The sequence below is a fragment of the Tetrao urogallus genome (assembly GCF_951394365.1).
Source record: "Tetrao urogallus genome assembly, chromosome: Z".
NCBI lineage: Eukaryota > Metazoa > Chordata > Aves > Galliformes > Phasianidae > Tetrao > Tetrao urogallus.
Window position 1 is genome coordinate 62,908,878 of NC_136816.1, and position 60,948 is coordinate 62,969,825.

Sequence of the window (60,948 nt, forward strand, 5' to 3'; positions counted from 1 at the left end):
TTTTTAATAAAATGTGGATATATCAACTGGCACTCTTATACAGACAGAATACATACTGTTTACAAAGCTGAAAGCCAAAAGGACTTCAGCGAATGGAAAATACATCTCAGTTCTTCTCTGTGTTTTATCAAAGGAGCAGAGGAAGACACTCTTACTGAACCTAATTTTCCTTTTTTTTTTTTTCTGAGGTGGGTGGAGGGGGCTTATATCAATCACTTGGAAGCCAGCCTTGAAACCAACCTGCTACCATCTACAAGGATCAAAGTTCATTGGTAATCAAAAAAAGCTTTTTGAAAGCCCAAAGGACTTGGCCATAGAAAGGATGTTAGTATTATGTAAATCTTAGGCAGAAGTTCATACACAGATTTTTGTTGCAGCTTTGTTTTTAAAACCATTTAGATTAAACAGGGATTCCTGTGCAAACATTCCTGAAGTAAGTTTATGTTTTGAAATGTTGATTATGGGATTGTTATTTGGGCTGTGTCACATAGATGTCAAGAACTGTACTAGACTAAGAAATAATATAAATGATTGTTCTTATTTTTAATTAAACTTCAACATTTTGAATTTAACATTTTTCCAAATGCCTAATTTCATTTCTGGCAATCTTATAAAGTGTGTTGGTCACACTACTTCACACTTACAAAAAAAAAAAAAAAAAAAGAGTTTTGACTAGTATTTTGAAAAGTATCAAAACCATAACAGGCTTATTTGGCAGACATTGTGATAGAGCATTGGCTTGACAGAATGAAGGAGAACAAGGGTTCTGCCCACATGTGCCATAGAAAATATTTTCAGTATGTATTTTATTTGTTCCTCTCTAACCAGCACAATTGTCCTGAAGTTATGTTTTTGAAGAGTGTTATCCAACCCTCCATCACCTCCACTGCAGCACCAGCTTAAGGAACTTCTCATACAGTCACTCCTCTCATAATGTTATTCTAATCCTGTGTCTCTTTGCATTAGAATCATAGAATCATAGAATCACCAAGGTTGGAAAAGACCTAAGAGATCATCCAGTCCAACCGTTCACCTATTCCCAATAGCTCCCACTAAACCATGTCCCTCAACGCAACATCCAGTCTTTCCTTGAACACCCCCAGGGTCGGTGACTCCACCACCTCCCTTGGCAGTCCATTCCAGTGCCTGACCACCCTTTCTGAAAAGTAATACTTCCTAATGCCCAGCCTGAATCTCCCCTGCCGTAGCTTGAAGCCATTTCCTCTGGTCCTATCACTAATGACACGAGAGAAGAGGCCGACCCCCAGCTCACTACAACCTCCCTTCAGGAAGTTATAGAGAGCAATGAGGTCTCCCCTGAGCCTCCTCTTCTCCAGGCTGAACATTCCCAGCTCCTTCAGCCTCTCCTCATAAGCCCTGTGTTCCAGACCCCTCACCAGCTTTGTTGCCCTCCTTTGAACACGTTCCAGGGCCTCAATATCTTTCTTGCCAGAGGGGCCCAAAACTGGACACAGTACTCAAGGTGCGGCCTCACTAGTGCTGAATATAGGGGAACAATCACCTCTCTGCTCCTGCTTGCAACACTGTTTTTGATGCAAGCCAGGATGCCATTGGCCTTCTTGGCCACCTGGGCACACTGTCGGCTCATGTTCAGCCGAGCATCAATCAATACCCCCAGGTCCGTTTCCTCTACGCAGTCCTCCAGCCACACCGCCCCAAGCCTGTAGCGTCGCCTGGGGTTGTTGTAGCCCAAGTGCAGGACCCGGCATTTGGCCTCGTTGAAACTCATCCCATTGGCTTCAGCCCAGCTCTCCAGCCTGTCCAGATCCCTCTGTAGGGCGTCGCTACCCCCAGGCAGATCCACGCTTCCAGCCAATTTGGTGTCATCTGCGAATTTACTGAGGGTGCACTCGATGCCCTCATCGAGGTCATCAATAAAGATATTGAAGAGGACAGGCCCCAGCACCGACCCCTGGGGAACACCACTCGTGACCGGTCGCCAGCTGGATTTGACTCCATTCACCACCACTCTCTGCGCCCGGCCCTCCAGCCAGCTCCTCACCCAGCCAAGAGTGTGCCCATCCAAGCCTCGGGCTGCCAGCTTCTGCAGGAGAATGCTGTGGGAGACAGTGTCAAAGGCTTTGCTGAAGTCTAGGTAGACCACATCAACAGCCTTTCCCTCATCCACCAGATGGGTCACTAGATCATAGAAGGAGATCAGGTTGGTCAAGCAGGACCTGCCCTTCACGAACCCATGCTGGCTAGGCCTGATCCCCCGCTCATCCCGCACATGCCGCATGATCTCCCTCAAGACAATCTGCTCCATAACCTTCCCTGGCACCGAGGTCAGGCTGACAGGCCTGTAGTTCCCCGGATCCTCCTTATGACCTTTCTTATAAATGGGAGTCACATTGGCAAGCCTCCAGTCTTCTGGGACCTCACCAGTCAACAAGGAGCGCTGACAGATGGTGGAAAGCGGCTCAGCTATCACCTCCGCCAGTTCCCTCAGCACTCTCGGGTGGATCTCATCTGGCCCCATCGACTTGTGACAGTCCAGTTGGAGCAGTAGGTCTCTGACTGTTTCTTTCAGAAACACAGGGGGGTTAGTGTGCTCCCCAGCCGAGATTACCAGGTCATTGTTGGTACAAACATGGTGTTATGTAACCTCAAGCAGTAAAATAATCTAGACTGAAAAGCAGCTCTTTTCCTATGCCTCACTCTTTCTTCTTCTTTTCTTGAATATCTTCAATCTGCATCTTGTCAAAGGTATATGATATAGAACAGTATTTAGCAGCAAACTTGAAGGGATATGGGTGAGGAACTGTTTGTTGTATTGAAACTTCACCTTTATGAACTGTAACCAAAAAATTGTGGAGGTCAATATACAACATCATAGCTTTTTAAGAGTTTACAAGTGTAATTGTGTGATATCCCATGCCATACATCAACACTGAGAAACTCTTATTTCCTCAGAAGGAACTACTAGCCAAAGTGAATACACAGCATAACAGCACAAGTTCAGTTTTTCTACTGTGAATTTTCCACTAATGCTGTGAAAATGCTTACTTACAGGAGAATTTGCACAAACTAAGCACAGCATGAGTGGCAAACAAATGATTACTTAGAAGTAGAATGCTGCAAGAAATCATGCAAGGCTACTTACTGACATCTAAAACTGTTTTTGCCCAGTGGCAGTAACCTCACACTTCTGTCATACATGCTCCCTGCCATAAACCCAAACCCTGATCCTGGATTGTCGTCTTCCTATGTCACAGTTTACACAAACAGGGATCCTAGTCTATTGTCTGCTTTCTTATAAAACATGTTCAACTCTGCAAAAAAAGAATCTGAACTGTATGTCATGGATTGAATCTTTGCCATGTGACAGGCCTACCCCCCTTTTTCCCACCCTCCCCCCTGTGGGAAACCAGAAGAGAAGTAAGGAGGAGTTGTTGCTCAATTGAGATAGAAAGAAAACTGCTGTACTAAAAATGATGAAGGAATGTGGAACAGTGCAATATAAAAGGAATAAAGAGGAATAAATCAAACAAATGGGAATGAGAACAACTCGTAACAGCGCTGCTTGGTGATACAGAGAAGAAAAGGGATGTCCTTACATCTGGAAGGACTGCAGCATTTTGGGAACTGTAGTTCTTTAGCAACTGTCCCAGTTCCATCATGATATCATAATACCTATAGAAAACCATGATGCTGTATCCTGTTTCTGGTCATATTTCACTGTGCTTCGACCTTGATCCTGCACTCTCAGCTATCACTCAGTCTGACTGCACTAACTGAGCTCAGACAACAGGCTGAGAAACAGATACCTGAAAGTCCAACTGCAGAGTCCAGAAAGTTACAGCTAGTCAGCTGATGAGTAATAGCTACATATTTGAAGGCACTGTTCAGCCATGTAATAAGCTCACTAATAATTACTTGTATGGAGGCACATTATTCTGCAGTTTAGATGTGGAAGAGGTAGCTTCTGAACAGAAACAACTACAGGCAAAGCTGAGTCACTTCTGTATCTCATTTCAAAGTAGTTAATGTAGTGCTAACAGTATATGTCTGTTTTTACCAATTGGCTTGTATGTGTTCACACAGTTTATAAACTCGAGAGCACAGAATCTATAACGTCATTAAGTGCTACTGAAGGGCAAAATCTATAGAGTCACAGAATCATAGAATCATCAAACTTGGAAAAGACCTCCTAGATCATCTAGTCTAACCATCCACCTATCACCAATATTTTCCTTCTAAAAGTACTTAGCACTTGTCCATTTCCAACATTCATGAGTCAGCTGGAAATACTAATATCAGCATTATTTTTCAAGAAGCTTCGCAACGCAAAGGACAAGAAATTGAAAGGATTTCCCAAGAGACAGACAAAAATATCTGATGCTCAATCTGTGGTACTTGAAGTAGTAAAATTAGTTCCACCTAAAATTAGTTCCTGCTGACTGCATTTCTCAACCACTGAGAAGTTTGTTATTAAAAGAGTAAGAGCGTCATTGAAATTTTTGAAATACTCCCCACATCAAAGTACTGTATTAGTGAAAAAAGAAGAATGTTACAGATATCAGAGATGGGTGTTACATGGTATCTCCCTCAGGTGAACATAGTGTTCAGTGAGCTCTACAGCATAGTTCTTGTTGGAGTTCTTGTTTCTTTGGGTTACTCCTGCCATGTAAGCAGAAGTAAAGGAGCTTAAAACTGGAAGTAATAGGTTTTACCTTCTGTATCCAGGTCAACAGTGAATCAACTGGATTTCAATCTATTTCTTGAAACCTGTTAATGATACACCAACCAGAAGAAAAAAAAAGAACAAAAAAAAACCCAACACATTTTAGCCATGTGACTGCCATGAAAAGGTGATTTGACAAAATAGGCCAAGGTTTCATTGCAACATAAATAACACTCCTATTATATAATTCAGATTAAAATGCAAAGCACCGAGTTTTCTAACTTGTCCTTTCTCCCATCATGTTTTAGAATACAACAGTTGTAAAATAGCATATATTAAACGGTTAGCATCCGAGACTGTGAGAAGAGACTCTGAAATTGTTAATGGTTGCAGTTAGCACAGTGTCTTGCACCTGGGAAAGAATGACCGCAAGTATCAGTACAGACTGGGACATGACCTGCTGGAGAGGAGCTCTGCAGGGAAGGACCTGGGTGTCCTGGTAGACAGCAGGTTGGCAATGAACCAGTAGTGTGCCCTGGCATCCGAGAAGGCCAATGGGATCCTGGGGTGCATTATAAAGGAGTGTGGCCAGCAGATCAAGGCAGGGGATCCACCCCCCTCTACTCTGCCCTGATCAGTCCTAATCTGAAGTACTGTAACCAGTTCTGGGCTCCCAGTACAAAAAAGACAGGAATCTCCTGAAAAGAGTCCAGAGGAGGGACACAAAGATGATAGAGGGCCTGGAGCATCTCCTCTGTGAGGAAAGGCTGTGAGGAAAGGCTGACTTGGGTCTGTTCAGCCTTGAGAAAAGAAGACTGAGAGGGGATCTTATTTATAAGTATTGTAAGCGAGGGGAATCAAAGGGACATGGCCAACCTCTTTTCAGCAGTCTGTGGGGACAGAATAAGCAAAAAGGCCATAAAATTGAGCATAGGATGTTCCACAGAAATATACGAAGAAACTTCTTCACAGTGAAGGTAATGGAGCACTGAAACAGGCTGTCCAGAGGGGTTGTGGAATCTCCTTCTCTGGAGATATTCAGGACTCAGGCGGATGAGCTGCTCAGCCTGGTGGTGGAGCTTAGGGAGGAGGTAGAGAGATTAAGAACCATTAGAGAGTGTGAGAGGGAGATAGACTTCTCTGCAAGAACAGAGCAGAGATTGCAACCCCCAAACTGTGGGAGACCCTCTCCCTTGCTGTGCTCAACCCGAGAGAGACAACTTGAGAAGAGAGGAGGAATGGCAGCAGGTCCCACCCACCTCAGTGACGCAGGTGGCACCCATCCTGACCTGCCTCAGTTCCTCAGGTGCCTCTAAGTAATAGGTTTGAAGCCCTGAAACTGGAGGGTGAGGTCTGAGAATGAGGTGGAGGGACAGCTTCCAAGCTTTTCTAAGGAGAGATGGTTGGCTCCATGCTTGAAGACAGCCTCTTCCAGTAAAGAAAGAAAAGAAAGGAAAGTGATAGTCATAGATGACTCCCTTCTGAAAGGAACTGAGGGCCTGATATGTCAGCTTGACCCCACCCATAGAGAAGAGTGCTGCCTACCTAAGGCATGAGTCAGGGATATCTCTAGAAAGCTTCCTGGGCTTATTCGCCCATCTGACTACTATTCCTTATTGGTAGTTCAGGTTGGCAGTGGTAATGCTGCTGAGAGAAGCCTGAGGGCTATCAGAAATGACTTCAGGAGACTGGGAAGCTGTTTGATGGAGCAGGCGTGCAGGTGGTCTTGTCTTCTATCCCTTCAGTGGCAGGGAAGGACACTGAGAGGATCAAAAAAAACCCTCCTCATAAATAAATGGCTTAGAGGTTGGTGCAGGCACAAGAATTTTGGTTTTTTTTGACCATGGGGCAATTTACTCGGCTCCTGGCATGACGGCTACAGATGGAGCTCACCTGTCTGCAAGGGGTAAAAGGATCCTAGCCCAGGAACAGGAGGGACTCATTGAAAGGTCTTTAAACTAGGTAAGAAGGGAGAAGGGGACAAAATGTGGGCCACTGCTGTTGAGCAGGTAGTTCGAAGCTGAAAACTGAGCTTGATGGGTGATGAGGGTGGAGTTCTAAGGGATGGAGAGTGGCAGGGGGATGCTGCTTCCGTAAAGCATCTGTATACTAATGCGCACAGTATGAGAAATAAACAGGAAGAGCTGGAGATTTGTGTATGGTCACATGGCTATGATCTCATTGCAATCACGGAGATGTGGTAGGACAGCTTGCATGACTGGAATGTTGTCATGGAGGGCTATGTGCTTTTTAGGAAAGATCAGCTGGGGAGGCGAGGTGGTGGAATTGCTCATTATGTGAGAGAGCAGCTAGAATGTATTGAACTGCACCTGGGGGAGAGCGGTGTAGCAGTGGAGAGCTTGTGGGTGAGAATCAAGGGGTGGGCTGGTGTGGCTGACACTGTTGTGGATGTGTACTGCTGGCCCTCTGATCAGGAGGAGGATGTTGATGAGGCCTTCCACAAGCAACTGGAAAATAGTGTCAAGATTCCAGGCGCTGGTGCTTATGGGAGACTTCAATTATCCAGATATTTGCTGGAAAAGCAATGTGGCCAGGCACGCACGGTCCAGACAGTTCCTGCAGTGTGTTGAAGACAACTTCCTGATGCAGGTGGTGGAGGAACTGACGAGGGGAGGGGTGTTGCTGGACCTTATTCTCATTAATAAGGAAAGGCTTGTCAAGGAAGTAAGGGCCGGGGGCAACTTGGGTTGTAGTGACCACAAGATGGTGAAGTTCAAGATCTTGAGTGGAAGAAGTAAAGCGAAAAGTAGGATTGCTATCCTGGACTTTAGGAGAGCCAACTTTGATCTCTTCCAGGACCTAGTTGGAGCTATCCCATAGGCTAGGGTAGTAGAAGGTAAGGGGGCCTGTGAGAGCTGGTCGGCATTGAGGCAGCTCTTCTTCCAAGCTCAGGATCGGTGTGTCCCTGTGAGGAAGAAATTGGGAAAGGGTGGCAGGAGACCTGTGTGGATGAGTAAGGAGCTCATGTGCAAACTCAAAGGAAAGAAGAAGGCCCATGAAATGTGGAAAAAGGGTCTGACTACTTGGGAAGAACACAGGAATGTTGTCAGGGCTTGCAGAGGTGCAACGAGGAAGGCTAAAGTTCGCCTGGAATTGAATCTGGCAAAGGTGATAAAGGATAACAAAAAAGGCTTTTTTAAGTACGTTAACAGTAAAAGAAAGACTAGGGAGAATGTGGCACCCCTACTAAGTGACGGGGGTGTTCTGGTAACAGGGGATGCTGAGAAGGCAGAGATACTGAATGCCTTCTTTGCCTCTGTCTTCAGTGAAAAAGCTCCACCTTGGGAATTCGAGACCCTGGAGGCTAGTGAGAGGGTATGGGGAATGGGAGACCTTTGTTCAGTCAGGGAAGAGGCGGTCCAAGAGCACTTAGGCAACACCAATGTTCATAAATCCATGGGACCCAATGGGATGCATCCATGGAAGCTGAGGGAGCTGGCAGAGGTGATTGCTGAACCGCTCTCTGTCATCTTTGAGAGGTCTTGGAGGACGGGGGAAGTGCATGAAGACTGGAGGATAGCCAGTGTCACTCCGGTCTTCAAAAAGGGCGAGAAGGAAGATCCAGGCAATTACAGGCCAGTCAGCCTCACCTCTGTCCCTGGAAAGGCGATAGAACAGCTTGTGCTTGATGTTATTTCCAGACAACTGGAAGAAAAGGAGGTTATCAGGAGTAGTCAGCATGGGTTCACCAAGGGGAGGTCATGTTTGACCAACCTTGGTAGCCTTCTGTGATGTTGTCTGTGGGTGGATGGGGGGAGAGCAGTGGATGTAGTCTACCTTGATTTCAACAAGATGTTTGATACTGTCTCCCACGACATCCTTATAACAAAGCTGAGGAAGTGTGGGATAGATGAGTGGACAGTGAGGTGGGTTGAGAACTGGCTGACTGGCAGAGCACAGAGGGTCGTCGTTGGTGGTGCAGAGTCTGGCTGGAGACTTGTAACCAGCGGTGTTCCTCAGGGGTCGGTGCTGGGTCTGGTCTTGTTCAACATCTTCATCAGTGACCTTGATGAGGGGATAGTGGCCACCCTCAGCAAGTTTGCTGATGATACGAAGTTGGGAGGATTGGCTGACACGCCTGAAGGCCGTGCTGCCATTCAGCAAGACCTGGACAGGCTGGAGAGCTGGGCAGAAAAAAACTGGATGAGGTTTAACAAAAGCAAGTGTAGAGTCTTGCATCTGGGGAGGAATAATAGCATGCACCAGTACAGGTTGGGGGATGAGCTGCTGGAGGGGAGCTCTGCGGAGAGGAACCTGGGTGTCCTGGTGGACGACAGGTTGGCCATGAGCCAGCAGTGTGCCCTTGTGGCCAAGAGGGCCAATGGCATCCTGGGGTGCATTGCAAAGAGCGTGGCCAGCAGGTCGAGGGAGGTGATCCTCCCCCTCTATTCTGCCCTGGTGAGGCCTCATCTGGAGTACTGCGTCCAGTTCTGGGCTCCCCAGTACAAGAAAGACAGAGATCTCTTGGAAAGAGTCCAGCGGAGGGCCACAAAGATGGTGAAGGGCCTGGAGCATCTCTCCTATGAAGAAAGGCTGAGTGAACTGGGTCTGTTCAGCCTTGAGAAAAGAAGACTGAGAGGGGACCTGATCCAGGTCTATAAGTATCTGAGGTGCGGGGGGCAGAGGGGCAAGGCCAGACTCTTTTCAGCTGTATGTGGAGACAGGACAAGGGGAAACGGCCAGAAACTGCAGCATAGGAAGTTCCGCACAAATGTGCGCAAGAACTTCTTTACAGTGAGGTGACGGAGCACTGGAACAGGCTGCCCAGGGAGGTGGTGGAGTCTCCTTCTCTGGAGATGTTCCAGACCTGCCTGGATGCCGACCTGTGCGACCTGGTGTAGGGAACCTGCTTTGGCAGGGGGGTTGGACTCGATGATCTCTGGAGCTCCCTTCCAACCCCTAATCCAATTCTGTGATTCTGTGACTCACCAGGACACCTACCTATGCAGCCTGCTGTAGGGAGCCTGCTTTGCTTGTTGGACTTGATGATCTCTGGAGGCCTCTTCCAACCCCTACAATTCTGTGTTTCTCTGGTTATACTAAATAATATTAATTATCACAGAAACTCATGAAAGAGTGCAGAGGGAGAATGGTGAAAGAATCATGGCAACCAATAATTCAACTTGAGCCTTCATTTTCTCTGTTATATATGTTTTCAAATTCAGTCATACATGTTACAGGTATTTACTTGAGATCATCTATAGTGTGAATTGATGTCAGTTGCATATTATTAAAATATTTTTTTGTCTTGAGTTTGTCAGAGATTGCTTGACTTTACAAAATTAATTGTGAGCACAGTTTCTTTTTTTTTTTTTTTTGTTAAGCAAATATCTTTTTAAAGCAAAAGTAGGCTGCTTACCAATAATATGGCATGGGCACTTGCTACCAAATGTGCCTGATATTGAAGTTTTTAAATCCAGTGACAAGGAAGAGGAAAAAAAAAAAAAAAAAAAAAAAATCAACAATAAAAAATCACATAACATTGACAAGGCCTAAATTGTTCAGTTTCCAGTTATTTTCTTCGAAGGTTTAAGAAAGAGATCTTGTAGAGTAAAGGCCCGTTGCTATCCTCTACCCTGGGAAAGCTCATGGTAAATGAGCTAAGTGAATACCCAAAGAGTCACAGATACCTGCTGCAAGTCTTTAGCTCAGAAGGGTTAACAGTGAGGGCAGGACCTTGCTTTGGAGTTGGAATGTTTTTAGGAAAGGGTTTCTGTTTTGCTTCTCCAAACTAAAAACAAATGAGCTGGCAGGTGTTTAACACGTGAAAAGGGCGAGAAGTTTGCATGTGAAGGCATGGGGAGCACAGGGCCATCTCTCTCTCCCTCCAAAAGAGTTTGCACAATTGCTGGTGAGTGATTTGCATGTTCTTGAACTTTTTTTTTCTTCCCAGGCAGAGGTGGGGAAGGACAGTTGAGGAAAAAGGGAAGTTAGAGGCGTTTTGCTAAGGATGTCTCTGTTCCTCTTGCTTTTCACTTCTTCTTCCTGCTGATAACAGCAGCTGGGGGCATGCTGAGGGGAAAGCCAGGCCAAATCCCCACCAAAATATTTATACCGGGGTATATGTGGGAGGTAACTGAAATAACTTCTTCTGTATGAAAGCTGCTTCCTCTCTCATGTCCCACCATATCTGCTGAGGAGGAAGCCAATCCAGCAGATAATTCCCCACTTGACCATGTATACTCCTCACTTACCACCAAATACTCTCTTCTCGCACTTCAGGATTCTTCTCTTCTCCTTTTCCTGCTTCCAGGACACAGTAACTACTAAAGGTGGCCATGCCAAGGTCCCAGCCTTGCTGGTCCCAGACAGTCACAAGGCTTTCCCTGGCATTCTAGGTCTGGGCAGGGATAATGCAGAGAGGCAGAACTGAGGTGGGGCAGGGCAGGGCCAGGCTCTGCTGAGGTGCATAGGGGGAACAGAGGGAGCACAACTTTGTGAGGGGAGACAAAGGGCTGCCCACTCTTCCCAGCTGTCAAGCTCCTCTCCCCCACAAAATGCCCCTGCCCAACTCATTGTAGCCCTGCCACACTCCTCCACCGTCCTTATACCATTTTCTATAGCCTTCCACTCACCTACTGATTTTAGCAGCTTCCTGCCTTGCATGCCTTACCAAGACGGCCCCCAGGCCTGTGGACAGGATATCTGAATGTCCTTACCACGAGCCCAGAGCACACTACTGAAAACTCAGCAGTCAGCTTCATGCACATCACCTGCTATTTAGCTCATCTTAATCATTAAACCATCTAATCAAGCTGCTATCTGTGCCAGCTGTGCTCCTCAGCAAGGCATGAACTGTAGTGTGTGGGAAGTTAGGGGCAATGTGTTGTGTCTGAGCATGTCAGGGCTGCTCTCCAGCACAGTCGGCCCTGCACTATCAAGAGAGCTTTTCTGGTGCCTGTGGACCATTTAGTGAAGGCTCAGCATTCCCATCTAATAAGAGGCAGGTTTTGCATCCAAAACCAGGTTTTGCCTTTGAGGAAATGTTTCATAGGGTCTGAGCCAACAGAGCTCAGGTCAAGCTATTAAAAAAAAAAAAAAAAAAAAAAAAAAATCTTTTCAAATATAATTTTTTTGTACTAATAGAGGTTTTACATCAGCTTTTGATGTTCACTGGAAGACCTATGCTCTGAAATGAGTGGTTTAGTGCAGTGCTTACAGCCAAGCTGATCCACAAGGCCAGGCACATGACTGTGACACTCTGGAGTACACTGAACTTTCCTCTATGGCGGAAACATTTGCTTTACAAAGTTTAACAGGCATGGGGAAGTTCTGTCATCATCTTTTGCCTTCTTTCTTCAGTTTTCAAAAGCTGACTCCCATTAGTATAAAGAAATCTTGAGATGGTAATTATATTCAACACTTTCATCAGAATTTAATTATGGCAGTCTAAAAGAACCACAGCATCAACTTGATGCGCTTTCAGGGTATCCTGCCTGTCAGCTGTCTACAAATAGTATCTGGGAAGCCCAGCTGTTGCCGTATATATGACAGTGCATTTAGACATGAGACAATGCCGTTAATTTGTTCATGACCATATCAAACTTGTGTCAGAAATACTAAAACTGCTTTCAAATATCAACCTCGTGGAATTGGAACAGCACACATTTCAGGAAGTCTGGCCCCGTCTTGCAGACACAAAGATAACACAGTCTGCTCTGACAAGAAATATAGCAATAAAAACAGAAGCTCCTGCCAGTGTTCATGAATATCAAATTTCTAGTGAAAATCAGGTGCTTTCCTAAATGATACTGTAACTGGATCACAGCCATGGCTACCTGTCGTGGGCAGTGGCTGTATGGCACACAGTCTCAGCACTGCTCCCAGGATTGGCATAGCAGTGCTAAGCAGGCATATTAACTCATTGCATCGTCTTCTGACTGTGGTAGAATTGTTGAAGTGTTATCTTCCAGGAGTGGCATGAAACTAGACAGACTAACCCTCTGAGAACAGGAACGTGCAACTGATTTTCAGCAGGAAAAATACATAATCTCTTCTGCTGAACTTGGTCTGCCACTAGGTGGCAAAAGACCTACGGGAGTTATGAGGAGATTGAAAGACAGGCTCCTCCGAAAAACTGACTTGTTTTTATTAAGCACTCCACATATCTGCATGCATTTTACATTACAGATGGAACAACTACTTCTGACGTAGGAAGGGGACTGCCAGGCTTGCTTTATTGATATTAGTGCACCTGTCCGAAAGGGCTCTCCCATGAACATTTTGTAGATGTGGTTTAAGGATTACCTGGCCAAAAAATAATTTCTGTGTTGCTCATCTCCCAGTCTCCCTCCAGTCTCCACAGCCGATTCTGTTATGCTATCAGACCTGCTTTGGAATCACATTGATCACTAAGATCTGCGAAATGAAGCATGCTAAAACAACATGGAAAGCAAAAAAGTTATGGTTTTTTTTTTTTTCTTAATAGAATTTCACCTCTCCAGTTCACAGCATACCAAGTAAAGACACCAGCACAGCCGTGGCTGTAACAAGATCATGACTGTGACATTCTTTGTGAGCACTGACCTGGAAGCCCAAGGCTGTTCAGACAGTTGCGACTGACTGCCCCTGTAGGGTGAACAGCAATGTATGAAAGTTGCCTTAAAAAATAAACTTAAAGCATCTTAAAGCAGAGCAAGTCAGAGGCAACTTTTTTCCCCTTTTATCTTTTGTCTGATTATGACAAAATAAATTATTAAGCAGACATTTTTCCAAAAGATATGTGGAAACCAAAATTTGAGTAAATGCTCTATTAACAAAAAGCACATAAGACTGCAGTGACAAATTTTGCACTTGAGAATTTTGGAAAGTCATTGTTATACTGGGCTGTAGATGCCAGTTTTGGTCTACCCCAATTCTGGAATGGCATGCTTCTATACAAGAAGATAGTGTCTTTATTTGATATGTTTGTCATGCTTAAATCTTTGAAGTTCTTATTGCTGCTTCTGCTTCTGTTTTTGCGGAAAGTAGAAAAAGGAAAGTACAAAACAGCTCCAGTGTGCTTTCAGGCTTGCAGGTCATGTTCCTTAAAATACTAATTCTTTCACATTCTTTCTTCAGATAAAGGAAAACTAATTTCCCCAAAGTACTCAGAAACATACTCCACTCTATGTGGAAGAAATAGAGGGGATCCAGGAAGCTGTTGCACCTGCAAGTATAAAATGAATCATACGTATTGTAGATGAGCAACGTTCACAGCACTTTTGCAGCCTAAACTGTGATTTTCAGTGTTTTTGTTGCAATTCATTTTCTCAGCAGCATTCTATCAATTAGGAACGTCTTTACAACTGTGCAGTGGATGAAAGAGAAGGCAGGAACTCTCTAGCACTCAGAGCTTCCAAGAGGAGTTCATTCTTTGATCATTGTATGATTTGCCTGATAATGTGAGCCATAACTTGCAGTAGTTTACCAGTGCGAAATGACTATATTGTTACATATAGCACTGTAAAACAGTTGTGCAGTCTGCCAAATAGAATAGCAAGTTACAAAGTCCAATCTGCTGTAAGACTAATGATAAAAGCTTCATCACTTGTGATCAATGTGTATTTTCACAAATAAATATGAGTTTATAAATCAAATACAGGGCATAGCAGAATGAATAGCATGAAGAATATTGCTCAGAACTGCATTTCTCCCACTAAGAAAAAAAAATTGATGTAATTTTTAAAAATTGTTTTCATTGGCAAGTGACAAATACAGAGAAAGTAGTAGTATTTTTGTCTCAAATAAGCTTTCTCCAACACGCTAATAGTCTTCTGAACTAGCTAAAATAGAAATGTTTGCACAACTAATCCAGAAATGCCAAGCACCTCCAGTGCTTTAATTGGGCATTCAAAAAATTAAAAAAAAAAATGCACAGAAGAAGTGATGAATAATGAGGAAGAAGCAAACAACATCTAGTGAAGCTTGAAGACAAATTTTTTCATCTGCAATCTCATTACCATGCAGAGCTCCAGAAAGTTCACTGAGCTGTATTTAACAGAGGGTTATGCCTTATGTTTTGGATTTATCTTCAGCAGGTTTGGAGTTTCTCATAAAACTTGTTTTCTCAGTATCTTTCTTATCCTATATCATACCAAAGTCTTTGATTTTTGCAGTAAACTGAGAGGCAAAAGGGTGAGGGGAAAAAAAAAAAGGGATTATGATCATAATTTAAAAACAACAACAACAAAACCTCTGTTAAAGTGAAAGCTTTAGAAAAACTGTCCAGCAGAATGTTTTGAGAAACTACTGGCAAGAGTGGGAGCAAAACAACACCTTAGCTGACATCTTCGGTTGATGACTAGGAATGGATGCAGTGATTCTTTTTGGCAGCAGGGGGTTAGACTTCATGACCCAAGAGGTCCATATGCTTTCTTTACATTTTTAATTTCCACAAATATTTCCTTAAATATTGTTCTCTAAAATTCAAGCTTGTACGTACCAATACGGCAATATGGTGCAAATGCAATGCTGGAGCTCACACTGCTCTTAAGATATCGTGTAATGAATATAGCCGGTGGCAACAGCCAGCCTGAACACATTTTAGTTCCCTTTTCCTCTGCCACTTCTTACCTAATATCCTGAGGACAGCAGCTTTTTTTCTACTGGTCATGATAATGAAAACCACAAGCAAAGCCTCTCTTAGGCAAGCTCTCTGAGAACTCCTCTTAGCAAACACAATAGGCTGCTAATGTGACAGACTCCGTGGATTGTCTCATTGAGGGAGCTCGTTTTTCTGCTTGTATCAAAATATTGGAGAGCTTTGGGAAGTCCAGGTAAATTGTTGTACTTGTTTATCTAATAAATAAAAGCACAAAGTTCAAGGAAAAAAAACATATAAACAGTGCAAGATATTATATATGACCTTGTACATGTGGAAATTCTATTGTAAAATTTTCTTGCAACTAATTGTCCAGCTGAAAAGTTGCCAAGTTGACGAAACTGTCTTTTCTCTCTCTAAGGTTTGTGTTTGGTTGCCTGAGTTTTTACTAAAGGCAGCCCTACTTTAAGTGACATTTGCATTTTGAAGACTAAGAGAAATGAGAGGCAATTAGAGGCAATTATTTTCTAGATAGAATTATAAATCATCTAGCTACAACTCAGCTTAATCTTTTCGTATTATTTGTGGCTGTTGGTTTGGAGGTATTTTTTCTTTACATATATCATACTCTGAATTGAGATATCATTGAATGTCAGTGTATATCAGAGATACTAAAAAGACTGCAAGTATTTTTTGTAGTGGGTCATGGAAGATATTTTTCTTTCCAGTAGAGCTTCAGAACAGTAATTAATGGCTTAACACTGCACAAAACATTCTTTAAAGTCATACAGGATCTTGAAATTCTAGAATTAGTGGTAGGATCTTTACAGTGCCAAGAGCTTGAGGTTTCTTTTTTCCTTGAGATTCAGACAAGTTCAATTAGCTTTATTAGAATGATCAGAGTCAAATTAAAGATTCTTGAAAGGTAGTTGCTGTACGCAGAATGGAATGGAAGTATTACACTGTTCTCATTTTTCTGCAACATTGTGTATTTGGTCTTAGGATTGCGGGACAGATGAGAAAACATTACAAGAGAGGGACAAAAGAGGTTTAGCGGAATACACTGTGTAAAAGATACAGAATACTGTCTAGTCAGGTTGTCTCAGTTTGACAGCCACATGTCTGTGTGGATGTGCTACCTTTCATTTGCTGGCATCACATATTTTAAAAGATTTTATCAAGGAGACAAAAAGGCTGTTGATCTTTCTCCAAGGAATAGTAGATTTCCATCTATCCTGTCCTGCAGACCTGTTGAAAGGTCAGCCTTTCAAGAAAAGCAAAGAGAATAACTGCTGGCCCTTTCAATATTTCCAATCTGAAATATTGGGCTCATTACTCTACAAGCACTGTATCTGCCATTCTTTCTATTTGAGCAGATGCTGTCTTTCTGCTTGTTTTTCACACTTCTGCTGTGTACATCTGTAGGTACAGAACACTGCAATATCTTGACTCCACTTTCCAAATGTTGAACTCTTAATTAAAAGGAGTTTTATTTAACTAATTATTACAACCAGAGTCAAGACAAGTAAATTGAAAATTATTTGTCCCTTCCGAAAGTAAAAAATTGTTATTTTTTTGCCAATTGCTGTACAACTGGTAATTTTGAAATCTCTCTGTCTGGAAAAAGAAATAGTCAAGCAAAATTTATCATTAATATAGAACACTAGAATTTTATGCAAATAGCTAAAATCCCTCAATCCATACACTTCTGTAGAACCTAAATTAGGCTTTTATGTTGCCAACTGACTTTCAGATCTGTATTTATCTTTAATTTGCATTACTCATTTTCTTTACCTTTTTTCCCCCATACCTTATGCATTATATCTTGTCCATGGATTAGAGCTCAATTCCTTCAGTGGTTAGCAGCTTTTGTAATTTTTTTTTCACAATAACAGAGTTCACATATATGCATGCTTTTTTCTTAAAGTGATAGCTTTGTAAACTTGTACATGCTACAGTAACACACATTTTATTTGTTGAACTAAAAACCATATGTGCACATCTATTGTTGCCTTCATTGATCCAGTGGTGCTATTGACTCAAAGAAAAAGCAACCGCGGGGGGAAGCTGAAGTGAAAAACTCTTTTGGCTTCATCAAGATGGAAATGAAATAATATATATTTATTTTTGTTTTGTTTTTAATCAGACTGCCAGTTCAGACTGACATTTTCAGAGAAAATAATTTGGAATTTTTACTTTTGCTGTGTTCTCATTGTACTGTTATTTTGAAAAAAATATATATATTGTAAACAATGGAGAATTGTACTTGTACATTGAAATGTAAATGTAATCTACTCTTTGAAGAATTCTGTGCTAATGTATCTTCATATCTGCGTGGGTCCTATCTGAAGGAACTGGAAAATGGGAAAGCACACTCATGCAAATCTCCTTGATTAACACCTGGGAATCAAAACCAAAGTATTTTTCTAGATACGAGTCAAGCACATTTAAATGCATCCACCTCCTTGCAAAGGAATTGTTACTGAGTACCTTGTGCTGCTTCCAGCAGTTCACAGAATCACAGAATTGTAGGGGTTGGAAGGGACCTCCAGAGATCATCCAGTCCAACCCCCCTGCCAAAGCAGGTTCCCTACACCAGGTCGCACAGGTCGGCATCCAGGCAGGTCTGGAACATCTCCAGAGAAGGAGACTCCACCACCTCCCTGGGCAGCCTGTTCCAGTGCTCCGTCACCTCACTGTAAAGAAGTTCTTGCGCACATTTGTGCGGAACTTCCTATGCTGCAGTTTCCAGCCGTTTCCCCTTGTCCTGTCTCCACTCACCACTGAAAACAGTCTGGCCTCACCATTCTGCCCCCCACACCTCAGATACTTATAGACCTGGATCAGGTCCCCTCTCAGTCTTCTTTTCTCAAGGCTGAACAGACCCAGTTCACTCAGCCTTTCTTTATAGGGGAGATGCTCCAGGCCCTTCACCATCTTTGTGGCCCAGTTCAAAAGGTGAATGTTGTACTGAGTCTAAGAGAATGCAAACAGAAAGTTAGAATATTACCTAAGTACTTCTTGCATGAGACTCCTCTGTCTAACATGCACATTGCACTTCGGGTAGGAAAGATGGGGTAAACTTAATCCAGTTTCACAATCTTTTCAAGTTCCTGTTTCATTAAGTACAACATATTGTATATGCTAATGGAAGTGGTAACTGTTGTCCCTTCTGGGAAGGGAAATGCAGGAACAGCAGAAATCACTAATAAAAGATTCTCCATCTGTCTAACTGACAGCTAGATCTTACCTTAGAATCCTCAATATGGCTCCTGTTATACGTTTGTTAAATCAGGGAATGATTATATACCTTATAGAGACACAGAAAGATTTCTCAGTTTCTTACTCTCCTTTGATTCTTAGAGCGCTACCCTCACTACTTAGCTCACGGTGAGTGAGAGAGGTTATGCTGCTTGTTTTTGATTGTAAGCCCCTCTACATCTCCAGGAGCTTGTTTTTTTATGAACTTGTACATCTGTTTGATAAGGACAATGTTTGAAATCTATTCACAGTGCCAGGAAGGCATTTTTTAAAACAAATCTATTGATGTAGGTAGTCCTTACAGAAAATAAACAGTCCTGACAGGGCAGTAGTGGATTGTTTAATGCCTTTGAAAACCTGTATGAATGTAACTGATCTTGTTATTGCCAGGATATAGAAAAGTTCTCAGAAACTGCACATTACAACAGGAAAACTTTCTTAAAATCCCTATTTCCAACCTCTGAAAGGTTTACGTGCTGAATGTCTGTTATCCCAAACATTCACTTTACTGTAGCTTCGTACAGAATGCTTTCATTAATTACAAATGGAAGAAAGAAGAACCAAATTATTCCTATAACTTTCAAAAGAAATAAGCTTCTGAGATGGCCAAGCTATTGATTAGATCGTCATTTACAAGTTCTGAATATTTAAAACACTGTATTTTTGATGGTGTAGATTTTGCTACTGAAATCAAAAAACAAACAAACAAACAAAAAGCATCTGATTCAAGAGATCAAAACCAGAAGTTTTTGTTACTCTTTCTGGCACTGAAATCAGCCTAATTTTCTCATTATGTGGGTAAAATCAGTGCTTTGTGAGGTTTTATGTGAGAAATCTTGAATGATTAGTGATATATATTTATGTATCTATGTAGTGTGACTGTGTGCGTGTTTGAGTGCACGTATAGCAACCAGCAGTAGATAGCTTAAGCCTGATAATCTCCATAGTACAGATGCATTTCCTCCCTTTCCTACAAGAGAAAAAGAGATAATCGAGTACTCTGGGGATAGGTTTCAAACTGTTTCGGCTGCTTTTCTTTTAAGTAGCTCTGTAGTGCAGTGTAGTTTGGAAAGACTGAATTTCTTGGTGGTATTGAAAGACTGAGAAAGTTAAATTTATGTTGCAGAAGTCACAAGTGAAACTACTCCAGCTTATAAGGAAATTCATAGCATGACAGAACCAAACAGAAGGCAAAAGGAGTAGACAACCACAGTTCAGAAAATCTTGTTAATGAAGTTAAAAAATTACTAAATGCTCACTGAAACCATACTGGCTGAAGACATAATTCATTTGCTGATCTTACTTTAAAATATTCTTTTAGACCATTATGTGCTGTACTGGATAGTGATAATCTTTGTTTCTAAACAGAGAATTTAGGGCAGTTACTAGCTCTAACATCCCTGCTTCATAACATTAGTTTTACATTTTGACCTTCCTGCATAAAATGGATCTCACTTAGTACATGCTGTGAATCAGTTCTGACACTACTGTGTGCTTGCAAAGGAGTAGCCCCTGCTGCTGGTGACAACTATAACACAAGAGTGGACCCAGGCCATTGTGGTGTGACTACCTCACTTCCCTTTGCTCAAATCTTTCACTGAACTGTGTAACAGCTGCACTGAGTCAAACTGTATTCAGCTTTTGTTCTCAGTTCATATCGAAGGCTGATCCTCAAAGGTCTTAAATAGAGCTGTCCAATTAAAACATTTTCTAATGAAACTGAATTTTACTCACTTTGAACTCTTCATCTTCTTCCTTTTACAGTATTTTTGCTTACTGGTTGTTGTTTCTTCCCATTTTACTCCATATATTTTCACTTTCAGTCTACCCATGTACAGTGTTTATCAGATATAAAATGGAGAACAGAAACAAGGACAAAGCAGGGGAAGGTGGAGAGCAGTAGGAAAGCAAATTGCTGAGAAGGGAAAGAAAATCTGTCTCACAATCTCTCCAAAACAGAAGACTTTCTGTTTATGCAACTTTCAGTTCTCCAAAGATCTGGTATGAATAACACCATTTTGACGTACTGTCCAGGTTCCAGTATATTCTATTTTTCTAAGCACAGGATACTCGTATCTTTTGGAATACTTTAATTTTGAAGTTGTGGATATCTTCATGTAAATATATACCAGCTGTTTACTTCCTGGTTCCAGAAATAATCAGAAATCATGCTATGAACAAAAGGAGCTGAATGATCACTGTCTGAATGCAGAACCTGTCGTGAAAAATTTAGAAGATTATATAACCACAGCAGGAATGCAACAAAGTGCTTAGCTTTTCTAACCCTACAGGAAGATGTGCTACAATATCTCCACAGCCAATCAGCAGTACTACAAGCCTCAGACCAGGAAATTCTTTAAAGTACAGTATGTGTGAACATTTCAACTGACACTTTCTCATTGTTTCTTTTTCTTTGTTATTTCTCTATGCCCATAGGATGGAAAAGCAGATGTGAAGTCACTCATGGCGAAGTTTAACGTGGGTAACAGCCCTTCAGAGGATGTTTCTGGTAACATTCGACTCTCTAAAGTCACAGGACAACCAACCCATTCAGGATTACAAACAAGGAAAGCAGTATTTGAGAAATTCGCAAGTCAAGGAAATGCAGCTTCTTCTTCAGGACCCAGTGTTTCTCAAAAACCTGCTCATCCTAAGCCTCCTCTGGCAGTCAAGCCTTCAACCGAAGATAAGACAGAGAAGGATCCAAAGCCCCCATATTTGAAACCAGTTGGGCAAAGGTTTGGGGTTCACCTTCAGGCAACTAATAGGGAAAGTGATGGAAAAGCTGGATACACTAAAACCCCTACTAAAAGCAGTGACTTGGCAAAAGAAGAGCTGAAGTCTCAGTATCCAAAACCTGCAGGGAACAAGCTTCTTAATTCAGCTCCTCAAGAGAAGGAAAAAAGGCCTCTGGGAACAAAGCCAAATTTTAATTCTGAAGCACAAGAGAGTGAAGAAAAAGCATCATTTTCAAAAGTAGCTGGAGTTAAGGAAAAGTTCATGTCTGCAACACAAGAAAATGATCCTAAGCCTTCTTTCTCCAAACCAGCTCTTGCACAGAAGCCTACTGTAAACCTTACAGTTTCCCACAATGAAGACACCTCAAGTAAAAATGCTTTCCCACATAAAGGTCTAGGAGGCCCTAGACCAAATATGCACTCATTTAAAGCAACAAAGGAAATGGATGAAAATAGTAAGTGCGCTGCAGAAACTGTAGGCAGTCATTTTTCTAACATGGCTCTGAAACCTACTGGCCACTGGTCCAGCGCATCTCAATGCACTCCCAAAAACGCAGAGGAAAAGACTGAAGAAAAGGGAATGAGTGCCTCCAGGAATATCTTTCTGAACAAAATCATCCAGGAAGAATCTGGTTTATCTCCTCCCAAGTTCCATAAAACAAACACAGCGTTTGCTGCAGGAAAGTCGTTGGGTGGGTCAGAAGAGAAGGATGACTGGGATAGGAGCTCAGGAGCCCCGAAACGGAAGTCTTTGCCCCCGCTGTTCAAGCTGGGCCAGCCCCCACAGAAGCCCAGCCGACCACCCAGCGTGGACCTGGAAAGGTTCCAGAAAAGCATCCCAAGAGACAGTGAGTCCTCTCTGTTCTTGCTTTTATTTCTTTTCAGCACCCAATTCATTTCAGGTGGAATCCTCCCTTCTGTTTGAAAATGACGCAAGACCTGTGCATCAGACAGCCCCTTAAAGCCTTAGTATATGCCTTTGCCTCTTCTGGGCAGGACAGAAATTAAAATTATATTCTTTCTATCTCAGCAACATATAGTGTAGAAGGAATATTTTCTGTATTGGGTTTATTTGTTTTTCAAAACTGCTTAGATGTAGCTATAACTCGTAGCAGTGAGTCTAAGTGCTTTTCACAACGGACACTGGACTAGTTACTTCCTATAACTGAGGTGTTGATGTACTCTGCTCTGTTCTCGAATGAACTTCCTGAGCACATCTTGATATCTAAGTGATAGTAAACCTGTTGTAACCATACATTTTTTTCTTCTTTGACATTCACAGTGACTAACCACATGACCCTATAAGCCACTGAGTTTTATAGTGTTCAGAATATCAGAATACCGTGCACGTTAGAACACTTTGCAAGATTACAGAATCAATCATTCCCAAGTGGAACTGAATAGATCTCATACCCAAATCTGAATCTAGATCCTATAAGCATCTCCTTCACTTTGTAGTTTCTATTAGATTTGTGTGATTTCAATAGCATCGAAGTTTGTAGCATCTGAGGCTCTGCGTCACTATTTTTATGAAGAGCCAAGACTTCAAAATTTCTTATAGTTGTAATCCAGGCACAAATATTAATATATTTCTGTAAAACTTGAGATTGCTTTGCGTGTGATAATAGACTCTGAATGCATTTAAAATATATAGGAGTATGTGCATTTCAGTGGTGAGTGGAGACAGGACAAGGGGAAACGGCCGGAAACTGCAGCATAGGAAGTTCCGCACAAATGTGCACAAGAACTTCTTTACAGTGAGGTGACGGAGCACTGGAACAGGCTGCCCAGGGAGGTGGTGGAGTCTCCTTCTCTGGAGATGTTCCAGACCTGCCTGGATGCTGACCTGTGCGACCTGGTGTAGGGAACCTGCTTTGGCAGGGGGGTTGGACTGGATGATCTCTGGAGCTCCCTTCCAACCCCTACAATTCTGTGATTCTGTGAAGAAAAGTAATTGCCATGACTCTCTCTACTCCTGCTTCTACTTCAACAAGTTCCTTTCATCATGTGTGACAAGTTGAAGAGAAAAAAGAAAAAAAAAGCTGTGTCTGAAAATCTAATTTATCTAAGATAGTTCTTCTTGAAGTTAGACCCAGAAATCTGCTGTCACCTCCTTGAAGGAGAGGTCAGTTTTTCAGATGTTCTGCATGTCCTTAATTTTCTTTTAAAACACCTGTTCTTAAAAGTTTTAGGTCAAGGTTTTTTCCCCCAGTGCATTTCAGGTAGTCCTTGGCACGACCTAATCAGCTGTCTTCACCTCCAGCAGGAGGGGGGGATGCCAATTGCCATGCTTTTATTCCAAGTTGTAGGGCAGCTAAGGGGGCTCTCTCTCTTTTTTGTTATATGACCAGGTACTGGGAATTATGATCACATAAAAAATTCTGATTATATTTTTAAAATCAAAGTTTTAAGCTTTATGTGTCCAGGAGAATGCAGTGCATGTAGGGGAATCAAGGATAGAAACAAAAAAAAATTACTCTTCTGTTAAATTTTGAGGGCTTTTTTTTTTCACTTATTTGTTTTGTCTTTTGTTTCGTTTACTTGTTTTTCTTAATGCACTATTACCTACATTGAGTTCAGGAAGCAAAGAATATACTCAGGCCTCACCAATATTTTTTAGCTCAAGTCATTTTATGCAGTTATGTCCCACTACAAATTGTGTCATGTAAAACACACAGCTAAGTTGTTTCTGACAGTGGGGGTCATTTCACATTAACTACAGTAGTCTATTTTAAGCATCTTTCTTAGGTTAATTAAACAGATCAAACTTAGATTCTTAAATTTCAAATATACTAAGTAGGAAAGAGATATGCTCAATTACATGATTCAGCATCTGATGAAGCTGAAAACAGATGCTCTAAAGGAATCCACAACCATCAGGTAAATTGATGTCAATTACTTGATATAAAATTTTACTTGTGCTTTCTGTGTTTAGAATACAGCATTACTTGTGTTTTGGCAGTTCTGAATGCACTCCAGACTGGGTTTTGTGAGACAGATCAAATTGAAAGTGCCACGATCAGATGAAAATTATCAGAGTTTATAAGAAGACAGAAGGCCACGATAGAGCATGCATGTAGCTATATATAATTATTACTATTTTCTGCTATTCAAAAAGAAGGAGTTTATCAGTAACATAAAATGTACTGTCTTGTCAGCTATGGCTCTGGACAGCCTCATCTAACAGCTGGCAGCCCTGCACGTGGAGGTGGGGTTGAAACTGGATGATCATTATGGTCCTCTTCAACCCAGACCATTCTATGAGTCTATGATGTGAAGATTCTGCTATATTCTGGTTTCCCTCTGTCATCCTGTGTTTAAGGAAATGCTCTCTCAAACTCATTACCAGGGCCAGGTCTTGAGATGATATAAATTTGTGTCTCTTTAAAAGAAATATATCAATTCATAACAGTTTGAACAGCCATCTCTTCAGCATAGAGCATTGTTAAGAACGACTGTCCATTCATTGCCCAGAAAAATTTCACAATGGAAAAGAAGCATTTTCAGCAATGAGTACTTGCAAATGTTTTGATTAAACAAAAGCAGTATGAGCTTTAATAGCTAAAACTTTGAGTAATCCTGACCAAGGCTGAAACACAAAATTGTAAATAATTTTAAAAAAATAATTTTCAATTTTACTTCTAACCAATTAATGGAGAAAATATCCGGATTGTTGCTTTATTTTGTTTTCTTGTTTACTTCTTTCACTTCTTGTAGTGACAACGTGTTGGTTTTTTTCATTCTCTTTCTTAAATTGAAAGCTAGAAATATTACTCTGTATTTCAAATGAATTGATCACATGAATGCGGCTATGAAGATAATGTCAGAGCTTCTGCTAGAAGGAGAATCTCCAGTTGTCATTGACCAGTGGGAGTACAGCCATTTGCTTGGATAAACTGCACTGGTTACGGGGCCAAAAGATGGACCTGCCCAGTGTGGTGGTACAGGTTGCACTCCAGATACGTTATAAATCACAAACACAACTAAGTAGAACTGAGAGATCAGCCACAGCCTTTTCTATTATATGCTCTGGACCAGATCAGGAGTGGAAGATTGAGATATGATATAAATACAAATCTGTTCATGCTGACATTGACCTTCAGTCCTCCCCCAAAGAGCTAACGTGAACTTTGATGTTATGTTTGGCTTTTTTAAATGCAGGTCATTTCTTTGTGACCAGAATAGTAGAGTATATAGACTATGCAGAATACTTTTGGTGGAGAGACCCGGTGTTCTGGAGCAAATCCTGAAAAAACTGATTTTCAGTTTGACGGTTATTCATTACTGCTGGGTTTCTTGGAAACCTGAATGACAAAACCTACCCACTTCGGAAAGGCAGTTTAACCAAACTGCTTTTTCTAATTTTCTCTTTTTCTTTTATCTGTCATTTCAGGACTGAAAAGCACTAATTCTTTCTGCTCATTACTTTTTCCTGACAAATAGCAGCTTTGCCATATTTGCTTTATTCTCTGCTGTGATTTATAGACTGAGTAAAAAATGGAGATAGTGAAGGAAATGGAGAAGGCTTTCTCATTCATTAGGATGGATTTTTGAGATCTAACCTTTTGGGTGTTGTTGGGGTTTTTTTTGTTTGTTTGTTGGGTTTTTTTGCTTGTTTGTTTATTTTTTGTTTGTTTGTTTTTTAAATCTGTACTAGAGCAAAACTTGAGTTTTATAGTGTCTTTTTGTGAAGAGAGAAGCTTTATTCATGGCAACTGTTTAAGATGTGCTAAGGACATCTGCCTGGGGTGCAGAAAACTTGTATTTACTGACTGAAACCAGGATTTTGAACTTGGCTTTCTCAAAAGCATCAGTTCACGGCTTTCTTTTTTTTTCTTCAATTTTTTGACCGCTATATTTTCCCATGAAAGCTACTGTACTGTTTTTTTTTCATTAAAAAGTATTAATTGGGCACAAAATAACTTTATATACGAGGCTGAAATACTCACCTCAGATGCAGCAGTTCTTCACATGTACAGGAAGGATTTAGACAGCCCATCATTCCTGCACGAATGTTATGGATTGCCTGGCTATTGATTAGAGATTTTCATTTTATCCTGGCAACACCCCTGCAGATACAAGTGCGCTGCTGAGACAAATTTATTACTCCTTTCCACTGAAGACAGGTTTCAAAAAATTCCAGTCTGGGCCTATGAATACATGGCACTCTGGTACAAATGTCAACTTCTCTCTGGTGACAGCAAAAGGGCTCTAGGGAGGGCATGGAGCTGCATCAGGGGGCATCAGAGGAATGTTAGGAAGAGGCTCTGCACCAGAGGGTGGTGGGCATGGAACAGGCTGCACAAGGCAGCAGGCACAGCCCCAAGCTGCTGGAGTTCAAGAGGCCTTTGAACAACACTCTGAATCATAGAGTTTGATATTTGGGTATTCACATGAGAGGCCAGGAGTTCATTTCAAGATCTTGCAAGTCCCTTCCAACTCAGAATCATAGAATTATGATTCTAAATTTGTGTCATGCCCCACTAAATCTATTTTCTTGAGATCATACTTACCTCAGCTTGGAATCAGTGGGATGCATGTGCTTTCTACACTCGGAAAATAACACTCACATTGATGTTTAATAACAAGCATCCAAAGTTCAAACAGGGCTTTTTTAAAAAAATAAAAGAGAGAAACAAAACCGTTTTACTGACATCACTCCATGTGAGGCCACAACACACAGTTGCTTTCAGAGAACTGCACCTGGGCTGACTTCAGTGGGTTCCTGTCAGCGCAGATGGCCACCCACATGAAGTCTGTAGAAGTCGCCAGTGCTCTGAATTTTGCTTGGGAGAAGATTTTGAGCGGTGGTGGGAGAAATGAAAGGAAACTGTACTGAATCAAGGAGAAGATAATGCATGCAAGAAAATTTATAATTTGCATAAAGGCAGTGTTGCTGGCCGCATTAGGGTTCTGTTCTACAACATGTTGCATAACTAGTCAGCGGCACAGCTGTTTGTACTGGATAATGTGATATTGGCAGAATTAAAAGTGGAGGTGCAAAGCACGCTGTCTAAGATAGCACAACACTTTTCTAAGTGACAAGCACTACACCCGTCAAAATAACATTTTGACCATCTTTAGAGAGCCCCTTTAAGCCAGCAAATTGTTGTCCTTATAAGATGGCAGAATGAAACAACATCTTCCAAAGTTACAAAAAAAAAAGGGGATTTTTTTAATCACAGGAAGTCACTACAGTTTACAGCAGAATCAAGACTTAAAATGTCACTGGTGTTTTTTTCTTCAGTGTTCACTGAAAACTATCCAGTGTAACTGGATAGTTACAAAACAGCTCAGTCATAAGGTGTAAGGTGAGAAAGAGAACTGTAACTTGAGGCAAGCGATCTGTCTAGATGGAAGTAAAACAAGGGGATGGTGTAAATAACGTAACTTTGCTTGATCTGCTAGAAAGTGCTATGAAATCTGGACTAGCATGTAATTATAAACTAAGGTAAAAACTTTCCAGGTTTCCTTTAAAGACATTCCTCCTTTGCTGTCATTGTACATAGGGGAACCTAACGGATTCATCTTTCAGCAAAATTAAACTGAAATATTTAACATGGCTGAGAAACAGAAGAATCAATTTTTGAAGTTCCTAGAACTGAAGAAAGATACTCGGCTGAAACGCATCCAAAGCTCTGAGTTTGTGATGCAAACCAGACCACAGTGTACGAAAACCCATACAATATATGCAATTTTGTACAAGTGCATTGTCATCACTTGAGTGCATCTGGCCCCAAGGGAGTTTTGTCACTGACAGCATTACTGTAAGTTTTCTTTCAAAAAAGGATTTTTCTTCCTTTGTAATTTCAAACTATCTTTCATTAGCTCAAACAAGACAGTTCCAACCAACTAGTTGAATTAATTTTCCCTCAGTCCTTCTGCTTTTCTCTTCATTCTCCAGCTATAATTAAATGCATCATAATTACAGAATATTAGGTTGAAAATTTTCAGTAAACAAACAAAGAGCAACCACGTGCTTTCTGTCTGCTTCAGTCAGAGACTCTTTCAGGACTCTCCACAGCAAAGAAGAATATTAATAATATGGAAAAAATCCTGTCACTGAAGTTTTATAAGTGTTGCTTTTAATTGTTTAAGGGTTCCCCCCACAATTCTGATTGGCTTATATCAGTGAAAAAAAAAAAAGAAAAAAAAAAAAGTAAACTGCAATTTAAAAATGAACATAACCACTCTGATTGAAATATGACTACAAATTACTGATCTGCCTAAGAAAACAGCTGCTATAATTGGCGCACTCATAGATCTTCTCTGATATATTCTCTTTTTTTTTTTTTTGTAAGACCTTATTTGGTATACTTGTTCCCTTTTATATGACCAGACTGCTGTAAAATTAACAGCAAAATGTGGACTGTGTATGAGTAACCTTGTATGAACGACAAGCACACAAATGTTTTTCTCCCGTATTTTCAATCTACATACGAATTCTAGAGTCATTCCTGCAGTTGACTAAGCTAAATGCCATTTAGCCCAATCCTGAGTTGTGTATTCAGTATCTGAGATGCATAATTTAAGATTCTGAAGATGTACCTATTTATTCTGTTGAAGAAACCTAAATGATCACTTGCTAGCAATTGCAAAATGATATCAACAGAGTAATTGAAATTGATCTGAGGTATTTCTGGTTTGAATTCAAGTATATTCCCAATATGTTCTTTGAATTAGTCTAGAAATTGCAAAGAACTGAATGAAGGACATGATGTGTTATGTAATTTTACAATCCAGTGTTCTACTAAACTGGGGTCAGTGCTGGATGAAAACAACAAAATGCCTTTGGGATTATTCTGCATACAAAAGAAACCTTTATGGTGGATGTATTGAGAACACTAGTAAAACTTCTGAGGTAAAAAGAAAAAGACAGCTTTGAATTATTATGAAAGTTGACAAAGGGAACAAAAAGTGCTCGACAGAAAAACATTGAAGCTGATTCAATTGAATAATTTTCTCTAAGTTTTCTTTTTTCAGTTTTTGATATCTTCTTCTTTCCTAGGCCTGTTTGGTTCATATAGTGAAACGCTTCTGATGAATCTTCATCATTTGGTTGTATTCAATAGGTAACAAAACACAAACAATTTTGCTGTAACAAGGACACGTGTATTCCAAAATCTGGTCTTATCCTAGATAAAAATAAGAATACAATCTACACTAACAATTTTAAGTGAGAGCTCAAGAAAAATGATAAGAACTAGCTGAAAATTTCCACATTATTAAGTTCATTTGTGTTTTGCTTTACAGTTAATTGTAGCGATGGGTATCCAGAGTATCACATTAATTTACAGGTAATTTCATAGTAAAGTTGGAAACCATGTTCCTCGGTACAACATCTAAACATTTACTGAACTCCTCCAGGGATGGTGACTCCACCACCTCCCTGAACAGCTTGTTCCAGTGCCTGACCACTCTTTCAGAGAAGAAATTTCTCCTATGTCCAACCTGAATCTCTTCTGGCATAACTTGATGCCATTCCCTCTTAAACCATTGCTTGTGACATGGGAGAAAAGGCCAAACCCCACCTTGGTACAACCTCCCTTCAGGTAGTTACAGAGAGCAGTAAGGTCTCCCCTGAGCCTCCTCTTCTCCAGACTGAACAATCCCAGTTCCCTCAGTCATTCCTCCTAAGACTTGTGCTCCCGCTCCCTCACCACACACGCTGCCCTTCTCTGGACACACGTAAGGGCCTCAGTGTCCTTCTTCTGTTGAGGGGCCAAAAACTGAACATAGTACTCAGGGTGCGGCCTCACTAAAACAGAGTACAGACAGATGATAATTTCTTTAATCCTGCTTGCTACACTATCTCTAATACAAGCCAGGATGCCATTGGTCTTCTCGGCCACTTAGGCACACTGCTGGCTCATGCTCAGCTGAGTGTTGATCAACATGTTGCTCGTAAGATGCATCCTGAAGCCTGAAGTTCTCACTTTTAGCTAGATCCAAGCCAGTCCTCTGTGTTTGGCTTACCAAAATGCCTGCAATTCTCATACCTTTCAAGTCTGACATCGTTTCTCTTTGAGCTGGGATGTCTTTAATTTCTCCTAATTGTTTTAGTAATATATCCCTGGTGGTTCTCATATGTAAAACTGTACAATGTTGTATATTCTGTTCTATCTTGTCATTTCCTGGATCTATTTTGGTTCACATGAAGAAGGACTTTAGATGAACCTTCATTCTTTGATTGTATTATGCAAGTCACAGTGCACAAGTTAATAACGATATTATAAAATAAATCCAATTTTCTGCACTGCTGAACACTCCTGAGTTCTAAATGGTTTTCCAAAACAACTTTCTCAGCTTTCATAGTTCCACTGTAGAAGTGAAATACTCTCCTGTAGATGACGCAGGTCTGATTACCATCATTTGTCTACTTTTGGATTCCTTGGAGGGAGAGCTGAGGTTTCATGTGCTTTTCCACAATCCTGTTTCTGAAAATAAATAAATTAATAAATTTTTAAAAAAGGAAACATACATAAAGTGGGTCAGACTAGCAGCAGCTGTACTTGGCACTGGTGAGGCCACACTGTGGGAACTGTGTTCAGTTTTGAGCCCTTCACTACAAGAAAGACTGTGTGTCCAAAAAAGGGTAGCAAAGCTGGTGGAAGATTTGGAGCACAAGTTTTATGGGGAGCAGCTGAACTGGCATTGTTCACTCTAGAGAAGCAGAATCTCAGAGGAAACCTTATCACCCTGCAACTACCTGAAACAGGATTGCAGTGAGGTGACGGTTGGCCTCTTCTCCCATGTAATTTACATGAAGACTAGTGGTAATAGCTGTAAGTTGCACTAGGAAAGGTTCAGGTTGAATATTAAGAAAAATTTCTTCTCTAAAAGAGTGATGAAGTATTGGAACAGGCTGCCCAGGGAAATGGTGGAGTCACTGGAGTCCCTGGAGATTTTCAAGAAAAGTGTAGATCTGGCCCTCAGTGACAAAGTTTAGGACGACCACAGGCATGGTTGACGGTTGGACTACATGGTCTTAATGGTTTTCCCAACCTCAGTGATTCTATGACTCTACAATTCTAGAATTCTACGATTCAAGTCTTTGAGGAAGACTGATTTCATTTATTGTTAATAAAGAGTATGACGGTGAGAAAAAAGTAAACAGAAACAGTAAACAAAAAAACCTTTCCCAACCCCTGCCTTCCCAGATTCAATTTCACTCCTGACTTCATTATAACTTCCCTATGCCAAGCAGTGTAGGGATGGGGAATGGGGGCTATGATCAGTCTGCAATGCTTTGTCACTGCCACTCCCTCATGGTCACCCCTGCTCAGTACCTGGAACACCTCCTGCACTCCTGCATTAACTTTGGTGCCTGCAGGGCCCTTCTCATGTTTTTCTCAGTCCTCTCTTTCACTGCTGCTACACAATTTTTTTTTTTTTCCTTTTCTTTAATATGTTATCACAGAAGTGACACAAGTTTTGCTGATGGGCTCAGCTTTGGCCATGGTGAGTCCCTTTTTGAAATGGCTGGAATCTTCTCATAGAAGCCACCACTGCATTCTCTTCACCCACCACCACCTAAACCATGCTACATAAACACAGCACAAAGCTTTATGCATACTATTTCATATTTGTCCTTCTAAAGACATGCACAAATCTTTTTAACCTGGAATGTCAATTTTTACTAGAAAGCAATAACCGTTTTCTTTTTATTAAATATACTCTCAAGCATGCACACACACACGAGTTGTGAAGTGTTCATAGAAAAATCAAGACTAAACTGAATGCTTAGATTTTATGTTTTTTATGGTATACTTTGGCAAATGTACTTTGACTTGAAAAGTCAAGACAGTTTTTTCTCAATTTCCAGAGAAAACATCTTGTAGGATTGAATCAGGTGTAGAAGAATACAGCTATCTTCATTAAACACAATTATATACACACTTCCACTAAAATTGCCATGAAAATTTTTATTTATATAGCTTCTATTCTGAAAGACAGTAACTTCTCATGCTTCAATCTTCCATTTATCATTTGATACATTTTTTAAAGATCATTTTCATCAAGTTCTTTATATCTAGTTTCTGAAAATAATTAAGATCTTTTAGTTAGCCGAATACTTCTTATAGGAAATAGCTAGTTATTATGGAATGCTTTGCTATTAATTATTAAATACTAAAGTAACTATTCAGTACAGATAGAAAGAAATATATAATTTAAACATCAAGATCTTAGGAAGCTTTTTAAGCAGTATGCTGACAATTTTATCCTAAAGAATTTGTTTTATCAATGAACATATCTGATATTATCAGTTTCCTCCTGAAACTGAGCCTTCCTGAAATTTTAAATTTGGAACAATGATGTTCCTTGTTTGCAGATCTGGAAGATAAATGATCAAAAAGCCCCTGATTTGGATGCAAGATTTTGTAGCATGGGAATTCTTTATGCAACTGACATTTCATATAGACTATCAGTGTTTGCACTTCTAAGGTTACTTTTTAAATAGAACTGTATGCTCTGCATGATGTCCTTGTTTTTTACATTGAACGAGTCAAAGAAATTGTCAAGCTCTTCATTCATTTGTTTAATTAATTTTAAACTACTACTATCTTGCATTTACTCCATCTCTATTCTATTCTTCTCCTGCATATATTTTTCCCATACAATACAAAAATAATTGGCTCAGTTTTATAAATAATTCTCGCTGAGAAAAGTAATAAGAATGATCATTAAAGTTTGTTCATCAAACAACTAAAAGTTTTACCTACAGTTCAAAGGGGAATTATTATTGGTTCCCCTTTAGATAAGGATATGCTTCTGCATATTACACATCAGTTGTTTGAAATCACTTCCCTCATGCCAGTCAGCTCTGCTCAAAGTATTCTGAATATTCAATCTCATATTTAGCCACCATACAGCTCAAAACTGATTGTACGTCTAATGTTTTCAGATAGCAACCTCATTTGTAGATTTTTCTGGTGTTCTTTTACCCCTCATCTGTTTGTTTCTACAGTCTTGTCGTAGAGTAGAATGGGATATGCTATCGTCAAGGTATGCGATCTGTGGTCTCTGTGCCATCTTGAGAATGTAAGGCACTGAAATACCACTTAACCGATGAAAATATTTCCCAGTTTAGATCAATGAGATGTTCTACGTGGAAAAGAGAGACAAATTTTCGATCTATCTGCTCAGATCCTGATTTCTATGATGTATGAGCAAACATCAGCAATGTTTTCTTAAAACGGAAGGAGCTAAGCAGAGCTAAGTCTTCATTTTCCTCATTTCCCTCCTCCAAAATTTCCCTTTTGTGGGAGGTAACTTCCTCTGAATAATAGTGAGAAACCACTTTTATCGTCTTAGATAAAGAACAGTCAGGAAAGCTGAGAAGAAAAGAAAAAAAATAAAGATTGTATTGAAATATATCTTAAGGTAGGACCTGGACTCAAGGAAGGCAAAATCAAAACCATTTTGTGGTCTTTGTTTTACAGGCATGAGCAATGCCTCCTGTAATCTCAATGTCTGTACGGTTACAGCATGTCTGATAACAGCATATGAAAAGCACTGAGCTTCAGAAATCTTGCAAGCATAGCCTGTTTACTTTCAGCAGCTCCAAAGGAGCATAATAATGAAACACGAAATAATGGCTTGTATCTAAATCAATATGCAGGTTAGGGAAGCAGAGCAGAGATCAGCTCTCTGCAAATTATGAATAAAGTAGGAAGTGGGTGATCAGCTGCTGCAAATGTTGCTGCAGGTTCTCAGCAAATTCTCTGTAAAACCCAGAAGCCTTCCCCAATCTTGTATGTAGAAATGGTGACACGTTTTGCAGTAAAACTGAAAAACAATACCACATCTGCAAATTAGCTCAAAAGAATTTTATTTTGTAAAATAGACGTTTACTTCAAAATGCAAAACTTTCGACCAACAGTGTAACTGCCTAGAAAATCTTAGAAGTCCTTTTTTTTCATGGGAAAAAAAAAAAAAAAATCATTTAGATGTATGAAATTCCAGGCATTTACCCTGTAAACCTCCTTCCTTACAGTAGCAGATTATTGTTAGTTTTTCTCTACATTAACAAAACCAGAAAGGGGTGACTCCTCATTGGTAGCACACTGTATCAGGAATCATAAAGAAGGAGGTCTTTCCATAGACTAAAGAAAGAGAGATGGTCTGGCTTTTAGGATACGAAATGAAGAAACAGCTTTTCCCCTCTATATACAAGAAGACTATTTCTTATGGAACAGGTTTTTCTATAACGTGTTTATTAATACATTTTTGGTGAAGTAGGTGAGATGAGAGTGAACTTGAAATTATAGTGATCTGTAAGTCCAGTTTCTATTTTTCAGTATGCATTCTTCAGTTAGAAATTTCTGGATGGAGGCCTAGATGCTGTGGCCCAATACCTTACATGTAATTCACAGTTCTTGCAGCTAAGGTTACAAAAGCAGTCTGGACGTGATCCTGGGCATCCTGCTCAGACTGTTCTTGCTTGAGCAGAGATTGGACCAAATAGCCTCCAGAGGTCCTTTTCAGTCTCAGCAGGCATTCATAGTTGCTGCAATCCAGCCAAGGTTCAAGAAAAATATGAAGAGCTGAAGCTGTGCAGAATGGGATTGCTTCCTACCTCATGGGCAACTATCAAAACTATTATTTTTCATCATTCCTACTTAATAGCTTAGTGCCAAGGAATCACAGGTTGAACTGATCAGCAGTTTGTACCTTCAACTCATGGGAACTGAACTGCAGCTGTGAGTGCTTTACTGTGCTTTTTTCTTTGACTGCTTCTGATCTGTTCAGGCTGAGAATTTGATACTGTTCCTCGTTTGTTTGCTAGCCTCTCATCCAAGCAATGAAACACCCTCATATTTAGGGAAGAGGATATATAGAAATGTGCCAGTTCAGCTTTGTCAGCATTGAAGCCCATATCATAAAACTTGCGAGTCTGAAAAAGACTGGGGAGAGTACGTCCTTGCTGAAGCACTGGTTCTCATCAGATTCCTGTTTCATCTCAGCACTGCTCATTGTGATTGTGTGTGTTCCTTCAGTAAGGAATACAGGTGCTGCTGGGGTTTTCCTCCAGGTCTGCTAGGTGTTTCCGGTGTCAGTATCTCAGGGCTGAGAAATGCAGCATTTTGAGGCAGTTATAGTTGACTTTTAATAAGGAGAGAAAGGGTATCATCCCTTTTTACTAACCTTAAACTTGTGTGTGACTGCGCAGAGTACAGAGGTGCCAAGGAATTGGGTGTATCTGTTTATTTTTTGTTTCCATGCTTTTGTTGTTGCTGTTGTTTGTTTGTTTTCTATAGTTTCTCTTCAAATTCACACAGTAAAGCATGGGTGTTACTGAGAACTATTATACTCAGGCTGATTTTTACTAAAATTATAATGCAGAATACCTGGATGAAAAGCGAAGACGAGTTCTGTCTCTAGATGTTGTATTAGCTACTGAAGGTATTTCATTATCTCCTTCACAAGTCAGCAATGGCAAGGGTCAAGGTATATACATTACATCAAGACAATTTCAGTGTCCTGAATTTCCTGATATACAAATGTTCTGCAGGAATGCAGGTGACCTCTGCTAACTGTACTTACAGAAATGGTTAGAAAAGGCTCCCCAAGCCCATAGGAGAACAGTTTACAGTGTTCTGTGCTCAGTTCTGCTGTGAGTGCTAAAGCTCTAAGAATGATTTTAAAAGTTTAGTATCAATCACAATTAGCAGCAATTTTTAATTATTTTTATGGAAAGTTTCTGTGGCAAACTTCTCTTAGCTTCTCTACAGCTGCACATGACTTGAGAAACTAATTCCATTTCATCTAGTCTTTCACTTCTTTGTCAAGAATTTCAGTTTCTTTATCTGCTTTCTCAGCACCTCCTGGTATGTGAAAAAGCAAAGAACAGAGAAGGGGCCATTTGGAAGTAGTGTTAGTAATCAAAGCTGTCATGCAGTGATGGTCCATCACATTGTTTTCTGTGGCTTCCCTTAGGTGCCTCCTTAACCAGGAGACAGTTTTGATTTAATCTCTCATACTGACTGTCCAGAGCTGATTTCAGTTCCTGTACCAGCACAGAACCTTTCTGAATCCTCGGAGTACCAGGGAGAGAAGGGGATAAAATTAAGTTGCTCCAATACAAATAAATAGATAGATAGATAGATAGATAGATAAATAGATAAATAAATTTCTACTGAAACATCATATAGCTTTGTCTCTGTAAGCCTCCTAACAGCCTTTTCATACTGAGTGTTGCCTTCCTATTTCACTCATCCCATTATTTTCAGTATTAGAATTGAAGCATTTTATACTCAGAGCAGTCTCAGTTTGTGTAGGTGTAGGTAATTGCACTTCTAAATCACTTCAACAGTTAGAGAACAGAAAAGGCTATGTTTCCATTACCATAATAACCATTCAGTTTATCTAAGCTTCAAGCAATGAAAATAGATAAAAACAGATAGGTTGTTCAATCCTCATATTTAAAAAAAATTAAAAGGTATTTAATCTAAAATGCATATGGAGTTCTTTCCTGACATTTTTTCTTTTTGCTTTGATTTGGCTCTTGAGAGGGTGGAAGGAGTACTATGCACAGGAACTTGAGCAGAATCATTACCTTAGTCCTACAAACTAATCACAGTGAAGCAATACTGTAGCATGATATATCACCATGGAAAAGTTGATATGGGATTGACAGTTAAAACACAAAAATTTCAGAGTATAATCAATACCAAATAACATCACTTTTATGAAAACAGTCTTTCTGCCTTCATTCTTTGATTAGAATCCACTTGAAAGGATCCAGCTGCAGAGAAATGCTTAAACAGTCAGTTGTATTAATCTTCATCAGGGACTTTGGAGAAATAAGGGATTATTGCTGGTAGTCTCAATGAATAGAGACTCCGAACAGATAAATGAGAATTAAATAAAAGTGAAGTGAAAATTAAGTAGTTCAGTGCCTTGTAAAAAAAAGGTCTAGATAAGACAGAGGATAAACAACTTGACAGCTGAAAAAGGACAGTGATGTGACAAGAAGGTCTAATACATAACAATTTTGAGACAAAAACACTAATTTTTTGGAGTTCTACCCTTAAGAAATCTTTGTACAATTAGAAAGTTTTGAGAAAAAAACCTTTTTGCTAATGCTCCTTAGATTGATATTTGGTTGCCTGCAGTTCCAAACCAGGAAAACTAGAAAATGCTTCCTAATAGCTAGTGCTGGTCTTTAAGCTCATTACTTCTTGTCTTCTCTGCCATATAAATGGAGAAGCAGGGGATGATTTTTGTTGTTGTTTTTATCTTTTATTTTTTAAAAAAGAACTGTTTTACTTTGCCAGAGACTTTTATGTATTCTTTTTTGCTTTTTTGCTTTCCTTCAGTCTTGTCATCTTCACCAAAATAAGCACAATTCATTCAGGGTCTCAGGAATTCACTTTTTCAAGATCTCTAATCATTCCCACTTTGGCTCTTTCTAGCTGGTGCACGTTATCACTGCTGCAGTCTCTTCAGTACTCGGTATTATTTCACATTGTTCTGGGGTTAGGCTTTTGAAGAAAACTGCACTTTCGGCATTAAAATTTTATGATCTCACACATTTTAATCTCATCAAATTTACTTTTGTTGATATGTATGTTCAGGTATTGCTTCAAGAAGCCATGAGCTACTTACTGACTGCTTGGAGGGGAGCCTGGGTCAGGTGGTCCTAACAGCCCCTTCCCAACATGGGTTGATGTAGACTTTGTGATTCTTGCCAGCATATTGTCATTACAGTGCACTTGCATGGGGAGAAGGCGAGACTGCACAAGTCCATGGAAGATAATTTTTTTGAGAACTGTTAACATGCAGAAGCCGCGTTTAGCTTATCTAAACTCACAGCAGTTACAGCCTATGAGGTTATCAGGAAGAAGTACTGTTCATGCACACATGAGCAGCAAATGGCTGGCCAGCACTGTAGATGGGTACATGACAAATTCAGTTTGTTCTGGTATTTGTTACCAAAAATAGGTAAAATAAACATAGTATAGCAACTACCCTGTCACATTCATGTCTACTAATGCAAGGAGATAAGAATAACTCCTGTTTTCTGCCGCCAACAATGATCTGAAGTGGAGAAATGAAGCACAGAACATTTATATTGCCCACCATTTTATTCTGTAATACAATAGGCTTCAGGCTCCTCATTCTGTCTCATGATATTGTTAAAATGACATCATCCCAAAAGAGACAGGTAATGGGATTCTTAACATTTTTTTTTTGAGCATGCGTTATGGATAAATTAAACATTCTATTTTATAAATTTACAAAAAGAGAATCTGTACGAGAGCTTTTTCCATTGAATTTCAAATTCCCAAATTCCCAAACAGCTAAGGAAAGCTCTCAGTAGTCTTACACAGTTTCAGTCTGGATATTAACCACTACTAAATACTTCTTGCTTTGTGTTTAAGCCACTTCTTTTTCCCAACAATTTGGAAGATTACTCTGTTCACGACAAGATATTCATCTCACTACACAGGTGTAAACTTGAAGAGGACCTCCAGAAGACAAAAGGGTTCTTTTTGATTGTTGTTGGTTTAACTGACATGTGAATACCCTTTCTTCTCCTGCTCCTCTCTTTCTCAGATTTTGCTGGACTTTGCTCCATACAGCTGGGAAGAATTCCTTCTGGGTAGCTTTTAATCCACTAATGCTAGTTAAAATATAATCCTGTGCTTAACATCATGACATCCAGGCAGTGATTTTATTTGAATATGTGTGAGTAACTTCTCTGAATGTGAACTCTCAAAGCAATAGTTAGAACAGTTTTGGTTGCAGCCTCTGTGTGGAGCACACGTTCAGTGCAGTACACAGTGCAGTCTACTCACATAATTATGGCTTCTGTGTTTCTCCTGCACTGCATCATCTTGTTTTTAAGACTACACCTGTTTGTTGAGGGTGTAACTTCCCACATTGCATCTTTTCTAGTATAGGCTTGCCAGTTAAAAAACTAGATCCTATCATCTATAGCTGACATTACAAATCTACTTCAAGCTGTACAGAGATCTGTACAGCTTTTAATTGATACCAAAAAGTCTTTTCATTTCTCATCCTTTCCCTTTAAACTTTGTTTCTGAGCAAGGAAAACTCCAGCAAGACTGCATCACTGCTTCTGTGGCACTGATCATTGCAGGCGCACTGTAGAATAAATGATAATTCAAGAGCACAACAGCTTATACATTGGACAAACTGATGTTTTAGTATCTTATTCATATGTTTGCAAAAACATTTTCAAGGACTGTTGTAGGCATTAAATTCTTCTACGCAGAAGGTTTCCATTTTCTATGCTTCTTGAGCTGTTTGCTTGGTTAATTTAGTCTGGTCTGTTGTATTATTATTATTATTATTATTATTATTTTGTTTGTTTGCTTTTCAGGACCTAAGAATGAAGGGTTTAAACAAATGGCCCCTTCCCCAGCAGCAGCCTCCCCACCTGCACCACCTCCTCCACCAGCCTCTCACCCATCCCTGCACACCCCTGCAGCTCCCAGCCTGCCGCCCAGAAATGTCAAGCCCAGCTCTGAAACAATGTAAGTGAGCTTAACATCCGAGGTCCTTTGTCTTCTCTCCTATTTCTGCCTATTTGTTCATGTAGTAGCAGCTGAAGATGGTTTTCCAGTTTTCTGGGCATTTTGCTCATGTTACCCTTTCCCTCCCTGTACGGAAAAGTTTCTATTCTCTGTGCATTTTTCAGTTGTTTCCCCATATAGCGTTATCTGTAAGAACGCTTTCTCTGCCCATTGCTAAGGCGGTAGGGGAGGGAGCAGACAGACACCGTGCTGGCTTTTGTACTCCAAAGAGGGGTACATTTCGTATGCTTGCAGAAAGTCGGCCGAGTCAATAACGCAAGCCGTCCAGCGCATCTTTCCGGAGGGAAAGAGTCAGGAGGGTCAGTCTGTCTTAGCTGACACCCCCCCGTGCGAGCGCGAGGAACAGAGCTCAGCGGTGGGTGTGAAACCGCACGACGGAGCGCAGCCTGGCCGCCCGCGATAATATTAGAAGCCTCTGTTACGCTTCGGTCTTACTTCGCCCTTCTTCGAAAAGCCGCCAGCTAATCGGGAAACCTACAGCAGCGAAGAGGAGAGAGCACTTCTTTACGGCGTGCAAAGTGACCGGAAACAAGCCGAGGATAATACCGAGCTCTCCTCCTGCCAGCAGCTGGCTTCAAAGAGCAGACGGGGAGATAGATGGGGAGCCGGGAGCGCCCGGCAGCGCCCTGGGCTCTGCTGCACCCGGGAGCCGCACTGCGTCCCCCCCTGGCGGCGGCGGCCCCGCTCGGTGTTTGTTAGGGGGTTCTCGTTCTCCCCTCCTCGCTCCCGTGACGCCTCTCTGATGAATAAATGCTCGGGTCGATAGTCCTCATTCGACTATTATAAAGTGTTCAAAAGTTAGAGATCTCCAATGTAATTGCCGGCTAAATTTTCAGTTTCTTACTTCTCTCGGTTTGACAGCGCTTTTAGATCCAACACCAGAGCCCTTGTACCCGGCCCACCCTTACGATGTGGTTTCTCCCGTCCTTTGTTTGCGCTTGCCATACAAGTCAGAGAGCAATTTGTGGAGCTATATTTAACGTTGTGCAAAACATCTGGCATTCTGCTTGTACGCTGTGTGAGAAGCCCTCACCTGTGAGCGTGATTAAGATGACCAACACACTCGGTTGGGTCAGCCCATCTGCCTACTGTATTTCTCATACCGCACCCATCTCCATGGCATCTGAGTGCCTTCAGCTCATTTCCTCCATTCATACTCCGGATCAAGGTGTCCCTTGTGTGAGAAACCGAATCGCAGGAAGAACAGCTTAGGGAATTGCATGAGTACTTAAGGAACGTATAAGGCTTAACAGAGTGCCCTGCCATTCTGTAAAATAATTGAAGAAAGCACCAGAAAAAAAATAGTTATATAAAAATACAATCATAAAATCATCTTTATAGCTTTCACATGTTCCCTTTTTCTTATTTACAGAAATCCAGACACTGAAGAAAATTATGATGACGTTGAATTTCTTTTACAGGGTAGGATGGGTAAGTTCTAATTAATAACAGCTATGTGAAGCTGTAAGTAAATAGCATTTATAAGAGAAGCAAAGGCATATTTATCTTAATGTGTTTGTGAATGATCCGTGTAAGTGATTATGCTGGTACTGCAGTTTTGTGAGTGAAGAAGTTTTTCTCATATAGCTGTTTTACAATTAATATGACATACTCTCAAGAACTGCTTTAAATATCTCTATTCCACTCTCTTCCCCTACTCCGTTTTTATTTTGTTGTTCTGTTAAATGTACTGGGACAGCAAATTACCAGATTTGAAAATCGGAACCCAAATGAATGCTGTGTGCCCTGGTGAAACAGGCATTGTTTTATACTTGATTAAGAAAATAATAATATATTCATTGTGCTTTTAGTGTTTTTTTTCTGATCTGCCTTCTGTAAGAGGCAGTGAGTGGCTGTGTTGTACCAGGAGCAGCCAGAGAAGCAAGCAGATTGCAACACAAAGAATTTCAGACTGCCTTCTGATCTCTGCTCTGGAGGCATCAGTCTGTGCCAGGCACAATATGTGTCCTTTAGCGTGATGGCCATCCGTGCTGTACAGAAGCGTGAGTGCTGGAGCAGCATCTGAGCCCAAGCTCTTTGCTTACCTAGCTTACCTGTGCAGGGAGGAGGAAACGGTGGATTCAGATTTTCTTCTCCTGCAGCCCAGGGCAGACACCGGCTTAACAGGAAAACCTTTGCACCCCCTATTCAGCTGCAGGGCTGGTGCAAGAAAGTTTTATGTGGTCTGCTCACACTGATTTGTCTTTTTTTAACGTTGATTTTCTCGTGTAAGTAGACATTTTTGCATAAAAATTGCATAGGTATATTAGTGTCACTGAAGAATCTTGAAAACAAATTTTTCACCTCTAAAAATGTGGTGAAATATGCTATTTTTTAGAAAACAGCAGGTGAAATAAAATGTTTATGGCAGGTATGTCTACTTTACACAGTACAAGAAAAAATAAATTGAAAACCTCTGTTTTTTTCACTCTCAGATCCTAATTGAAAGCAAGAGTCTACATTTATTTCCAGTTAATGCCACTTATGTTTCAGCAGTCTGTAAAGAGTTAACTCTAGAGTGGATTGCTTTCGAACAACAAAAAAATAATATCCTGTGTTGGTTTTGTTTTTTTTTGTTGTTGTTGTTGTTAAACAGGTCCTGGAAATAAAGATGGGGTAAGCATTATCCTCCCTGATAAATTTATTCATTTTACTGCAAGTTACTTCCAATTAATTAGAAAATTAGTTGTGGAGCTAATCCAGCCATATTGACAATAAATTGTAGAAGTACTTATTATGAGGGGCATAAATAAAACTGTGTAAGCAGAGCAACCTGGAGCTAATTATCAAAGCTGGCTTGACACCAGTACTTGGTTTTTATTTTTTAACAAAAGAGTGTTTAACAAAAAAAGAGTGTAAAAAAAACCTTTTATTTCTTCTGACATTTAATCTTACTGAGCTTTCCCAGAAACAAGGGCCCTGTTCTATTTTGGTAGTGAATGACTTGCATCAGTTAAGCACAGGTTTGTCTGGATGTATTCAAGTACCTAATCTGTCTTCCATTTTGATCCCAAGCATTCCAGACTGGGATATTAGTTGCTGCCATTAACCGTGGCACTTTCATCATGGCAGTGCAGTAATCACTGCAGATAAAGGCTTTCCAGGACTAGCATTGCAATTAAAACATCCACTTTTGATGAAGCATTGTGCTACTGTTACTGTAATAGTAACAATACAGGGCTTTATAACTGGGATATCACAAATATAAAGTCAGAAGAAAAAAAAAAGAAAAAAGAATGAGTCTGAAAATGTAGTAACTAGACTTGAGAACATCTGAATTTACATCTTGCTGTAAATGTTTTTATATAGTCCATATGAAGTTCATATAACAGGTGCATTTTCTTCTTTCCAGATGTATCTAAGCCACTGAAAATGATTTTTGTCTTACAGGACCAAGGAAGTGATGGCGAGATGTACGAGGACATAAATGAAATCAGGTATTAATTTAAAACCCTGTAGCCTATTGTATCTTTATTAGCAAAAGCTTCCTACAAAGGGTGCTTCATCTGGCACAATAGTGTGATTCCAGTGCAATAGCTGCCAAGCATTATTGGATTCATTCATTTCACTTAGAAAAAGTCAGATTGTTCACAGTTTTTTTCCAACTTATATCTTATATGCCCTGAGGTGAAAAAAAATTCTGTAATAAAAAAATGTGATTACTGTGAGCTAGGTAACAGGAAAGTCTGATTTCTGATCTAATGAACGTGTACGAATCACTATTTCGAATTACAGCTTAGGAGCAAAAGTAAGGTCAGGCCCCTCAATATTATTGTACCAGGGAGATCCTTTTGTTTTAGCTGCTCTTGCTTTGTATATAAATGTACATAAATGAATTTCTTTCATTTGGCTGGATTTACAACTCTCATGGCCCAAGACTCCTGGCATTTCTGTCGAGCTGAAATCAGAGCTCTGCTCACCCTTTAGCCCTTCATTTTGAGGAGTGTCTCATTGCACTAATGGCTAAATATATGGGATTCATTATATGCCAGAATGTAAAGAAACATTCTAATTCCTTTGGAATACACAAGATTCTAAAGTTCCTACACCAAAATATCATTTCAGAAGTATAATGACTTTCAGCAGTAATTTCTTGTTGGGTTCCCTTTGTAGTTAATTTTGAAGCAATATAACCAAAAGAAGTACTCCTCATTCACTTAGTATTTTTATTTATAGATCTTCTTTTTTATTTTATTTTATTTTTTAATTAGAACACATCAATTCAGCAAAAGTATTGATAAAGCAAGAGGGAGCCTCACTCAATTGGTTCCGTAGGGTCTGCAGAACATAGCTCTTCCAGCCAATCTTCTGGCAGCAATCTGCAAAGCTTTAGCTATAGTCCTGCTTACATCCCCACCTCTTAGTACCATCCAGCATGCAAGGCATCACAGGCAATGAACCCTGGTGTATTAGGCACACTTACAGCGCACTGCATTTTAGTTCAGGCTTCAGTTTGGGTTTTGTGAACCACTGATAGCCTGGATATGTATTTGGCATTTATGTTGCTGCCAGTTTCCAAGCCTCCTTACCAAAATTAGTTCAGAGATGTTTGGACATGCACCTGCAGAGCTGGCCTTCCTTTCTGCTACATTGTCCTCTTGAAAAACAGCTACTTTAAATTATGTATGTGGTATAAGAGAGAGGGCTGCTTCTTCAATTTTTTGCAACTGCATTTGGGTTTAGAATTTGCATCTTTGGTTTCACTGGGAGAAGTAGTCTTCTGTCACATGTAGCTGTTTTTTGACATTGGGTAAGAAACCTCTATTGAGATTGGCATTGCTCTTAATTCTAGAACATCAAAGGAAAAAGAGAAGAAGTCGGAAAAGGAAGAAAAGAAAAGACTGGATCAAGAAAAGAAAGAACAAAAGGAAAAAGAAAAGAAAGAGCAGGAAATAAGGAAGAAGTTCAAAGTAAGCACTTTGTTTTGTAAACTGGGCAAAGACATCTAAGATTCATTAATTAGCATTGCTGAGTTCAAAATAGTTTGCAGACAGCTGAGATGTGTATTTGTTGTGCTAGGTAGGTCAAGCACCTGGATAAATCCTGAGTACAATTTTCATCTACCCTTTCATGTTTGGCATACGCCTGGTTTCAGACTCTGTACTGAAGACAAAGATGTTTTTTCAGTGTTTATGCTGTTTTAATTAAATTCCCTTATGTTCTACTTATGAAAAGAAAAAAAGCCTTAAAAGCATTTCTCTTTACTTCTTAGTTTAAAATAATTTTCCTTCACTGAATAGCACCAAAAGTCCTTTATAAAAGTGAAACTGGGGACTATCTACTTCATACTGTTTGCTTAACTCAAGCTAGACACAACCATATTGAGCCTCTAAGAGATTTCAGCACTAAATAGCATCACATTGCCCTTGTCTTGGTCCCCATCTCAAAGGGACTTCCAGCCTAAGGAAGGGAGTATGGTACATTTGTATGGGAGCTGTGGTTACTGTCAGAGCCTAGGATCTGAGTTATGAGGTAGTTCTTTCTGCTTTCTGTCATTTTTATGGAGCTGGTGGTCAGCACGCTCCCACAGTTTACAAAATTGCCAATCATTTTCTTTTAATTGATGCTTATTTGTGATGTTCCTACTCTGTTGCTTTTGGCTTCATTGTACATAGCAGGTGGATTTATTTTTCTCCCTTTCTATTATGTACTGTACACAGTGAAGCCATAGTGATTCTCCCACATCATGGCCTTGCACTGGTGACAAAAGACTGATATGAGTCAAAGAGCAAATATTAAAGGAAAATATTAAAGGAAAATATTAATAGTTAATAGTGGTTTAGCTGATGTTTGTCGGGGGTTAGCCACATATCTACTTCATATAGGAATAGATTTTCCTAAGATAGCCTATAGTTGTTACCAGCCAAACCCTACTGCAACACTACTGACATGGTAAAGCCACAGAAATTAAAATCCAAACAAGTTTCCTCTCAGCGTACATAAAGAGACTCCTGAATTCTACCAAACTGAGTGATCAACACTTTAAGGTGCTTGTAGGATCACTTATAAAGCATAATTTTCTGCACATAACTTATGTGGAAGACTTTCTTAATCTTACTGGAGGTTTCTTCATATCAGTAATTCTGCTATAACTACACGGAGCTGCCCAGTAGAATCAAATACAAATCTGTTCTGTGAGAAACAGTTCCACAGGTTGATTTTAGTCCTCTGTTACTGTGCTTCTGCCACTCACTCAGCTGTTTTTTACTATCTGGTTGCCTTCTCTTTTAACACCCAGTTTTAACTGTAGTTCATAAGTTGGAAGTAGGGTGATGTCTTTGTATTTGCCTACAGTATTTTAAATGCCAATGAAACAAATAATCACCACGATATTTATTTTATCTTTTGTGTGAATGTTCGGGAAAGAACTGCATTTTTCTACATCTGTGACTTCTTTTGTTGCTTTTTTTCTCCGCAGTTAACAGGACCCATCCAAGTCCTTCATCAGGCACGGGCTTGTGTTGACAGCAAGGGAGGAAAGAATGAACTGACTGTCAAGCAGGGGGATCAAATTGAAATCATTCGTCTAACAGACAACCCAGAAGGAAAGTGGCTGGGCAGGATAAAAGGATGTTGTAAGTTCTGCTTCTTCACTGTGCTCCTGAATGTTTTCACTACAGGACAGGGAACATGTGTGTGCATGCAGCATTTCACCAAAAGAGTCACCTTAACAAGGCTGAGCCACTTATCATCAAAGCAGTAATTAGTACCATGAGCCCTGCTGTCCTTACCTGGCATGCAGGTCTCAGTACATAGCAGCAAGTTACTGTACAACATAATGTAGCATCAGCAGGCACTACAAGAAGTTAGGAACTATTCTAGGCATGCACTTGGATCTTCAAGGACCTGTTGAGAGGTAATTCAATATCATCCTTCAAAATAACATCAGAATTTGGCTCCATGCAAGTAATGATGTTGGCTTTTTCAAAGTGTTCTAAGAGAAATAAAATGGATGTACCTAAATAAGAAGCAGAGAATAGAAGATCTTATTCTAAGTGTTTTTTTTCCACTGATTTCTCTCTTTTTTTTTTTTTTTTTGTCTGAAATATAAAACACTTTTCTGCTTGTATTAATAAATTCAGTGGACCCATGACTATGATGAAGGACTGATTGTCTGGCTCCTGAGGTGTAGCAAAGATATTAAAAGATGATCCACAAGTGGAAGTCATTAAAATCAGTGAAAGTTATTAAAAGCACTGCTTTAAATTTTGAGGAGACTGAAATGACAATTTCATTATGAGTTTGAGTATGTACAACTGGACAAAGTGTCTCTCCTTCCTTGTATCATGTTGGAACCTTTGTCATGGACTGTCCTTAAACATGCTAAAAGATTGCAGTGGACCCAGGGTCAACTGATAGGGAGCATGTACCAGCACTCTTTTTGGAGCCTGCTAAAGAAATTCTTAGGCTGTAGCCAAGAAGCAAAGATGAAGTTAACTTGACACAAGCTGACGAGATTTGTACATATGTAGGCAGATAGAATGACACATTTCTCTGAATGTTTTCAAAGATGATCCAATATAACATAATCAGTGATTCTGTATCTTCTGTTCAAACGCTCTTTTTACTGCAGGCTTTAAAACTCTGTAATTAACGTGGTTTCATTTATTTAGATGGATACATTAAAACGACTGTAGTGGAAATTGATTATGATTCTTTAAAAACAAAGCAACAAGCTGTTGTGAAACAACCAGAGATTGACCAAGAAGTATATGATGATGTTGGAGAGCAGGACAGTATTAGCAGGTATGTATAAGAAACACATTAAAAGGAATCATCTCAGCCAGACTAAATAGGAGAAGTTTTACTACTACCAAGTAGACTGTTTTCATAAAACAAAAACAATTATTTATATCAAAAACATGTGACCAAACTATTCATTTAGTAGTCAAAAGAATAAGAATGGACTCAGTGGTTCACTATCTATAAGCACTCCTCCTCAGGAGTAATCCTTGCTGTCCATAGTGTACCATCACAACTCGAAAGAAACAAAACCTAAAACCTGCAGGATTTGCTATTTTCTCCCCTCCTTCTCATTCCTTGCTCTGTTTCCTGAAGTCATATACTACCTTTTCTAACATGTAAGAATGAAAGACTCCAGAAGCAGTCTCTATGTTGGAGAACTTTTTATCACTCTCATTGCTCTCAAATGATAAGCCTTACTACCTCTCTTCCTTTTTTTTTTCCCTGATATGGGTATGAGCTACATTTTTTTTAACTTTTTGTTAAAAAAATAGAATTGCAAAACAGAACCTTGAATGATAATCTAGTTCCAACTCCTCTGTCATGAGCAAGGTCATCTTCCCCTAGATCAAGTTCTACAGTTAAACAGTCCCCATGCATTTGCAAATGCAGCGCTCCATCACAGCCTCTCTGCTTCAGTGTGCCGTGCTTTTAATGTCAAAGATATCTGCATCTAGGAAATGGCCATCTCCAGATGATGCCAAATTTGCTGGCAAGGTAGTATATTTACGATCTTGTGACAGGAGCTGGAGCTATCACATAGCTCAGAATGAATGTAGTAACTCTGTTACCTGGCTTTAATATGAGAGTCTGTGTCTGTCGCATGAAGTAACAAACCAGTGCTCATTCTCCATCCTGTGCAGAATCACATACACTGGAATCCAGATAAGAGGTCTGTGTATAAGCATGGAGGATTTCAGTATGTAGGACTACTGTCATGTAACACTCAGTTGTTAAATCTGGTTTTAGTGCTTCCAGCACCTTAGGTTAGAGACTTGGCTGGATTAAAATGACCACAGCTGTCTGGCTGGGTCACAGATGATCCTCAGCTGCTAGAACTGCCTCATGAGCTCCAAAAGCAGCACTTTGAAGATCTGCCTTTGGGTTGGCATTCTTTTGGTAACTAATATGGCTTTGCATCTGATATTTTTGCAGGTTGCTCAGTATCAATTTCCCTCAATGTGCATTGGTCTCATATCATAGTAATGGTAGTCAGAAGAGTTATTTGAGTTATTCTGGGGCTTAGATACTCAAAGTTTTAGGTACTTCCATCACAGAAGTTTCTCCAGCCAACCCATTCCACTATGTCAAGTCTTACAATCAGCTACCTCAATCCTTCTTCAAATTCCTCAAATTTCTCAATTTCAAAAGCAAACAAGAATACTTACATTGTTGCATACTGGAATAATAGATAAATGAACCTGCATGGCTGAATGAATGGCTCATCTTCATTAAATCCTTTAAGTTTATTTTGACATTTTTATCTTCTCTAGTGATTAATAGCATTCTGTTCAGTTCATGAGCATGAATTGTTGGAATGTCTCAAGTGCATCAACATGTTTTTAAACCACTGTAAGAATGCCACACTAAAAAAAGCCTCTTTACCAAATAGAATTATCTCATTATCAGGAGCATTATTAATATTCCAAAATTAGTAAATGACTAGGACTACTGTATCTCAGTAGATCCTGGCACAAGAGTTTAAGAAAATCTCACTTTGATGTATAAGTTTAAATAAGACTTTGACTTGGAAGTAATCTGAGCAACTTTGAGCCCATCAGGTTCTTTTCAGTTACAGTTAGAACATCACGCTAATACAGAATCCTTGAAATTCTAGAAACATGCAGTCAGAGGTTTAAAGCATCACCTATTAAAAGAAGTTGAGCAATAAGTTTGTTGGCTTACTATTTAATCCCATGAAAATTGCCTCATGAGGTGTGAATCTAAAGGGTGTGGATGCACTCTGATATGTTCAGTCAGGTTATAATTTCCATCCAATTGAGCTACACGACATCCTAAGATCTATTCCAACTCGAATTATCCTGTAATAATAAACCATATTTTGTTCTTCAGTTTAATGACATCAACAGCAATAAAAAATCCTTTCTGAATACATAATTAGTTAACAGCTCTAGACAATGATTTGCATCTCCTTGAAATTAAATGAAAATGCCATAAATTTCCAATAGCATCAATTAATAACAATTAGATTTAAGTATGCTGCAGATATGAAAATGTGCACCTATCTGTAACTTTAAATTTGCTTTGATCTCTGCAAATGCTGTGTCCCTTTCCTTTTTATATTAACTGAAGAGGCCGTTGATAACTCTGACGTATTCCACTGTGAATTATTGTGAATGATATTTGAAAACACTTTTCCATCTATTTTGTAATGAACTATTTCCAAAGACAAAAACAGAGCAAATTTTCCTAAATTCTTTTACCTAACTCTGCAAAAAGTTAATCTCCCCTCATCTAAGAGCTAATTCACTTATTAATTAGATGACATACTTTCTTTAGCGTTACTGAGAGTGCACCTTCTTTTTGACTGTAAGAAGTCAGTGCACTTTCTGCAGACAGAAAAACAGAAGTGGCACGTTCAGTTGCAGCCCCCACAGTACATACAAGCCTGTGCCTGAGCTTTCAGCACAGAATTTGTAGCGCACAGCCAGTAGTACAAACGAGTACCAAAGCCAAGAGGTTTAGAACTAAGAACAATTGAAGCAGGAGGTAATCATGATGTGTTATATTGTTTGTTCGTTTGCTTGTTTGTTCAAATAACTAGTATTTTCTCTAAAACATCTGTTGTTTTTGTTTTTCCAGTCAGAATGGTGGTCGAAATGGAGCTGGAAGTAAGTTTCTTTGTGTGCTTTTAGGGGAAGTTGCTTCTGTATACTACTTACCTTCAGATCCAGGCCTCTGCAGCTTCCAAATAATGCAGTAGTTACCCACCATCATGCCATGCATTAGCTAACAAACAACAAATAAGGAACTGTAGTGGCCAAATTCACTTTCTTACACCTGTGTTAACTTGGATGAAAATGAATTTGTCTTCACATGCTTGAATTGGAAGCATGCTAGATTACCAACAATTAAGGTATTTTTATGAAAAGGTAAATGACCTTGCAAAACAGGAAAGATATAACTAGAAAACATTATTATATAGAACAAATTAATGTGAGCTTAAGATTTTGTGCCAGATAAATCCATTTCTGAAACAGCCAGTGATATTACCAATTAAAGTGAATTTTGATGGCAAATTCAAGGAGTATGTCAGTTCTGGCAATACTCTTGAGTCCTAACTCTTAAATCTGCAGTAGTTCCACACTGTCAAAAACACACATTCAAATCATTTTCCTCTTTGGTAACACATATATTTATGTAGCATTCTCTGTTGATCACAAGAGCACAGCTCATCTTCTCAGCTTAGAGTTTAGATACTAGTCATGGGAGAAGCATCCCCTGGCAGTCCTGAATGAAGCTGCTGCCAGATAAGTACAGATTTCACTAAGAGGTCTGACCAGCAGCTGGAAATGGGTATGGAAACCGAGCTAGCCCTGCACTGAGGAAGATGGGGCTGAGAGGTCAGAGCTGTGGCCAAAATGGGGAGCTTGCATTGCACTTGCCTGTAAGTCCCGTGGATGAACACAAGGTGTCACCTGCTTGAAGTGCTGGTCTGACATCCTCAATCATCACAAACAGAAACACATGAAAAAGTCATCACACAAATGGGACAAAACCAACTGCTGAGAATTTAATCAAATACAGTGTAAATCCATTTGTTTTCTCTATTCATGCTCTTGTTAATGGCAACATCATCATGTTTAAGTGCTGTGGATGATGTGCCTGACTGGGATACGTCTCAACTGCTGTTTTAATAATTAGGCTCTGCAGGTTTACAGAAAAACTCAGTTTATAAGGATATTGCACACTTTGCACAGAAATCTGATGCACTGAGGCCAGTAATTAGTACCATGCTCACAAGCCTTAAATATAATTACATTAACTTTCTGATCTCTTAAAGAGATGTTCCCACCTCCTCCTTCCGATCAAGAAATTTACGATGGCGTTGATGACACAGATGCTGTTTCTAGGTATGTTTTCATATCATTTAAATAGTTGTGTTTAAATTTTGGTTTTTATTTTCTTAAAATTTGACACAGTAATTAGCAACAGTTGGGCTTTCCAGTAAGTGACTATACATCAGGTGATACAGGAATCTAAAAAATAAAAAGTTCTTTGGTCTTTAGGAGAAGTTTCATTTTGTAACTAATTTTAGTATATCAGCAAAAGAAGCTGCAATCTTGAAAATCACCAGGTAGACCAAATAACTCTGAAATGAAAACAACATAAAAAAGATTTAGCTTGCTGCATAATAGCACCAAGTCAAAAATCAGGTCAATGAATATCTACAACTATAAATGTGTCTCTATGGAAGACCTAAAATACATACTTCAGCATTTTAGATAGTTAAGCATCCTCATTTTTTGGTATATACAGTGTTGACATTAATGAGAACTGTGTACATCAGTGAAAAACTTAAACTGAAGATTTTGAAAGGAATGTTACATTTTACATTGTGATAATCACATGCATACTCCAAAGGTCTGTATCACAGGATGAAGATAAGAATGATATCTGGTCCTGGGGAATCTTGAAGAAACTAAAGGTCAAAGATGTCAAAAAGAAAAGTGTACGAGAAAAAACAGCCAAAGTCAATGGGGCAGAAGATAATGGAGATTTGTTGTAAGAGTCTGCTAGGAAATCACAGTGCATATTCACTAATGTTAATAAAGCATTGATCACATGCTACTAACATGTTCTCATTGCAGCCTAATGAATCATGCACCAAATTGCAAATCAGAACAATATTTTTCTGCAAAAAACATTGATCTCTTTTCTTCTTGTCTTCACAATGTCATTAGTATGCTTACACGCGATATTTGCTGCATGAGCCTAATAACTAAAATGTAACAAAAAATATACTTTAAAAAAAATGCTCAAATAATGCATCATCTCTTCCACTCTGATACCAGATTCTTCTGTTCTCTATTTAAATATATGTTGCTCACCAGTGCAATACAGCTGACATGAACAGGTAAATCTAGTTCTGCCAATCCAGATTTTAGGAATAATGTATCATGGAGAAAAATGCAAAAATTATCTTCTTCCCAGCTTGCTTAGTGGTTAGGTCAGCAATTGATAAAATAAATGTTTTTACTGTAATCTTTTCTCGTTCACTTCTAAGCTAGTTTTCAGTAGTAAAAAACATTTGGTCCTTGACAATTGATAGTGTCAGCAGGTCTTAAAAATGCCTGGACATTACTTGGAGCCCTTCTGTTGTAAGTGTTGTAAATGATGTGAAATGTGATATAAATATATAATGGCCATATTTTTTCTTTTTTTTTTTTCTTTTTTTTCCAGAAGGTCTCCTTCAACAAAGCAGTTTGGAAAAGGTAATTAATAGTGTATTGTTTTGTCCCCATATTGATTACTGATTTTTTTTTCATACATATATATTACCCTGTATTGTCCTAGTCACAAAAACATAACCAAGGAAGGAAACAGGATTTCCCATTACTTACCCAGTTCTAGCAAACGAATTTCAAATGTGTCTGATCTACTGATGGGGAAGTACCAGTACAGTACAAGCTTCCTAGAGAACAATTTAATGTATTTTTAAAGGATGCTTCTCTTGGAGAATTCCAATTATTCTTTTCATTTAACATTACGTGTGAACAGATACACTTGAAAAGTAACACTTAATGAGAGAGTTCAAAAGCATAGATGCTTGCTGTTATTTTTATCACTTTCAGTGCTGTTGTAAGAAAACATAAATACCAGCTCAGCCATGAAATAAAGAGCAAACTCTCACAAGTTTGCAGGCTGCTGCCTGAACTGAATTCTAAACCTTTTATCTCCCACAATGACTTTTTTAAGCCATGTGTTTGATAAGTTGAATAATTGCCTCCTTTCCACAAATGCTCTGGATGTGATTCAAAGTACATTTTTGTGGTAAAAATCTTTTCTACTAATTTGACACTACAAGGTGACCAAAAAATTAGTGCATGTGTGAATCGTGCCCACTTTTAGGCAATGCTGCACTGACCAAAGTACAATAGAAGCACTTGAGTGTATATTAAAATAAAATCCTAAAAATAGACTTTGATGCAACACAGTGGGAAAGAGACTAATTAAAAGGAAGATTAAAGGCTATTGCATTAGCCAACATGTGCTAAAACTTGTTCCAGCTTAAGAAGATTAAAATATCAGTGAATACCTATTATTATTAATAAAGAGTCTTATTCTGAAAAGGGTTGCTTACGTATGTTTTACTCAGCAGATTGTGCAAAACAGAGGGCCCACAGACAAGGAGCAACTACAAGACTTGCTGCAGCTTCTTGTCAACTTACCTATACTGTTATGAACTGTAACACAACTACTCACGGATCGCATAATAGTTTTGAATCTGTCTATTACTGTTTCAGATTGTGGAGACAGTGATGTTTATGATGATGTAGATTCCTCAGACTTCCCTCCTCCACCGCCTGAATTCAAGCAAGTGAAAATTATTATTCTGATTAAAAATCTTTAGGATGCTCTGATATATTTTCAAAGTATTCAGTATAGGTGGACTATATGCTGTATGTGATGGTATCAGGTCCAGTGGTTGTTATAACCCTGCTGTTGGCAACGACCTACATTACATGTTGAAACAATAATTGCATTAGAGTACAGAATAAATAGTAATTTATTATATATATTATTATTGTAAATAGTAATGCTTTGAACTTCAACAAATGCAGCCTCTGACGAACAAGAAGTAGAAGTGAATGTCTGACCTAAAGATCCTTAATTGTAGATTATCTGCGTGCAGACCTCTTCCTATTAAAATCTGGAGACTTTTAAGATAACTACCGTACTTGATCTCGGCTGCTACAATATCTTTTGAGAAAAGGAGATAGTGCTCAATGTTATCAGTATGAAACACATCTGGAAGTGTGAAGTTCAACTTGGAAAACTTTTATCCCTATACTGGGAATTCACAGCCATCTCTGGAGACTCTGGAGCACAGATGTGTTATAAGCATTTGTAGAGCTGACTGCAACTTGTCACATTCTGCTATCACTGATTTCTCTAAGGTGGAATTACACACAGATTGCATTATGGTAGTCTAATCTGGAGTATAAAAACAGGACATTGTCCACCTTCGATCTCAATTACTTTAAACATATACATTCACTATCAGTGAAACAGATTCAGAGCGATTCAGAGCTCTGACTTTAAATTCCCAGGTATAGCACCAGTAAAGGTAATTAGGAAGCGAGACTTTTCAGTGATCAGTGGTGCAAATCAACATATCAGGACTGCGGGGGAAAAAAAAAAAAAAGAACTTGAAATGTAATGCAGATTCCCTTGAGCAGCAAATTCTCATGATGGATGCAAGGGATTAATTTATTTATGAAGGACTAAGATGCCCTAGCGACCTCCGCAATGGGCCATGTGATAGTTATTCTACTGCCCTAATATACCTAGACTTCACAAAAATTGTCCCTTGCTTAAACATTCTAGAGTGATGAGTATTGCTTACGTAAACTGTTTTGGTAATGAAAAGTTCTCACAGATGCGGTAGCTAGGAGCTTTGAAATATTCTCCATGTTCACTGCTGTAATAGATATATTAACATCAGAACTCATATGAAAAAAAAAAAAAGCTGGCAAGATAATCTCAACTCTTTATTTCTTCAGTAATAAAATCTGCATTGTACTATCCATGTTATTTTTCTAGAGTAAGAGAAACATACTAAGGACATGCAGAAGGAAGTGCATTTTCATTGGAATTGCCACAAAGGTTGTCAGTACCTCAGAAGTGTTACTAATTTTATTTCATTTATAACCTCTTGTTTTAGTTTACCAAAATCTATGAGTCTTGGAAAAGGCAAATCAGATGAAAAGTATCCACAAAAGCTTAAAATGATGGAAAGAGAAGAGAAAGAGTTCAGAAAAAAGTTCAAGGTACGTTTCCTTCACCTAAAATATAATTAATATAGTATTCTCTAATGTATATCCTCTACTTTGTAAACAATCAGTTAGTTTGCTCTTAACAAGTAAAGTACTACTATTTGTAAAAACAGTATTTAAACATTTTCAAGTGCATAGACATTTATTTGCCTGACTTTCAAAAAATCTAGTAATAAATGAGAATTTGTTGCTATAAAAATGCATGATCATAAATTCTACATTAATGCTCTTTATCTGGCATCTTTTTATTTCATTTTTACAGTTTGAAGGTGAAATCAAAGTTCTTTACTCAACGACCACTGTCCAGGATTTGCCCCAGAAAAAGTGGGGATCTAAAGACTTGCAGATTAAACCAGGAGAGCTTCTTGAAGTTATACAGAGTACAGATGACACCAAGGTGCTGTGCAGGAATGAAGAAGGAAAATGTAAGTTTTAATTACCAGCTGTAGTATAGAATGCATGTGCTATAAATTAAACGGTCTGAGAATATGTAACTTCAGACAGGACATGAAAAAAATACATATTTCCTGTCATACTAGAGCAGAGCATGTTTGTTTTTGTCTGGTGGTTGACAAGAAGTATACTGTGGTTATCTCATTATTTTTACTACTTACAGTCGGTCCTCGAGAGTGTTAAGTGTATCTGACCCTAGAAAACAGAACTTCAATAGTCAAGAGATAAAATTGCGAGAGAGAACACTTTGCATCAGCTAAGACAAGCAGATGTTTTTACTACTTCCATCTCTCTCCATTTTCTAAAAAGATTACTGCACTGATACCCCTAAACCAGGTAAAATAGTAAAATCCTTGGAACTGTTGTCCATTGATTTCAGCCAAGGGAAGATTAATGATGGTATTCTTGCTCTGGAATCTCGGAGCTGGAATTTAATCTCTTCAGCAGGCAGGGAGGAAAAACTGCTGAGGAGTCTTCCCCTGCCGGGCCCCAACTGATCCAAGGCATATGTCCTTGTTGGCATCCCTGCCTGTTTTGGGAACTGCACAAGGCCTTTCAGTGTTTCTCTGAAACCCTTGGAGAGAGTATGCATTGGCAGAAGCTTTTGCATTTTTTTGGAGAAATCTGGACCATCTACTCTTGGTTTCAATTTCTTCATGCACTTATGTTACAATGCTTTTCAATTCTCCTCATAATAATTTCACAGAATACACTATGTTCAAAGTGGCAGTATCCTTCCTCTTACCTTTACCTTTTACCATTAACCTATGTAGATGACAGTCCAATGCCTTATGTTTCTGAAGAAGATTCGGTCACTTTCTATTTCTTTCCCCTCAGTACTCCTCTGTTACAATCTGGAGTATAGCCTTCTTCCTGGCAGGCCAATAGGAAGAATTTCTTGCATAACAACACATATGTTTTTCAAAATATGGATTGCTTTAGTGCAGCTACTTCCCAAAGTGGGGCTGTCAGTGCCACATTTTTTGAAGCAAGATAATAGCAAAGTGGAAATTAGTTCATGCTGTCTGTTTTCCTCGTGTAATCTTCAAAGCTTTTCAGAAAGTGACAGTAGATACCACTTTGCTATGCATAAAGGAGCAAAACAAACAAAAATATCCTCTGTGAAAGCTTCTGTGAAGATTTCTGTCAATTTTCACATTAATTAGTAAAATGTGAGTCCCACTTTATGGAGTTGTGGTTATTTGCTCTAGTTGGAGTATCCTCATATATTAAGAGTAGAGTTTTACCTTTTGAAGCCCACACTGACTGAAAATTAACATTTGGTTTTGTTACTTCTTCTGCTTGGTCTTTAATATACAGAGCCCCTCCACAGCTCCGTGCCTGTACAGTTGAAAAATACACAGGGGACTGAAGCTACACAGCACTAGGTTCTTTGAAATACATCAGATTACATGCAGTTTAACATTTTTAATAGGCAAAAGTTTTAGCAGAACTTATGTAAATATCACATCTTCACTACAATGAAGATATAAATACAGGAAGGTTAAGCAACTATTTCTTCTTACACAGTTGTAGTCTAATTTCATATAACTGTTTTTTGGTGTTCTTAGCAAGAAAAATTTGTATCATTTGCTCAAAGGATATCTGAAATATAAGTTTCAGATCAGTATCTGATCTGAATCAGATCAGTATCTGATTATAAGTTTCAGAGCCATTCAAAATAAGGAAACTCATAACTTTCTTAATAGTAGAGAGCATGCACTGTGGATCAGTGATTAATTTTAAAGTGTTTTTGAACTCATAGAGGCTTTATTTAACACAGAGGCTTATGTAGAGGTCTATTAAGGTTATTTTTCACTCTATATGTATCCTCACAACTGCTAAGTAGTAAATGGAAGCTAAAGCAGATTAGTGTCAAATGAAATATTACTATGTGAAAATAATGCTTTTCAGGAAAACTTCAGCTTTAGCACAAGACAGAAGTTTTTTCTGAACAATTCAGTGTTTGTACAGTATTAAGGCTATCACAGAAGAAACTGCTTACTTGTACTATTTTGTATAAGATTGGCAATTAAATAGCATATTCTGGGGGAAAAAACATTACATATTTGAAATTTATAGCAATATCTAACTATTTTCATGTTGAAATACACAAAGTTGAGTTACATAAGTGTTTCTCTATGGAGAAAAGTTGTGTATAAGAATTAATTATTATTTGCAGTTCTATTTGGGATAGTAGTCTTGCCAGAAAAGTAGCAGATCTTGTAATAGGGATTTTGTAGAGGGAAATTTGGCTTAGAAAAAAAGTAGGTAATGATTCTTTATCTGGACATTCCTGTATGCTCTTGGAATAAAAAAGAAGGATACTTTTATGTATCAAAGAATTTCATGTGAAGGAGGAAATCATCTCTTTAAGTAAGACAGTAAGATCTGAAGATTCATATAGACTGACTTGCAGGATCACTACCAGATGTAGCAGCAGAAAACTGATACTTTCGTACCATGCGATGATGCAGCAGCAAGAATGCAAAGGAACTTACAACTAAAGCTAATACATTTATTCTAAAACCAGTTAATATGGTACTGTATGGATTACTAAAAAAGCACAATTTTAGTGTGACTACTTAAGCATCCTAAGGAATAAAATGGGCGAACTTTTACCATGATTTCAAATGAAACAAAACATTTTTTTCCTTTGAAACTATTCTAATTTTTTACAAACATACTAATACTTAGCTATAAATACATAATTAAAATTACAGCTTTCTCTTTGCTTTTACATGTTATAGCAATTGACAAGTGTCTCAGTTGATGTCTTTTACCGAAGATGGTGAATAACATTTTTCCAAGAGGTTAAATTCATGAAAGAAGAATTTGTGCAGTTTTATCAGATTTCAGTGTAACACAGTAATAGATTATATCACTACTGAATAGCTTTTGTAAGGTATTTTCAGATTTTTACACAAAAACTTTTTATCAATTTGATACAGTTAAAACGTTTTTAACAGCCACAGTTAATAATTATTATCTGGTGCATATATCTTAAAAGACATTTTTGTCCCTATAGGAGATCCATGCTACAGAAAACAAGTAGATAAGAGTAATTAAGCAATTAAAACTAAGATGAGTGCTGTACACTGTTATACACCGTAAGTCTTCCTGTGTGAAATAATTAGGAGAAAATGGCATTTCACAAGTGATAGAAAGAGATCAAATATCATGACTAAATTTAACTTAAATACGTGTGTATTTCAATTTTATAGATGGCTATGTTCTGAGAAGCAATTTAGTTGAGAAGTAAGTACAGAATCATCTTTTTGAAACATTTATTTTAATGCTGTTCTTTGTTCGGAACTGTTTGTTAAATAAATGTGATTATTTATATAATAAATCTGATTATTTCAATATGTCATCCCAGTGCTATAAATCGAGATACTTCTATGGAGTTTTGATTTCTTAAGAACTAATCACATACATCTAAGCTGGAAATTATCCAAGACCTCATTCTTCGTTGCTTAACCATAGATTCTGGCTTGAACCACGAAAAACAGCATAAATAAAGTATTATCAGGACTATAATCTATTATTAAAACCAACATTTATGTGATTAAATGTGCTGATGTCAATTACAAATGTTTAACTAAAGAGGACCAATTATTCATAAGGCTTATTTTTATTTCAGTCTTATTGGGATTGAGCAGATTTGGCTCCGTGTTCCTGAGAATAATTTTGTGGTTCTAATCCAAAATCTTTGTCAGACAGAGCCTCTCCATTTCCTTCAATGTGCTTTGTGTTAGATCTCTAAATATTAAATCAGATGTCAATTTTAGAAGTCAGGCCTGCAAACACTTATACATGGGCTTAGCTTACATATATAAATAGCCTTATTGGCTTCCAGGCAACTGTTCAAGTGTCTGAGTGACATATTTTGAAAATTCCTTCTCAGAGAACAATTATCATATATAGAACTTATGCAAATTCATTATCCAAAAATCTGGTCTTCCAAGATCATTACAACATATCCAAATGTGAACAGAAACAAATAAGCATTTCAGGTCTATACTGATTTTTTTTTAATTATCTTTCCCAATTTTGATTTAAAAAAGCACCTCATTTAGTCTTTCATTCTTAATGGAAATGTTAGTATGCACTTGTTGGAATAGCTATTTTAAAACCTAGTTTAAAAAATCTTTTAATGATGCATGCATTTTACTTTAGAAAGAAATACAGCTTTGCCCTCTGCTGAAGCTCTTCTGTCTTTACCTTCTTGCTCAGTGATGTTTTTTTACAATAAAGGCAGCACTTTCCTAAGCAGCAAATGAACTGTATGTACGTATGTACAGTGCATCTGAACCACAGTGCTACAGCATTTCATACCTGTAGTCAGAGAGTAATATCTATGTTTCCATTTGAAATACATTATTCTTCTCTTTTTCTAACTTTCAGTGATGGAGAAATTTATGATGACATTGGCGAAGGTATGTTGAACATTTCAATCATTACAATAATATATTAAATTACAATTAATTTTATCCTTCAGTCAAAGTGCTAAATGCCAATCTTCGTGCATTCTATTTCCATTTCAGATTGCATCTATGATAACGACTAACGCAGAATTCTGTGAGAGTAAGAGCTTCATTGAAGACCAAAATCTATGCTGGACTTCTACTTGCCAAGCAAGAGAAGTCATTAAAGATGATTACAACTTAATTGCTTAAGCTCTTTAAATGTACAATATTTGGTTTGCATTTTTTTTCAGGCTTTTATTCTCAGTTATTTTGTGAGATATTTGTACTGCCATTTATGAGAGCAATTCAAATATGGGGCATATGAACTGAAACTAAAGTTGACATCTTCCACTTCCATTCTGTGGTGTTAACAATCCATGTAAAAACAATTCTTCAATTAGCTGTGCCCAAAGAGGCCAATTCAGGTCTACGAAGGATACAAAGGACAACAAACCCTGTGAACAAGTTTTACTCTAGCTCCACTTTAATGAACTCCAGCGACTGCCACT

General features: G+C 39.1%; 1 protein-coding gene across 2 annotated transcripts; it reads left to right on the forward strand.

The window, feature by feature from the left end:
* Positions 1-20,891: 20,891 nt before the first annotated feature.
* FYB1 (FYN binding protein 1) lies at positions 20,892-60,540 on the forward strand (the record flags this gene model as incomplete). 2 transcript variants are annotated; one of them, XM_079548182.1, is made up of 18 exons in its annotated part: positions 20,892-22,035; positions 39,540-39,693; positions 41,126-41,184; positions 42,350-42,369; positions 43,144-43,190; positions 44,546-44,663; positions 46,172-46,328; positions 47,367-47,499; positions 50,320-50,348; positions 51,521-51,590; positions 52,102-52,242; positions 52,921-52,952; positions 53,985-54,054; positions 55,406-55,511; positions 55,780-55,942; positions 59,195-59,228; positions 60,378-60,409; positions 60,518-60,540. In XM_079548182.1, the coding sequence occupies 18 exons, from the start codon at positions 20,913-20,915 to the stop codon at positions 60,538-60,540; spliced, it is 2,511 nt and encodes an 836-aa protein (XP_079404308.1). The 2 variants fall into 2 exon arrangements, with proteins under 2 accessions (XP_079404308.1, XP_079404307.1); XM_079548181.1 differs by lacking the exon at positions 52,102-52,242 and having other exon boundaries at positions 20,913-22,035.
* Positions 60,541-60,948: the final 408 nt, after the last annotated feature.